Below are 72,089 nucleotides of genomic sequence, written 5' to 3' on the forward strand. Positions count from 1 at the left end.
TAACCTGAAAAAGAAAAGGGATACATACTCCCTATGAAGCAATGAAAACCTAAATAGTATCCCCTTAAAATCCAGTGTAAGAAGAGGATAGATATCTACCTGTACTCCACTACACTCAGAGGTGGGGAAAGGAAAAACCTGTTTTATACATACCCTTCATCCACTCTAGTAGTTGCATGCTTCATCATCGGGTTCCCCTGACTCCTAAAGGTCAGGGTAGGCTTGACCATATTCCAGGGATCTCTTTTGAGAAGTATTGTTTTTTTCTTGGAGGTTAAATATTGTTAGATATAAGAATTCCTCATTCACCCAAGGTATCCCTTCATTCACGGGGTGAGTGGGAATGGGTAAAAACTATGAAAAATGGGGCAATTAGATTAGCTATTTAGATTGTAGTGAGTGTAGAACACAGGGCAGATTGTATAAAAGGGATGAAGTCAAGTACTGAAACTACACTGGAGGTAAATGCATCTTACAGAAGTGTTGCGAACAGAAGCAGCACCATAAGGATTTAGTTTTGGGAATGACAGCTGAGAGGATGGACTGACATCATCACCAGACTGTTTTGTCATAATCAAGACATAAAGGCAGAAGTGTCTTTTAATCAGGTTTATTCAATCATCATCCCACAGCCCAAAAGCAGCGTCAGGTTTGTCAGCTTTCGACCATCCCCACAACTGGCCGTCCAACTGTCAGCTGCCAGAATACTGGAGACAAGAGCCACCAGAGCCTCTCAATCCATGACAGCATACGGCTTACATGTTTGTCAGCAATTGCTGAAAATGAAGGGAAATTACAGTTTTACTTACAAATTTGAGAGGACAGAGAGGAAGCAACAAGTTACTGATGTCAGGTGAGGATGAACGCCGCCATTTTCTCTGACCAGATAAAAAAAGAAACTCTACTGGCCATTTTGAAAAATAAGGGATCACATTGACTCAGAGGTCCACAGCATTCCGTAGTGCATGAACAGCAAGGACCCCCAACACTAATTTGCATGGCGCCAAAAACCAGATACCTGTTCTACAAGCACTGAAGTAATGCTGGCCCGCAAGCAATTTTGCCAATAACGTTTAGGAATTCTCAAGCATGAGTTCCAATGTGGAACATTGCCACTCAGAGAATATATCACCAGTTCCTAGTCTTCATGAGACCCCCAAGCTCCTGTAAGGTTGATGCCTGTCAGTATATCATCACTAGGCAGAAATAACACTGAGGGGCACATTTACAAGGACTTACGCCACCAGAATGCCGCTTTTTTGACGTTCTGGTGCCGATAGCCCCTTTGGCTTATTTACAAGGCAGCGTTTGGCCATAACGTGGCTTAACGCTGCCTTCTAGCCTTAATGATCTAGAAGACCTCCTTGCATCTATTGAAGTTTCCCTTGATGAGGTCCCTTACTGCTTTTTTCTTGGTGTCTCTTATTAGCTGGTGATACAATCTGAGTGTAGCCTTGAGCAAGTCACAACACCATTGACAGAACTACCTACAAAGATGCTATCACCAGCTAATAAGAGACACCAAGAAAAAAGCAGTAGTCTACCTCATCAAAGGAAGTTCCTACAGATGCAAGGAGACCTTCTAGATCGTTAAGGATTTCACCTCACCCTCAGCCACTGTCACTTGCCTTCCAGCAACTCTGCAACAACCTATCCAACTATTTCCACAGAAAAATCGTAAACATCTACAGCAACTTCACCCACAAATCCAACCCCAGAGAACCTGATACCAACCTACCCACCACCAAGCAAGAAGGCCACCTCACTGAATGGACAACCATCACCAGAAAATACACTGCAGCAATCATGCAAACCATTCAGTCAGGGCCCCTATGGACCAATGACTCCATCTCATCTACAACATGGGAACATCACCATTCTGTACTACCCTGATCCACATCATCAACACCTACATCACATTTACTATGTTGTTGGATGAATGGAAACTTACAGAAATCACTGTGCTCCTCAAGAAGCTCACAGCTGCCCGAAACAACTGAGCAACTTCCGACCCATGTTCCTGCTTCCATATCCAGCGAAAGTGATTTAGAAGAACATCAACAAGCAACTCACAAACCACCTCGAACTTCACCATCTTCAAGACAACACATGTTCAGGATTAAGAAAAAAAACAGAACTCATTGCGATCACCAACGACATTCAAATCATCTTGGACTGAGGAGAGACAGTGGCCCTCTTACTGCGTGACTTCTCTGCGGCCTTTGACACTGTCTCCCAAAACACTCTCATCAGAATACGCCATGAGATTAGCATACAAGGATCCACTCTCAAATGGATCTGTTCTTTCCTTACGAGAAAAACTCAAAGGATCAGGATGCCACCCTTCACATCAGAGGCCAAGAAATTGATATGAAGTGTTCCATAGGCACAGTTCCTCAGCCCCACCCTTTTCAACATATACATGACACCTCTCACCAACATCATCTGACCACAAGACATCACCGTCATCTCCTACTCCAATGACACACCGCTGATCCTCTGCCTGACAGGCAAATCAACTACCGCCAGAACCAATTTCACCAACTGCATGAACATTGCAGCAGGCAGGATGGCAAGCAACTGCCTGCATCTCAACTCTAACAAGATGGAAGTACTGGTTTTCAGCAACAAGACGTCCCCATGGGACGTTTCCTAGTTGCCATCAGAGCTAGGACCAACACCCTTACCCACCGACCACAGAAGAAATCTAAGGATCAGCCTATACAACAAGCTCCACATGATGACGGTGCAAGTCAATGCAATGTGCACTTACTGCTTCCACATCCTAGGCATGCTGCAAACAATCTTTAGATGATTACTGCAGAACACTAGATGAACCATCACACAAGCACTTATCATCAGCAGGCTGGACTACAGCAACTCTCTATGCCGGAATCTCCAAACAACTCTTATACAGACTCCAGAACACCGCTGCAAGACTCATGCTCAACCTCCTTCACCATACCCACATCACACCACATCTCAGGAAGCTTCACTGGCTTCCCATTCGCAAGCCCAGCCAATTCAAACTTCTCACACACACATAAAAAGTCCTACACAACACGGGACCAGAAAGAATAACATACACTTTCAACTACACACCAGACACCAATGCTCTGCTTCACTGTCACTCACACAACTTCCCCACATCTGTAAAAGCAAAACTGAAGGCAATTTATTCTGCTACATTGCAGCCAAAACATTGGATGGCCGCCTTCAACACATCAGAGATGCCTCCTCTCTTCTTGAGTTCTGCAAGAAGCTGAAGACCTGACTCTTGGTATAAACACCTTGGGGATCACAAACCTACACACCTGTCCAAGCCCTTGATACCCTCTTGGGTGATTAGTGTGCGATGCAAGTTGGTATAACATACCATGACATGAAATGACATGACATGACATGATATAACATGGCATTACATGGCATAACATGAATTTCCTTCTTGATCCTTCTATCTCACACTCCACAGACAAGTGCAATACCATCAAATTCTTTTTTAATAAAAGTAGAATTAAGATCAAATAATACATCAAGAAAGCAAAGCCTTCTTCTCCTCAGACACCCTCCCCTCTGTGCTATTTCCCACAATGGTCTCTCCCTCACAGGAATCACTGAAGCGTTCAAAACTCTTGCTTTAGCACCACTGGGTCCATTTACTTTTAAGCAACAGACTAATGATGGCAGTGGTTATGCAAGGTAGCCAGCACCTCCTTTAAGTTAGCATGTTCAGTACATTGAAAAAAAGGTCCTTTCTAAGCGTGCTCTATGTCCCTGTACCGTGCCACCCACACAATATATACAGAAGCCTCTATATATATATACATACACAATCCAACATAGACAGAGCACTGCACAAATAAGTATATAGCTGACTATCAACAGTCAGTCCAGTTATTTAATAGAAAACATGCATCAATTATTGGTCCTGCAGCAGTTCTTCATCACAGTCGTAACAGTGTAAATAACATTGATTCAGCCACAGCCGACACGTGTTTCTTCAAGGCTCCAAAAAAGTTAGGTAGATTTCAATTGAGAATCGCGTACGTTCAATAAATAGAAAACCCCACGGAGTCTGGATATTATTTGTCCAGATTGCTGATATCACTACCAGACTATGGACTGGTCTCCGTAAGGTATCAGGTGTAGGTCCCCATTAGAGAAAAGAAAATTTCCGGAACGTCAGAGCGTAAAAAAGTCACCCTTGTCCCTTCGTTATATATATTGTATGCTCGTTCTCTCCAAGACGGGCATTTTAAGACTTGTAGTATGATCCCAACCACTAGTGTAGACCTGTCCTCTGAGTCGTCGTTTCGCCCGAGTTAGCCCATAATGTTTTCAACAGAGTAAAGGCTTTAGAAAAGTAACCTCCAGTCCACAGGGAAAAAACGGTAAAGTGTACGGTTTCTTGGAGAGAACGAGCATAGACCCCGGCATTACATCTTCCTTCATCCTGAAAGGAGGAGATCTGTTCAGAGATGAGGGCATCCATTAAACCATGTTATTATTCAGTTGATACCAAGATCCAGTAGTCCCCACAAGAGGTGGTGTATTACATCACATCTAGTGACAGGTCCAGTAGAGGGAGTGAAGCCACTGTTTACTGGTCCATGCTGGTGTTCAGATTATTTTAGTTTAAGATCAGGGTGGAGCCTGTGCTTCTTACACGATAGAACGTGTTTCTTATTATGCGATGTGAAGAGGCATAGGCACATTTCCAGGGAAGCATATGACTCTGCAAATATGTTCCATATAGAATCACGTTATATAAATACACCTAATGTGTTTATCCCAGAAACGTGGCATTGATACAGCCCTCCTGACCTATACAGGGAACCTTTCATTTACTGTGATTTGGGACAACTGATAAGCCACTTTTTGAGGTAGACTGCCCTCTTTCTACTCTGTCTTTGGTGGTAATTGCACACAGCCCTCAAATACAAAAATGTGCTTGATGGGTATATACTGAAAGAGAATTATCTCCGGTGCAAGAATTTTCAGAACGCCATGCAAAATGGGAGCTCACTTTCTCTTACCAAAGGCCTATTTTTATTTGGTGCAGTCTGGTGCCCTCTTGTGGCCTCGTGTTTGCGTCGTAGCCAGCCGCCTACCATGGTCATACTGTATGTACCCTAATGGTGATTAGAATAAAAGGTTATTGTCTGCCATTTTATCGTATTCCAGAGACCTATATTATTTCAACAATGAACAACATGCTAGGCCAACTTAAAAGCATACTTATTCGCCCACTTTCGCCAAAGGGATAATGCCTCTAATTCAATCCAGGTTCATTTTCAGCAAAACACGTACTGTGAGTTTTACTGGCGGTGATAATTATATGATGTGCCCATTTACTCCATTCGAGTGCGGAAAAATATGGCAGAACTTGTTTTCCATCTGAAATTGAGGTGTTTTTTTTGTCCGTGCTTGTTGATAATTCTATCAAAGTCAATTGAAAAACAAAATGCAGTGCTTTGTGTTCCCTAGGCATCGACTAGTATTTGAAAACAGCCCACATTTTAACATCTTTCCGTGAAAATCAAGCAGGCAATGCATTAATCCGACTGTACCCCGATAAAGGAAAGAGCACGCAGTTTTCATATATGTAAAATGTGCCTTTGGAAAAGTAACCGGAAAGAAAACGATCTTGTTAAATGCTGTCATGTGTGGTTATAATGAATTTAACATGACTTAGGTACAATGAACATTAGTGGGATTTAACCAATATGATAAGATCTAATTCCGTAAAAATCAAGGGCCATATTATCAAGAAAGGCCGATACATTATCGCCGCTTTTATCGGCAGGAAACTGCCGCTAAAGCGGCGATAATGGGCTTGATAATATGCCCTTATGAATTCCCATAGAAGCCCAGGTTCTGGTGTTAACCTGGGCTTCTATGGGAATTCACAAGAGCATGTTATCAAGCCCATTATCGACGCTTTAGCTGCAGTTTCCTGCCGATAAAAACGGCGAAAATGTATCGCCATTTCTTGATAATATGGCCCCTAGACTCTAAAATTACATTATTTTACTTTTAATTTAACCAACTTTTGCTGACTGTGGAACCAGGAGAGATTCCAGTTTAATCCTGACCTCCTACTTGACCACAGTTGTGTGATCTTGCGCAAATCACTTTATATTATCTTCAGTTCTAAGTTCTATTAAAGGACAATATACATAGAGTAAAATCAGGCTGGGCGATGATTTGGGATAGTTGACAATCAAACAGCAAGGCTCACACGCAGCTTTAGGTGCAACGACCACATCATCCAACCCATTAGATTGTTACAATGGTTACATCTATAAGAGACCCCATTTTAAAACACTTTGAGGCATATGTATGAAGACTTTTTCCCGCTCGCAAATGGGCCGATTCTCAGAATCGGCCCGTTTGCGAACAGGTAAAACCCTTTTGGGAAGTATCATCCCAAAAGGCCCTCGGAAAATAGGGAATCACAAAATTTGCGATTACCTATTCTGCAAATGTATTTAAGGAATCGCAAATTGCGATTCCTTAAATGCAATTCTTAAAGCACCCGAGTTGTGCGATTTTGCCTTTAGAAATCGCAAATTACAAAATTGGTAATTTGCGATTTCTATGAAAAACACACTTTTTTGCATTTTTCAAAGTGTCATGTGCCTTTTTGGGCATGTATGTGTGCCACATGTGTACACATGCTTATTTCAGGGGTGCAATAGGGTGTCCTTTTGACACCCATGCACCCTTGAAATTGCATTCGCAATTTGCGAGTACCTAATGGGTACTGTAGTGTTACCTTGAAACCCGTCCCTGGATACTTGTTTCCGGTCCAAGGAGGGCCTGGCTTGGCAGTTCAGGCTGGACTGTTCCCATCAGGAATAAGGCCATGTCTGATTTGCATATAACTGTATCTTAACTGTGGTGGCAAAGTAAGCCGAATAACAATGATGGATTCAACCCAGATCTAATAGTAACTGGGGGTGAGTGCCTGAAAAGTTTCAGCGCTCCATCCATCATTTTATTTTGTTTGCATTGTTCACCCTAAGTTGGTTAGGTATGCCCAAACGTGGGACCCCTGCTCATTTTGCCACTGAATTCAAGCTATCCTGGCTGATGAGGTGTGTTACCCCAAAACTGGTCCCATGTTGCTTATTTTCAGTCCAGGGAGGGAGGCCTGGCAGTTTGGGCTGGACTGTTCCCATAAGGAACAGGGTCAAGACTGATTTGCATATGGCTGAGTCTGACTGGGGTGGCAAAGTGAGCTAAATAACCATGATGGATTCAATCAAGATCTAATATTGACTGGGGGTGAGTGGCTGAAAAGTTTCAACGCTCTGTCCATCATCTTATTGTGTTCGCATTGTTTGCCCTAAGTTGGCAGGGTATGCCCAGACGTGTGTTTCTTGCTCACTTTGCCACTAGATTCAAACTAGCCTGGCTGTCCTGAGGTGTTACCTCGAACTTGTCCCAGGATGCATGTTTCTGGTCCAGGGCGGACCTGGCCTGGCAGTTCTGGCTGGACTGTTTCCATGAGGAACAAGGTCAAGACGGATTTGCTTATACAAAACACCTCCTTTGCTCCTTTTTGTTTTGCTAGCCTTCTCTGTGACCAGTGAGCACTATGGAGAGATAATAAATGATTTTCCTTAGATATGCTGGTTTAACTAACTTATAAAATAGCTGAAAAGATACTTGTCAAAAATTTTCGGGTTTGTAGGGAAAATTATTTCTCCCCATAGCTGAGTTGGTCAACTTCTCCCTTTATCTTTGATATCCATAATCAACTCATACCAGGTTGCCACCACCTTCTTTTGTTGCTTGCTTGTAACCAGGTGCTCTTCCAGATCATTTGTTCCACCTTTATACTCATCCACCGATTGGGCCCAGCTCTGTAGTTGTAAAAAATATATATTTGAACACTGTCATCTTGGTAACATGTTGGAAAAGATCCCAAGAACATAATTATCCCCCTTTAAAAATGTGACCGCATTCAGTGATGCCGGCTTCTCTTAGGCTTGCTGCCAACCTGTCTTTCAAACATGCTGGGGAGCCCAAAGACTCCCACAGTGGGGCATACTCACTATAATATGGTAAGTTTTTTGTGTGTTGGATCTGTTCCTACAATTGTGCTGCTGCCCGCAACACCTTTAATTTGATTTTTTTAAAGTATTTCTGGTGTCCGAACTTAAGCATAAATTTGGGCCATCCATTTCGCAAATCCTTGAGCAAGGTCTCGCAAAGCGTTTTACTCCCCGCCCCTCCTTTATCAGATAAGAGCTTTTTAACTGAAAGGCCCATGCATATAATTGTAAATCTGGTAGTGTAATACCCCTTTTGTTATACTTTTTCCGCTCCTTCCTTCTAGCTATTCTTGTACCCTGAGCTGCCCATACAAAATAATCTACCCTACTATGAAGTTTTGTAACCATATGTTCTTAGCAACTCTCATTGCTCTGTTCTCAAGCTGCATTTCTAACTGTGAAATTCCATTTTTAATCTCACATCATTGTAACTTTTTAATCATTTTAATTCTCACCTGTGCACATCGAATCTACACTCGGTCACTTTAGAGTCTTCCCAATTTAAGTCCACCACAGGTTCTTTTGTTTGGGTAGAGGGAATTACGACGCAGACCGGAAGTGGTATTTTGTTGACATAAGGCATAGCGGCGGTTAGCAGTCTAGTTGCTTAACCGGCTGCATGAATTTAGATGCCTGCCTCAATGCGCAGTGGACGCGCTAGAGAATACGAGTCATTGTATCTGGGTTAGTGAGCGAAGCGCCTGGCATAGGGCTTCCTGCAACTCTCTATGCTCTGTCCTCAAGCTGCATTTCTAACTGTGAAATTCCATTTTTATTCTCACATCATTGTAACTTTTAAAGCATTTTAATTCTCACCTGTGCACAGCGCAGCTACACTCGGTCACTTTAGCGTCTTCCCCGGTCCACCACGGATTCATCCGTTTGTGTGGAGGGAATTACGATGCAGATCAGAAGTGGTGTTTTGTTGACACAAGGCTTAGCGGCGGTTAGCAGTCTAGTTGCTTAACCGGCTGCATAGATTTGGATGTTTGGTAAAAACATGGCTTTTTAATCAATAGGCACCCTGCTCCTGGCTCGATCTTCTACACAGTCCGCAGCGCAGAGACACCCAAAGGTATTTGTGCGCTCTACAAATTGCTTAAATAAATAAAAATGGAGAAAAGAAAAGTACCTTTGGGGAGAATTGCCATTTTAACTAAGTTAGCCCTCCCAAAAATTGTTAATGGGAGATGTTACCAACTAACTAGTAACCTATTCATTTCCACCATTGTTTTATTATAATGTAGTTCTGCCAGTTTTCCTAATGTATGGCCCACTTTTTTCCCAAAGTATTTTATCTTTCTTTTTATCAAATTGTGCCTTTTCTCCATATTCCAAACTATTACCTTTGTCTTCGCTGGATTTGGCTCATAAATCGCTATCTTGCCAAACTCTACCACCAGTCGGCCTAGGGTCTCTAGAGTTGGCACTTGATTTTGTATATATACTGTTACATCCTTGGCGTATATGGAGAATTTTTCTGCAAAGGACCGTACTCAAAAGGGGTGATTTGTTGTTCCATCCTGAACTCATCCAAGGTTCTTTGTGTAAAAGTGTTGCATCCCACATTTTCTTGGAACAGAACTGTTTTTACCCTTTAAGAATCATATTTTAGTACTGTATTGTGTATTCTTGTCGTTTTGCTCTTGTTTTGGTTTAGATAAAGATTACCTTTTTTTCTAAATGGGTGTGTTGCCCATTTGTAGTGTTTTCACTATATTACTGTATGTGTTAAAAAATGCTTTACACACTGCCTCATGCCAACCTACCATGGGGGTTAGCAGGAGTTATTTTAGAAGTGTATCGCCCTTACCCTGACTAGGAAGAAGGGTCCCTACTTGGACAACGGTGCAACCCATTGCCAACTAGAGACCCCCATTTCTAACAATCCGTTATGACAAGTAGAAACCAGACAAAGCCAATTTTCAAGTTCATTCTACAAAGGCTCTCAACGTCATTATCAATTGCCAGTGGTGAAGATGGATGTGCGATGATGATATCAACAGATGAACAAAAGGCACATGTAGCTTTGGCTGTTTGCAAGGAAGAACCAAAGGCAAGTGCAAACCACCAAACAAAACACTTGATTTCCTTTTGTCACTGCCCCAAGATAACAATGCAAGTCAACAGTTGCCCTATAACCTTTATCATATATAGTGGTGTGTCAACTAACATCAAGCCAGTTGGCAAATTCAATAGCCGTCTCCTGTGCCATGCCTCAACCTGTCAAACCCAAAGGTATACATGTGGGCGACTTCTAAACCGTTGCTGAGTCAAAGGTCATCCACAGCAACAATGTAACATAAAGCAGTATCAGTGCAACTACCAACTAGGCCTGAGCGGAGTTCTGCTATGCGGAACTCTGCGAAGTGCGGTAAGTCGAGCTGCTTGCACTAATTTTTAGCGCCTGGAGTTTGGCCAGCGCTGTACAATCTTTGCAAATGGCACCATGGGCAGCGCAAGAGGGTGCAGCTTCTTTCTGCTGATCGAGTAGATGTTCTAGTCGAGCGTTGGCTTCCTCTGCACAAGTGGCAGGTTTCTCAACACAAACAGTAGCGACTTCCTGCAACGCCCACATTGAGAATTCTCAACAGGAGGTGGTCTAGTGGCTGATTTTCCTTGCTCATATTTGCCAATTTAATGTCGGCGAGCTGCACAATAGGAAAAACTCCACTTCGCCAGCAGAATGGAGTTCACCACCCACCCCTAATCCCATTATGGGGCATATTTACAAGCCCCTATTGCAACAGGAATGTTTTTTTTATCGACATTCCTGTACGCAATAGGGGCTTCGCCCTATTCACAATGCGGCATTAAGCCAATTAACGTGGATTATGCTGCCTTGTGAATAAGGCACCTTTTTACACTGTACTTAACAACTCAACACTCATTGATTTTTACGCTGCCCCATACTTACAAAGGTGGCATAAATATGGGGCAGTGCCAACATTAAGGATAGGGAAAATCTGGTCTTCAAGAGGAAAAAGGAAGAAAAATGTTTTATTTCTCCACGTTTGTGCTGTTTCTATGTGTGCTGCATTGTGCAGCACATATAGAATTAGCAAAACACCATGTATGATTGTTTGTATTTAGGAAGGTGTTCCTTCTTGCACATAAACAATCATTTTAAAAATGACGAGTTGCAACTTCCGTGTGTGCTACACAAGTCGCACACTTAGAAGTTACGAATCACCACTTATGATTGTTTATGTGCAGGACGGAACACGCACCTGCACATAAACAACCATTTCCCAAAAAGCAGGCACCCTTGCACTATGGTGTAAGGGTGCCTGTATTGCCCTGGGCAGCTAAATTTAGCATCAGCGCAGACAGAAACGCAGGCCTGCACCGTATTGTTATAAACAAAGTAAAGCCCTGCGTTTCTAAAGTGATGGAGTGCAGCATTAGCCTTCTTAGCTCAATGCCGTGCTCCGCCACTTTAGTTGTGAATATACCCTTATGTTTTAAGTATTTCAGGGGCATATTATCAAGGGGGTTTATCTCTGCTTTTTTGGCTTTAAAAGCCAAGAAAGCGGAGATAAAATTATCTCCCTATTACCAAGCTGTCGCTAACACCAGTTAGCGACAGCTAATAGGAGATAGTGACCATCTTGGGCCCCGCTTTGCATGTCAGTGATATTTATCACTAATGACATGCAAAGTGGGCGTGCCAAGATGTTAGCGACTGAAAACAGTCGCTAACATCGCTATCTCCTATTACCAACTTTTGGAGATATTCGCGCTAAGCGCGAATATCTCCAAAAGCTAACACTTGCCCAGGAGCAGTTCTTAGCCATGTTATCCAATGGGAGGTGGATAACATGGCTAAGAGCATTTGCTCGATAATGCATGAATATCGCTGACTTTTCAGCGATATTCATGCATTGCGGCCGTTTTTTATCGCATTTGCGATAAACCTTGCTAATAGCAAGGTTTATCTGCGATAAAAATCGCCGATTTGCGGCGATAATTTTTGTCTCTAAATAAGTTAGAGACAAAAATTATCTCTATTGGTTGGTAATATGCCCCTCAGTTTTTGCAGCATTCATCCATTTTGAATGATTTCTGCTCTTTTTATCGATCCCACATTGAACTTCTAACAACTCTCTTATTTGGTATGAGCCTCACTGATTTGGCTGCTTTAAGCTTGAACCAGCTAACATTTATTTCATTGCTTTCCAACTTTCTTTCTGTAGCGAGTTTGATAGGTTGCTTTTGAAATCGGAATCAGTTTCTAAGGACCTGCATCTGGCTACTGTAAAAAGAAGAATTGCGTCAAAGTCCTTCTGCAATAAGCATCACATTTTGGGGCATATTACCAACAACTAGCGATAATTTTTGTCTCTAACTTGTTTAGAGACAAAAATTATCGCCGCAAATCGGCGATTTTTATCGCAGATAAACCTTGCTATTAGCAAGGTTTATCGCAAATGCGATAAAAAACGGCCGCAATGCATGAATATCGCTGAAAAGTCAGCGATATTCATGCAATATCGAGCAAATGCTCTTAGCCATGTTATCCACTTCCCATTGGATAACATGGCTAAGAACTGCTCAGGGCAGGTGTTAGCTTTTGGAGATATTCGCGCTTAGAGCGAATATCTCCAAAAGTTGGTAATAGGAGATAGCGATGTTAGCGACTGTTTCCAGTCGCTAACATCTTGGCACGCCCACTTTGCATGTCATTAGTGATAAATATCACTGACATGCAAAGCGGGGCCCAAGATGGTCGCTATCTCCTATTAGCTGTCACTAACTGGTGTTAGCGACAGCTTGGTAATAGGGAGATAATTTTATCTCCGCTTTCTTGGCTTTTAAAGCCAAAAAGCGGAGATAAACCCCCTTGATAATATGCCCCTTTATTCTTTATCAAAGCCAATGTTTCTGAAAGGAGCTTTGGCTTTAAGTCCAGCTCACTCACTTATGTCACTGCTGAAAAATATGTTTGTGGTTCCAAAGCACTGTCATGCTAGGTGGGTAGGCAGAGTCAAAGCAAACAACATAGGGGCATATCAGCAGGCGGCAGCGATAATTATCGTTGGCCTCATATAGCATGCAGAATTCTAACGCCGCCTAATGCCGGATTCTATCGCCCGGTCAGCGCAATATTTACAACACGCATCGCCGAGGCTTCAGAAATCCCGGCAAAAGCAGCAATAGGAATAAAATATCGCAGGAATACCAGCGATATAACCAGAAGTTAGAGAAAACCTTGTAAATAGAGAGAGGTGGATTTAGCATTATGATCCACCTCCTATGCAAAGCATTGCTAAGTCGTGATTTTATCAGGCGTAATGGAACTGGCAAAATACCTGGTTAGCGCAACATTTAATGCTGATAAACGTGTTAGTGATTTACTAGACAATAGAGAGTAGCCCTGTTAGCGTTTATCCCTGCTGACTTTCATTCGGGAACACCTACCTCGCATCTCATTAGCGATGAGAGGCGAGGCTCTCCGAAAATATGCACAAAGGCATGGATTCACGCGTCAGCGAGTCCATGCTGATAGGGCATTAGAATTATCGCCTTTTTTCGTCCCAAAAACAGACGCTAAAGCGTCGATAATTCTAACGCCGTACCTTGTAGATATGCCCCATATTGCTGTAAATCTTAAAGCCATTCATAAGCATCTGGAAATCTGCAAAAAATAAAACCTGTCTGTTTTCCAAAGAGTTGTAACTGTCATCTACGTTATGAAGATCTTGGGGCATATTACCAACCAATAGAGATAATTTTTATCTCTAACTTGTTTAGAGACAAAAATTATCGCCGCAAATCGGCGATTTTTATCGCAGATAAACCTTGCTATTAGCAAGGTTTATCGCAAATGCGATAAAAAACGGCCGCAATGCATGAATATCACTGAAAAGTCAGCGATATTCATGCATTATCGAGCAAATGCTCTTAGCCATGTTATCCACCTCCCATTGGATAACATGGCTAAGAACTGCTCAGGGCAGGTGTTAGCTTTTGGAGATATTCGCGCTTAGCGCGAATATCTCCAAAAGTTGGTAATAGGAGATAGCGATGTTAGCGACTGTTTTCAGTCGCTAACATCTTGGCACGCCCACTTTGCATGTCATTAGTGATAAATATCACTGACATGCAAAGCGGGGCCCAAGATGGTCACTATCTCCTATTAGCTGTCGCTAACTGGTGTTAGCGACAGCTTGGTAATAGGGAGATCATTTTATCTCCGCTTTCTTGGCTTTTAAAGCCAAAAAAGCGGAGATAAAGCCCCTTGATAATATGCCCCCTTGTTCGTCTATCTGATGGTTTTGTGTAACACAAGAAACCCGCCTTAGGAGCAGGTTCTACGCTTAGAGGGGATTATGTTACATATTGGGTAAATAAATAAATACATCTACCTGTCACACAAAGACAGCAACGTTTTTATTTTTTAGCATTGCATCTTTTATTTCTGTTGGGTATTCTTGCAAAAATAAAATAGAAAAAATAAAACATAGCACACTTCCTAAGGCAAGCCAAATGGCATTCTCAATGCTAGTTTAATAGATCAGAGAAGTGCTACGTGAATGACAAGGAAAAATAAATGGAGGGTTAATAGCAGTGTAGATTCCTCCAGACCATGCACTGCTTTCCCTTTATGGACACTCTGATGATAGTTCTGTTGGAAAATTCTGTGCTGCGGATTTTTGTCCTAGCACTTAGCAGGAGATATCCTCCTTCTGTGTTTATGCCAAATAAAACTCCTTGGGCCTCATTTATCAGGTTTATATAGGGCAGCACCACGGGCCTTCCTGCTGCAATGCCCTATTGCAAAGGAAAAGGGCAGAAATGTCCTGTATCTCTCAAATATGGGGCATTCTTGTCCTTCCTACCCTGCACCAGCGCACAATGGGCTGCGTGCACCAACGCAGTAACCTTTGCACTGTGGTGTAAGAGTACCTGCATTGCAGGGATAATTATTTTTGTGCAGGAAGGGAAACCTTGCTGCACAAAAACAATCACAAGAGGCATGTTCCTCTTTCTATGTGAGCTGCATTCTACAGCACACATAGAAAAAGGAAAAACAAGGAGAAATAAAGATATTCCTCCTGTTGTGCCTCCCCTACACCTCCCCTGGGAAGGCATACGTTTTTGATGCTGCCTCAGAGTTACAATTCCTCGTAAATCTGGGGCAGTGTCAATAAGCCATGGATGTTTCTGGGAACGTATGCAGAAACACCCATTGCACGTCCCTTTAATGCAGAAAACTGCGTTATAGGGAATGATATTTTACAAGGCAGCATTAAGCCAAAAAAAGTGGATTAGTGCTGCCTCGTAAATATGAAGCAGACTCCTGCACCACAGAAAGTCAGCAAAAGTGATGTTTCAGCAGCGCAAGGGACCTCATAAATGAGGTCACATGTGTTTCACCACCTTAAATGGCTCTATATGTACCATTCACCACCTCAGAATTCTTTGCTAATTTCACTAGCAAATAGTTATTCCTCAAGGAGAACACCTCTGCCAGAACTGCCACTCCTGCTGAGAGGCCAGAAATCAAGCTTGTTGTGGGGAAGAAAGACTTAGGGGGACTGTCACACTTTTTGCAGCATTTGCAGAATGGGCTTTCCCTGGTCCTTAAGGGAACCTCTGGTTCTGTGTCAAACTGTATGCAGAATCCTTTGTCCATTAGGGCATACGGGGTCTTGTTCTTCCAGCTATCCATGGCTGCTGGTGACGTCCAATACCAGGTGTTCAAATCTAACACAACTCTCCCTTGTGCAAGTGTTCTTAAATGGGGTGGAAAGTTCTAGAAGCTAGACACCTCTGGCCAATCCTAGAGCTTCACATCATATCTGCAACCCCTCCCAACCTTCCTACATAGTGTGTTCGGACCATTCAAGATGACACTGTCAATAACTCACTGCTCACATCTCCTCCAAAGGCCTCGGCTCTGTCCTTAGCTGACATCACTGCCAGGGTCTTTTCCCACCAAAACTTCAATATGGAGCAACTCCTGTCTTGGCTCCAGTTTTCTGGGCTTCCTCCTTTGTTCAGTGGGACTGGACTCTCCCAAACCCAGTATAGTGTGACACTGTTAGTTACTCCTTTTGTGCTGGGGGGTATTTGTTTCCTCTGCTAGTGAGCAGAAAAATTAACTTGGCCCAGCAGGATGATAAAAAGGCCGGGGCTCTGATCATGACTGAGCCAGAGAAATAGGAACATTTTGGATGACCCGTAAGGTGAACATGTATCATTTTTGAATTGCATACTCATACTAGGCGCAAGTGTCATTTCAGTTTCATTCCTCATAGGACTTTGTAGGCCCAAGAGAAGCAAAACTGCAGTCAAAGGCACATTTTCCCCAAAACGTGTAATACAGAGTCACTGCAGAGAAATCAGTAAACCCTACTAACTTTATCTATGGGTGACCAATATTATTTTAAGGCCTCTCCAGTTCAACACCTAACCTTCCAGAGTTCCCTCTGTGCCAGGATACCTGTGTGCAGTTACTGGGCTGCGCACAATGGTAGTCTCTAATGCGCAGCCCACACATGTGTTCACATGTTCATGTGTAGCTAGCCAAGTGCCCCTTACTCTGGCTGTGCTGCAATGGCCTTATCTTAAAAGGCGCACACTCCCGGTAATCCAGTGCAGACCATTTTCTGTGTGATTGCAGTTGGTGGGAAGCAAGTAGTGAGACTCATCCACAGTAGAAAAACCCAAACCCAGGTGATCAAAAACCAAACAAATCTGGGCTACTTAAATGGGTGGAACTCAATTACAACACACCTTCTTCATTTACCAAAATGCTCTTGCACGATATTTCCCATGTTGTTATAGCTCATAGTTACTCTATCTTTTCTAAGGTACTGATGTAGAATGTTTAACATTCTCAATCAATCAATCAAAATACTTTATCCGGCTTTAAAGTAAAACCATAAAAGTTACACAACTCCATGCAACAATTAAAACATACAATTCATGACAGTAAAATAGAGGGAAATAACTCCTTAAAAAACAGGGAGTAATAGGGAGGAAAAAACACACAACCAATGGCCAGAAATTCATCTTCATGGGTGGTAATAGGGGGTGCTCTCCATACAAATCCTAGATCTCAGTGAGGATTTCAGAGAACCTACTATAAAAGTTAAACATTCTGGTTTCAGCAATTGTAAGTAGAAAAGAGCTGGGCGGACCTGGATAAAGTTCAACTTCTGTAAAAGAGGTGTTAAATACTATCTGCCAGGTGCTTCATAAAATTTACAGAAAAACTTAAAGTGTAGCAAATCCTGAGGAGACACTCCGTCACAGCCACAGGATGCTAACACCTGGCCTCTACAGCTCCCTTTAGAGACAGCAAGTAACAGATGGAAATAGTCCAATCGGAACCAGATCAATAAAAACCGCTCATGGGTAGTCAGTGGCCACAAAAGATATGGCTCTATGGATGGGGTTGTTTTAAGCATCACATGTTTACGGACGCTAGATTTTCCAATTTCTAAATCATCTCCACCAAGCTTTTTTAGGGTAGTAAAAGTTTACTTTACAAATTCCACATCCTTCAAAGTAATAGAATCAGGCTTTTAAAAAAGGTCCGGACGCCCCAGCTCTTCAAAACAGCCCTTAATATATTTTAAGCATGGAATACGTAACATGTGCTCAAGGCTCATACTTTCTCTTACAATCTGGTGGTTAAGAGCTAAATCTTTGTTTAGCCAACATTTAAGCCAAAACAACAAAGGGTGCATAGCCAAAGTATCGCATACAAATGGCAACCCCAGTTCTTCATGTACCACCAAATTTGATGTTCCACTGGGCACTCCTAGAAGACGTTTTAAAAAGGTGTTCTCCGCCACCTGCATGGCATCAGTTGCTGCATAGCCCCAGATTTCGCTCCCATAGCTAGCTATAGCAACACTTTTGGCCTGATATATTTTCACCATTGCCGCAATTCGACGCTTACCCATCTTCGTGGCAAAGTTGAAAATTGCAGCATTCGCCCTCATGACCTCCCCCTTTTTCCTCTGAATCAGGGCCCTCCAGTTCAAGTGGTCATCCACTAAAACCCCCAGCTAAAAGAATATCGTGGTCATTGGTACTTTCTCATTACCAACTTTAAAAGGGTACTGTTTCTTCGGGCGAGTCCCGACCTGCTTTATATTTATTTGTTTATTTATTTATATGCTTGTATAGCGCTGGACTCGATCCCCGTAGGGGTATCTCCGCGCTTGGTTCGCCATATGTGCATGAAACAGAGCTTTTAGAGATGTGCAAGAGATTATGCTGTCAAAAACAGGTATGTCTTTAGTGTTTTCCTAAAGATAAGGTAGTTGGAGTTTTGTCTCAGGCTGAGGGGAAGTTTGTTCCAGAGGGTGGGGCCCAAGTACGAGAGTGCTTGACCACCTTGCCTTGCCCTTCTAATTGGCGAACCTTTTAGCAGTAGTTGGTTGCTGGAGCGCAGGAGGCGTTTGGGTTTATAAATCTTGAGTTTTTCAGCTAGGTAATGAGGGCCTAAGCCAAAAAGGCTTTTGTGTATAACGCAACAGATTTTGAACTTAACCCGTTGGTGAATGGGCAGCCAGTGGAGTTTTTCCAGAAGGGAGCGAGAAGGTGTTTTGGGCAGGACATTTAGGACCAATCTTGCCGCGGTGTTTTGAACCACTTGCAGTCTGCTAAGCACATCTTCATTGGCAGATAGAAAAAGGCTGTTGCAATAATCCAGCCGACTGACTACAAGGGCCTGGACAAGGGTCTTTCTGAAGACGTCCGACAGAAACGGAAACACGCGTCTCAGAAGTCCGATTATCTGAAAGCAGGATCCAGTCACCAGGTTTGCATGTTCTTTTAGCAATAATCCCTGGTCCAGTCGTGCGGACAGCTTCTTCACTGTCTGTTTGGGACAGGGGACAGGTCCTAGGTCCAGTGGCCACCAATCCGGTGACCATAGGAGGGGAGCCTCCCCAAAAAGCATGACCTCGGTCTTGGCCACATTACATTATAGGCAGTTGGAGGCCATCCAGTCGGACACCACTCTCATGCCTTCGGCAAAGGAGTGTTTGATCGCGGGAGTAAGGGTCTGGAATGGAAACAGAAGCTGAGTGTCATCGGTGTACAACACTGGAATAAATCCATGTGCTCTCACAATGTCAGCTAGGGGGGCCACATACACATTAAATAGTGTGGGGCTTAGGCATGAGCCTTGTGGGACCCCCTTAGTGAGCTCCCTACATGTAGAACGATAGGAGCCTAAACTGACACTTTGTGAGCGGCCTGAGAGAAAACTCTCAAGCCAGGACAGAGCCAAATCTCCTATCCCCATCTTCTGCAGACGACCGAGAAGGATGTCATGTGACGCCGTGTCGAAGGCTGCGGACAGATCCAACAGCACCAGAATCATAGAGCTCCCTCTATCCTGTGCCATCCTGATGGTATCTGTCACAGAGAGGAGCGCTGATTCGGTGCTGTAGTTGGGTCTGAACCCGGATTGGGTATGGTCAAGACCTCCCGATGCCTCGATGAAATTAGACTGGTGGGTGTTCATATGCTTCTCGGTCATCTTGCTCAAATACAGCAGAAGGGAAATGGGGCGGAGGTTGGATAGATCTGTCCATGGCATGGCCGAGTTCTTACGAATGGGATTTGCTACAGCTCTTTTCCATTCTTGGTGTACCTGTCCTTCCTTAAGGGAAAGATTCATGACTGTTTGAATCATAGGGCAAAGTAAGTTGCCTAAAGGGGCAGCCATTTTGGCCGGAAGAAAATCCAGAGGGGATCCTGTTTTAATATGACTTATCAGGGAATTAATGTCACATTGATTGACCTCCGGAAGGACAGTCAGTGCGCCTCTATTATGTATGGGTGATTGTGAAAGAGTACTGGTGACACTGCCCTTAAGGTTAGTAGCTTTTGTGATTTTTTCATAGATCGCCTCTATTTTGTTTTAAAAAAATAGAGAGATGTCATCGCACAGAAATTGGGAGAAAACATCCGGACTCTCACAGGCAATGGGTTTCACAAAAGTCTGTAGAATCTTGTAGAGTTCCTTGGAGGAATTGCCCGCTTCTGCCAACTGCGAAGCAAGACAGTTCCTCCTAGCCAGCCTAATATTCTTGTGATAAGAGGACAAGGCATCAGAGTATTCTTTCCTACTTTCCTCAGTATGTGTTTTCCTCCAAGTTTTTTCCAATTTCCTACATCCCTGTTTTTCCAGCCTAAGTTGTTCGGTATACCAGATCTCCTGCTTAGATATGGGGTGCTGTTTAAGCAGTTTCATAGGGGCCAACAAGTCAACCGCCTCAAAAAGGGCAGTGTTGAACTTGGATAGGGCGGACTCCACATTGTCCGCAGCTAAAATGGGAGGTTCTCTCCATACTTTCTGTAGTTCATCCAATGCCACCCTGTGCCATTGTCTGCGCCACCGGGAGGGAAGGAAAGGCCGTTTGGTAGGTTTGTCCAGGACAAAAAGGAAAAATTCAACCATAAAATGGTCTGACCAACTTACTCGGGTCGAAGGTCGACACCGTATTTTGGGGCAATTAGAGAAGAATAAATCCAGAGTGTGGCCTCCTATGTGTGTTGGGCCACTATTCTGTATTTTGAGCCCTAATAGGGAGAGGTCAGAAAGCAAGGACAGCGTCTCAGGATGATTGGGGATGTCTACGTGAAAATTAAAATCTCCTAAGAGAAGGAAGTCTTCTTTAGCTTTAAAATGTTGGGCTAATAACTCAGTTAGAGACAGTGTAAAGCCCGTCCTTGGCCCTGGTGGACGATAGACTAGTGCTCCCTTCCAGTGGTCTTTGGAAGCCGAGCTAATCTTGAAAATCATAACTTCCATTAGGGAGCAACTTCTCTGTTCAATTATAGAAACCTTCAGTCCTTCTTTATAAATTATAGCAATGCCGCCTCCGGTTTTAATCGGACGGTCAAGCCTTAAGATTTTATATCCTGCAGGGACCCTTAAAGTGATGGCAGGGACCGTATGTGGTTTTAACCAAGTTTAAGTTAAGAAACAGATTTCAGGTTTGACTGTATTAATAAGGTCCAAGAGTTCAAAGTGGTGCTTTAGCAGGGAGCGGATGTTAAGGAGAAAACTTTTCAGACCTTTAGGTGTTAAGGTCCCCCCTGTATTGTACCCAATTGATGTAGCAATGTGAGATGCCTGGAATCTACAAGAAATACATGCAAAAGGGCCTTCTTGACATGGCCAGGACTCACGGGCACAACCCACTAGAGGCACTGGTTGCAGATCTATTAAGGCTTGGGCTGTGTACCTGATACGACAGTCCCCAGTGGGCTCCATGCCAGTTTGAGTAGAGTCCATAGCCCCTAGCCCCGTCCTGTCGCGGACGGGCGCAGACGGGCTACTCTTTGGCTACTCTTCGGCGTGTCTTCGGCTCCCCTGCGCGCAAACGCTGCGCGCTCGGGAAGGGGCGAGGGCTAAATAGCCCTGGAAATGCAACCACTAGAGCGCTAACCGCTCCAGTGATCAACCGGAAGGGCCTGACTCTCCCTTACCCGCCCTCCGCGCAACGGTACTAGCTACCGCGTCGGACCGGGGCGGGCAGGAGTGGTGATCGAGCCCAGGCTTCCCCAGCTACCCAGAAGATACCGTCCCCCCCTTTCAATTCAGGTTTGGGGAAAAGCAGCACAACTTAAATGTAGGGTAGCACAGATAAGCTTGTAATTTAAATCTTTCAAGTTTCGATTCCAGTTTTAAAATCAGCAACAAAATATTAAAGGCTTTTAAAATATCTGAGCACAGCGTAAAGCACAATTCAGGCACCTCAGACGAGCAAGCGGGTCGGGGAAGACTCTGCCACAGTCACCCTATAAGACTTAGAATTATTAATTGCCAGGTCGCGGGCATCCATAAAGCTCTGGAAGGTGTCAATCAGGGTCTGAAGTCCCCTAGCCGTCCTAGCAATAAGGACCGCGTTGTCTGCATATAGCAGGACGGGCAGACCTCGTCGCACCACATATGGGAAATCGACCCCTGTTTTTACCAATGTTTTATCCAAGTCATTGATGTATAAATTAAATTAAAAGGGGGCCAAAATACACCCCTGCCAAACCCCCCTCTCAATTTTAAAATCCCTAGATACACAGAGATCCTGGGCATATCTAATATTGGCCTTGGTATCCCTAAGCAGATCCTCCAGGAAGTTAACCAAATTGCCCTCCACCCCCATTGCCCTCATGGATTGCCACAGCTCCCCCCGATTGACACAGTCATAAGCAGAGGAAAAATCCATGAAGGCCATGTAGATCGTACCTTGGAGGCTGATTGTATACTTCCCCAGGATAATATATAAGTTAAGGCATTGGGCCAAGGTTGAACGCCCTGGGCAAAACCCGTATTGAATGTCGGAGATGATCTTGTCCTCTACCACCCAGGAGGATAATCTTTCCAGTAACACCCCAACCACAACCTTGACCACGGCGTCAAGAAGGGAGATCGGTCTATAGCATGAAGTGTTATTACGATCACCCTTCTAAAAAAAACGGCACAATGGTTGAGATACCCCAGGAATCTGGGCAGCCAACCCTAGCTGCAGCAATGAGCACAGCCATCAGTACCAGAGCCCAGAGAAGTGAGTTTGATTTAAAAAGGTCTGGCGGGATGCCATCCGGGCCTGCGGCCTTTTTGCACTTCAGCCCTAAAATGCCCTTCTCCACCTCTTTCTGCTCAAACGTTACTGGGGCGTTGGTATTAACCCTGCCTTGGAGTTGTTGTTGATTTGTGGTGCATCTGAAAATAGATTTACAATGAGAAACCCATTCATCATTTATATTAGTGCCTACTTCTCCATCCCTAGCCTTCTCAAATAGAGGTCGGTTAATAATGCCCCAAAACCTTGAACTGTTCCCTAAGGTACTTGCCTCCAATAAATCTCTCCACATATCCTCCTTCAATTCACCCTTGCGGGTGGCAAAGGCCCATGTATACTCAAGAGGACGGGTACAAATCAAAGATTGATTTCTCGGGGCAGCTTTTAAAGCTTCTTTTAATTGTCTCGCAGCCTTAGAACATAATGGATCCAACCATCTATTGTCAGATAACACCACACTGTGTGAGGGAGAACTTAAGAGCGCCCCTATCTTGGTGATAATGATATCGAAAGCCTTAAGAACACCCCCGGGTAGGAGCCAGGTGACACACAGGTAGCTCATTTGGTTGCACATGACACATGTAACTCACCATAAAATGAGTCTGGAGATATCTGCGACCATTTTAGGTGGTGTCTTCCATCCGTAGGTCTCGACATGCCTGGTACTATCACCCTGACTTGTGTTGACAACAACCTACCTCCCAGGTGCAAACAAATAGGGTTGTGGTCGCTAAAAGCACTATCCACGATTGTGAACCCACAAAAATTGGACTGGAGGCCAGTTGAGATCAGGATGTGATCTATAAAGGAACCATCACTTCGTCCTTTAAAGGAAGGGACGGACTGTATGCTAAGGAGGGCAGAGAGAGACATTGATGGTAACAAGTCACATTCATTGAGCAAATTATTCAGTGTGTCCCCCTGTACAGAGTGCTCGAAGTGGAATCCCCGCATCCTGGCACATTCCAGCTCGACCATACGGTATAGAGTCACAATATCGATTCCATAATATCGACTAGACACAATATCGAGTTAAAAATATAGTATGGACATAATATCGACTAGACATAATATAGACAACAAACATATCGACTAGAAAAAATTAATATCGAAAAGAATGGACATAATTTCGAATCAAAAATATAGAATGGGCATAATATCGACTAGACATAATATAGACAACAAAAATATCGAATTTAAGGTAAGTTATTAATATTTTTAATTGTTTGTGTAATATAAATCTGTAGCGGGTTGTGGGTTTATAGGGGAATAGAGTGGGAAGTAATTTAATTATAATTAATTAAACATGTTAATTTATCTATTGATATTTATTTAGAATTAATTGTTAATTAATTATTAATTGGTAATTATTTAAATCTAATTGGTAATTAATTATAATTGATTAATTGATAAATATTTTAATTTTAGTAATTTATTTTCTGTAGCGGGTTGTGGGTTTATAGGGGAATAGGGTGGGAAGTCATTTAATTATAATTAATTAAATTAGTAAATGTATTTATTGATATTTATTTAGAAATAATTGTTAAATTATTATTAATTGGTAATTAATTTAAATGTAATTGGTAATTAAAATTAATAGATTAATTTTTAAATTGAAAATTAATTTATTGTTAATAGTTAATTAATTGGTATTAGTAGGTAATTTTTATAATTAAATAATTTTAATTTGTATTTATAAATAATTATTTCATATGTTTTATCCAATTGTTAAATATTTTAATTAATTTGTAATTGGTATTACTATTTATGTTATTTATATTTATATATAAAGTATTTACTTTCCCTACTATTGCACTCTCTGAAGTTGGAATAGTAATTTTAACCCCTACGCTATTCAACTCTTTCCCTACTGTTGAACTCTCTGGAGTTGGAATAGTAATTTTAAACCCTACGCTATCCAACGCTTTCCCTACTGTTGCACTCTGGAGTGGGAATAGTAATTTTTACCCCCTACGCTATCCAATGCTATCCCTACTGTTGCACTCTCTGGAGTTGGAATAGTAATTTTAACCCCTACGCTATCCAACGCTTTCCCTACTGTTGCACTCTCTGGAGTTGGAATAGTAATTTTAACCCCTAAGCTATCCAACGCTTTCCCTACTGTTGCACTCTTTGGAGTGGGAATAGTAATTTTAACCCCTTCGCTATCCAACGCTTTCCCTACTGTTGCACTCTCTGGAGTGGGAATATTAATTTTTACCCCTACGCTATCCAACGCTTTCGCTACTGTTGCACTCTCTGGAGTTGGAATAGTAATTTTTACCCCTACACTATCCAACGCTTTCCCTACTGTTGCACTCGCTGGAGTGGGAATAGTGATTTTTACCCTCACGCTATCCAACTCTTTCACTACTGTTGCACTCTCTGGAGTGGGAATAGTAACTTTAACCCCTACGCTATCCAACGCTTTCCCTACTGTTGCACTCTCTGGAGTGGGAATAGTAATTTTTACCCCTACGCTATCCAACGCTTTCCCTACTGTTGCACTCTCAGGAGTTGGAATAGTAATTTTAACCCCTACGCTATCCAACGCTTTCCCTACTGTTGCACTTGCTGGAGTGGGAATAGTAATTTTTACCGCTACGCTATCCAACGCTTTCCCTACTGTTGCACTCTCTGGAGTTGGAATAGTAATTTTAACCCCTACGCTATCCAACGCTTTCCCTACTGTTGCACTCTCTGGAGTTGGAATAGTAATTTTTACCCCTACACTATCCAACGCTTTCCCTACTGTTGCACTCGCTGGAGTGGGAATAGTGATTTTTACCCCCACGCTATCCAACTCTTTCACTACTGTTGCACTCTCTGGAGTGGGAATAGTAACTTTAACCCCTACGCTATCCAACGCTTTCCCTACTGTTGCACTCTCTGGAGTGGGAATAGTAATTTTTACCCCTACGCTATCCAACTCTTTCCCTACTGTTGCACTCTCAGGAGTTGGAATAGTAATTTTAACCCCTACGCTATCCAACGCTTTTCCTACTGTTGCACTCTCTGGAGTGGGAATAGCAATTTTTACCCCTACGCTATCCAACTCTTTCCCTGCTGTTGCACTCTCTGGAGTGGGAATAGTAATTTTAACCCCTACGCTATCCAACGTTTTCCCTACTGCTGCACTCACTGGAGTGGGAATAGTAATTATTACCCCTACGCTATCCAACTCTTTCCCTACTGTTGCACTCTCTGGAGTGGGAATAGTAATTTTAACCCCTACGCTATCCAACGTTTTCCCTACTGTTACACTCTCTGGAGTGGGAATAGTAATTTTTACCCCTACGCTATCCAATGCTTTCCCTACTGTTGCACTCTCTGGAGTGGGAATAGTAATTTTTACCCCTACGCTATCCAACGCTTTCCCTTCTGTTGCACTCACTGGAGTCGTTACAGTACATTTAAACCTCTTGCTATCCTACTGTAAAAATATTGTATACGTTTTGTTAATAATATGTATATATATATATATATATATATATGTATCCAAAATAAATTACTATATTTAAATTTATATTACTTATTTTTTAATGTTATGTTTATTTAAGTATTTTAAATAAGTTAAAATTAATTTTATTTATTATTATATTACTTTTAAATTACTTTTAAGACATTTAAAAAAACGATATTTTGACAGTCTATATTTTTTACACTCGATATTTTAAAGTCGATATTTTTGTACTTACCTGTTTGAAGATAGGAAGTCGATATTTTGTCAGTCGATATTTTTACCTCGATATCTTGACATCTCGATATTATGACAGTCGATATTATGTCAGTGATCCCGACCATACATGTAGTTTTGGGATCTCCACAGAGGTGAATATTAAAATCCCTCGCCACCATAAGATTATGTGCAACAGAACCCCAGGACTGCCTTTAAAGAAGCCCAGCTGGGCAATCTTACACTCCCCCTGAGCGCTTGTTGCATTATAAAAATTAATAAGGCCCATGCTATCATTTTCTCTCCCCAGGGCAATAACTTGAAAGTCCTTATTAGCAGTTGGAAGTTGCTGGATCCTGCAGCACACAGCCAACGATATAAAGATTACCAAGCCACCCCTAGCTCTGCCACAAGGTGACAGGGACGCAGGGACATAGAAAGCTTTATATCCCTCCAAAAATAGGTTACAGTTCACAAGCCAGGTCTCCTAGAGACAAATCACAGAGAATTGTCTGATGAACTGCATCCATTAGGGGCCTGAAATTTGCCCACCAAACCCGCAATATTCCATAACAGGACATTATAAGTGTCCACACTAGAGATCAATGCTTGGTGTGCAGCTGGTAAAGATACCCGTTGCTAATCTTCCCAGGCGACTCCATAGCACGGGGCACAACACTTCGTGTAGAAAGGCCTGGGGACCCCTGATGATGGGGTGTGTCTCCATCGGGCTCTAAGTTCTTAAACAGTCAATCACACTCATCCAACCTTGATAAAACTGAAAATCTGTTGGATAGCTTAAGCCGAGGAGCAGGCTGATACCCAACCGTTCGGGGCAGGACCCCTTGGGGTTGAGGATAACGACCACCTATAACCTCAAGAGGTCTTTGAATCCACCTATCGCATGGAATGCTTGTGTTAAAGTGCCTTATGTAGTCAGCCTTGTCGAAGAAACCCAGAGGGAGAACCTGAATACCAGATTCACGGTGCATAGGATCAAAATAGGCATCCCGTAAAATTCTATCCACAAGGGAGGATCTATTGAAATTCACAACAATGCAATCACCCCCTCTGGATTTTCTCGAGCTCCCAATCCAACCCACGGCGCACCATGATAATGTTGCGTTCCACCATTGGACCCACCGAGGTGTTGTTCGACAGTCAGTGAGTAACCTTGTTTTTAAGTTGAGAACAATCCTCATGGGACCCTGTTTGAAAGTGGTGGGACGTTCCCCAAGATTATTACAAGGGGTATTGATTGGGGTGGGAGATTGATGACCGTTGAATTGCCCCTGGAGTTAAGCTATCCTAGCTGAAGATGGCTGATAGCCAGAAACCGATCCTAGGATGCTTGATTCCGGTCCAGGGAAGACATGGCTTGGCAGTTCGGCTGGACTGTTCCCATGAGGCACAGGGTCACGACTGATTTGCATATGGCCATGTCTGAAATGGGGTGGCTTGGTAAGCAAAATAACGATGGATTAAACCCAGATCTGTGACTGGGGGTGAATGTTTTGCCATTGTGCAACATTCCGTCCATCATCTTGTGTATTTTGAATTCTAAGCGGCATTTGTTGGGTGTCCCTGTGCCTCTTCCATTGGTGTTCCTGATCTTTGGGAAGTCGAACCCTGGGGATGAGTAGATGGAGCCCTGTTATTTACCTGTCTTTCTCTTGTATCATCAGCCAACCCCCCTGGATCTTTGGAAGCCGTCTTTTTACCACAGGGCTGAGCTCCACTGGGAAGCCAAGGGTCTGGAGCTGACCCAGGAGTGGGTATGATGCCTGGGGCTATGTTATCCCTAGTTGAGTCCAAAACCGTAGGTTGGGTAAATTGGATGGGTTGTGCAGGCCTATTTTGGTCAGCTAGAATGTTCTCTAATTAATTTAACCTATCCAAGATGGGGCTCAACTTAGCATCCAGCATACAACTCATAATTGATTTAAAGGCTTCCATCATAGCCGGGTGGACTATATTTACTATTGGCAATACAGGTACCATGTTTTTAGAAGCTAACTTGGTGGATACATTAGGTTTCGTTTTTTTGGCTTGACTCTCAATTGACTTTGATTTTCTTTTTATGCTCCCACAAGACCATTGAACCACCCTTGGATGTTGTAAGGGGCCAGCATTGCTGGGTGCATCGAAGGGCTTATAATTATTAGTACCACCATTCCCTGTCGTGAGAGTAGAAACACCACTCTCCCTGTTAGCAATAATAACAACGGGAGAAAGAGGTCTATGTTGCACCACACAAGAAGTTCCTTGCAAAGGAGATGAAACTTCATTGGACTGTGAATCAGTAACCAATACAGGGGATAAGAGTATACTCGATGCTTCCATGACAGCTTCCCTTGAAGAGTTAATAGGACCAGCCAGGAGAGAGAATAGGCCGTTAGAAGGAGATGTAGAGAGACGCCTATTCACCAATTCAATCTCCTTGTCTATAACCGAAGCAGCCCTCGATGAGAAAGCATCAATAGTTGTAACAATAGCCCTAGTTACAGATTTTGTCCCTTCTTGACTCACTTGAGTCTCCAACCTCCCCATGACACAGTGACAAAATAGACCCCCAAGTCTTATGCAAAGATAACAGCACAGCACCTAATGCCCTGGTTAGGATGAAAGAGACAATATTACCACAACAGACCGTAATGGACCCCTGCCATACAACAGCGAAAGCAAAAAACAATCCAGTTTGAATGAAACTTCACCCGCAATATGGTGCTACACCTGTACACTTCTCCAAACGGTCAAACTATAGAAGGACAAAGTCCCAGTCCGGAACTTCAATGTTGCCCCGCAGTTGCAGATAAAATCCAAGAGGGGGGGCCCAGCTCGGCCTCTTCCGGCCCCTGTAGGGCACAGACAGGCACACCCTTGGTCCGAGCTTCGTCCGGGCTGCGTCCCATGCAGGTCCCGCACTGCGGTGGGAGAGGCTGCGCTATAAGCGTGTTGGCTACGCCTCCCCCTCACTGAAGTTGTCATTTTATAGTATTTTTTCATCTGTTGGAGGAGATTTCCACACCAAAGGTGCCAATCTCCCAGTGGGAAAAGGAAATTGAATAAAGTGTACTATTTAAAAAAAATTAAAACATTTCAATGTATTACATAAAAGTAAAGTAATTTTAAATATTCATGAAACAAACCTGATAAGACTAATAAAATCATTTAAAATAATAGTTAACGAAAAACACACTACACACATATATCACAAATACTGAGGTCCATGATCCCCATTGAAATGCATTGCAGTGAAAGCCTGTAGTTTACGGTCACACAAAGGAATTCATATGAAGAGGTTTTAGTCGCAGTATAAATCATTTGTAGGTGGTTATGAAAGGTGCTCCAGAAGCCACTATGTCATTAGGCCAGAGTTTCCATAGGAAAAGCATTTTTTGGTTCGCTAAAGACTTCCTAACTCCCTGACCATGAAGAAATCATGATAAAATGCTGGTGCTGGATAGGTCACATCCTCCGGAAGCCCGCATTACACACCACCAGGCAGGCCCTGACCTGGAGCCCACTGGCACTGAGGCCTCGAGGCTGACTGCAGAGTGATGGGTTACACCTGGAGTCAGAGTGGAAGAAAAACCCAGTACAGAGATGGCTGCAGAATCCTGGTTGGTGGCCTATTCTCCAGGAGGGGTAGTAGGCATAAATAAGTAATAACGTTTGCACTGTTTGACTAGTCTGCTCAAAACTTTCAAAATCAAATTTTTTCACCTCTGCTACTTTATTGGAAAGTTTTGCACGGAGCCATCAAACAAGGACCAAGAAAGAAAAAGGGGGGTCCTAAAACGTTGATTTCCCATTTTAATTACCATTGGAACTTTGCTCTTCTATATATAAATAAAAAAGCTAAAGGGAATTATACCAAATGTTGCCAAAAGTTCGAACTTTACTAAGGAAGTGTTTTAATTTACCCGCCTCCCCTGCACAGATGGAACATGCCTCAGTTTGTTTATATGGATACATGTACTTCTTAATGGACAGGCGGATGCCTTGAAAACCACAGGAAATGATTACCAAGTGATAATTTATAGAAGAGCTTTAACTCTTTATCTTTTAAACTTCTATAAAAAATGATGTCAGAAAGGTGTCTAATCAATGTTTCCTAGGCCCATTTAATCGCATATCCTCTATTGTACAATCTCAGTCCCTGAATGGCCAAAGAGCCCATCGTTGCCTTGCGGGTTATTTAATGCAAATTTACCCAGCTATAGGTCACTCGGTAACCTAGCTTCATTTTCAGGTTCTGAGATAAGAGGCAATGAGCAGGAGGATTTCATTGAAACTGAAGACCTATATGATATAGTGGAGGGGGTGGGTGGTGGCTCTCAGGGGCTTCCAACCTTTAGGGGAGGGATAGTTCCTCCATAATGGACTATATTTTTTTTATCTCTCAAAATGTGGTTTGTCATCTGCTACATGGGTTTGTCATAGGTACTAATTTTGGTGACCACAATCCCATCGAGATGGTTCTTGAAATCCCCCAAAGTGGCCAGCCCAAGTTTACACCCAGCTTAACTAGAGTTAAGCCCACTACTGACAACCTTAGATTGGTGTGGAAACTGGAAACTGCATGAGCCATTATAGACTTTGAAAGATTTTGTAGGTACTAATATGCCCCTTCTGCTGAGTTGTCTTACAGAACGCAGGGACAGTATGGATGTGGTGGGCAGTTTTGTCATTCTATGTAATAAAAGCAGACAGACATTACTAAAGCATCATTGTCCAGCAGTAGACACTTCCTAACAGATACAGGTAAGTCTAAAGATAGTGAGGCCTTTTGGAGGGCTGTAGCATGTATGAGATCGTTTGACCTAACAGACACATCTGTTGGTTGCTGTATAAAGGGAAAAGAATGGGTGGAAGACTTTAAAGGTATATTTACTGTTAGTAGCTCAGGCATCAAGGAAGTAACCTGGACTGGTGCTCCTGTTTTTTTAATTGTATCCCAGAAGAAGTCGAGGCAGCAATTCCCTATTGATATTATTAAATGTGAGATTAATCTTTGGGCAACTTTACTGTCTAATGTCTTTAATTCACTTAGCCATTCCTCCAACTCGGTGTCATGGGCAATGTCAATTATTTCCTAATTTTTAAAAAGGGGAATTGTTCTGAGCCAAAAACCTGTTGCCCTATATCTTTCATTGACATCCCGGCAAAGCTATTTGGGACAGTCCTGTATAATTGAATAATTGCTTGGGTTAATGAAAAGAATGTTTTGAATGAGTGCCAGTTTGGATTTCTAATAGGTGTGGCAACAATAGAACAGGGCCTGAACTTACATCTTATTATAGGTAAATATACCATTGGCAAACGTTCTAATTTGTTCCTTGAATTTGTGGATTTCTCTACAGCCTTTGAGTTGTGTAAACAGGTCCAAACTATGGCAGGCTTTGATTAATATGGAGATGGATTTGTCGCTGGCACATGTTCTCATATCTCTCTGCACCAGGGAACAAAAGTTTGTGTTTGGTTTGACGACAAGGGTGAGGTCTCTGATATATCTAATGTTGAACGGAGTACATCAGGGATACGTGCTCACCTCCTTGTTGTTCATTTCAAATATAAAGAATACTGATAGGGAACTTAGTAGTAGGGATGTACCTTTGATACAAGGAGCCTCCTTAGTGGCACTCCTGTATGCGGGTAATGTAGCTTTTAATGCCCGTAGCCTTAGAGCTATGTGTGATTTAGTAAGTCCCTTGTGAGTGTTATGGAAAACATAGACTTAAAGACGAATTTTATAAAAATATTCTCTATGACATGTGGCCCTAAGCATATGCATACTGCACCCCTTACAGTAGGACCTCAAAAATTGTGTCACATACTCGTACTTTTTCTTATCTTGGAATCCTATTTAGTGCTACTGGTTTGTGTGCACCAAAATAGGTGGAAACTGTCTCAGGCTATTGGTTCCCTTTGGAGTTTACCTACACTGTCTGGGGGAAGGGCACTTGGGCCATTACTACAAATATACACAGCGCAATGCATACCGCTGGCCACATACTGGGCAGGAATTTGGGGCATCAGTAATTCATTGCCAATTGAATTGGAGGAAAAACATTTTTGTAGATGCCCGTTAATGGCACCTACATCCAATTCACACTACATTTGCCATAAAGAGCTAGAATTCAGTTACTTGTGTGATAAAATATGTATGTCCCCATCATTGTGTGGCTGTCCGACCTGAGAAAAGAGGATGCAATTCTTGCTAAAAATACAATCTTGTTATGTCTAGCCTGTGATAGAGGGTGTTTGATCCCCTGGTTATCCTATGCAAAGGAATCATTAGAAGGGATAGGTATTAAATTAACCCTGGGTGTAGTTCGCGAAGTAGCGCTACGCATAGCTACGCGAAGTGCACTTCCTACTACGCGTGTTACGCGTAGCTCTACGTGAACTGCGTAGTGTGCTGTTCGCGATGATTGAACAGTGCCGGATGCTTGTCCACACTGTGCAATCATTGAAAACGGCATCTTGCACAGTGTGAGCTGTCTTTTGCTGGTGCTCGAGTAGATTTTGACTCGAGCGGCTGCTTTCTCAACACGGACTGGTAGTTTCTCATGGTGAGCGGTCGCGAGCATACGTGACCGCTCGAACTGAGAAACCTGACCTCTCCGCGTTGAGAAGCTCGCCGGGAGGTTTATTATCCATGCTCACGATCGGCAACTTGATGTTGCTGATCGCGAATGAGGAAAAAGTCTCACCGGGATGTCATTTTGCTTGCTCGCAACTTGACGTTGAGGACCACGAGCAAGCAAAAAATGACCGCTACGAGAGTTTGCACTGTGCTACGTGCAATTCACGAAGTGTGAAGTAGCGCAAACTACGCAAGCGTAGCGTAGTGCTTTACTCAGGCTTATATTAAATTCTAACCCCCTGACTCCATTACAGCCGTGGTTCCATCAAAAAAGAAAGAACAGGCAGCTTCATTAGTCAAGCTGCGCAATAAAATATCAATCCTGAGCTCCCGAATATGTCCCAGGAATAGTGTGTCTAAACAAACCATGAAACATTTGAAATATTTTTGTGGCTTTTCTAAGTTTTATACGAGATTATATTTTGTTAATTTTTTAAAACTGAGAAATTTCAGCACCTGTTAAAAAGAGTTTAAATATTTACAAGACTTAAGCAACAGTGAAACATGTAAATGTGTTAGCCCGTTCATAAGAGCAGCTGCTCGATCTAGATAAGTACTATGCACTTTGATTAGCAGCTATGGCACTTTTTCTTCTAAGCTGTTCTCCTTATGCATTTCATACAATCTTTTGTACTGTTGATCTGATATATATTATATTAATAATGGGTAATTTTAAATATTGTTAATGTCTTGGATAATGTATTATTACTTGTATACTGTATGAGGTATAAGCTGTCTATTGGTCTTATATATGGTATATTTTCATACATTCATGGCTAAAAATCAGCCGAATAAAGTTTGAATGAATTGAATACTCAAAACGTGTGCTTTTTGTGACTTTCTGTAACTCTGTTTAGCCCTTTTTTATTGCATGCAAAGAGGGCTCAACGTGAGTAAAACGTTTGGAATATCTGGACAGTTGGTCCTATAGAAGTGTTGTGGTATCAACAATTTAAAAAATAGGGCCTTCTCTTTGGCAGAGGGATCTTTTCTCCCATCGTCCATTTTGGTCCTGCAGTACCGGTGCTGTGGGACTGAGTGATCTGAGTGGCCGGCCGCAACTGTGAAAAAATGTTGCAGCTGCTATTATGGGGCTCAGGGGCTCAGTGCTTGTATCCTGAAATTTTTTAAAAAAAATAGTGTAAGGGGTCAGAGTGTGGACATCATAACCAACAGGGACCCAGAGGTTAAAATGACAAAATTATTCCACCCACCCGGAGTCCATGGACCACATTAATCACACTGCACCTAGTGCAGTCCTACCGAGAGATACAATGTGAGAACATTGGAAGCTGTTGTGCAAGCATCCACCCCATGTTGGCACACTACCATGCACATTTTCCTGCGGATGCTTGCACTGTACAGTGGTAGCATGGGATAGAACCTTGTGCAGGCAGTACTTCTGTATCGAAATAAAGAAAATTAAAATTAAAAAAGAGAATGCAGCTTAGGTGTTCGTGGGGGGATTTCACCAATGGGACCTTGGGTACAGGGCCTGGTTGGAGGTGAGGTCCTGCAGCCACCCTCTCACTCCTCATGGCCATAGGCCTTGCACAACAAGAGCTTGGTGACCAATGGGGGTGTGGGATGCAGGATCTGGTCCAGGGCCAGGCTCTGTGGCCAATTGTTCACAGCACATTGTCAAAAACTGTACACAGCAGGCATGGCCACAGTGCGCGACTAACTGTCATGCACAGCAGGGAATTCGCCTCATGGGAGGTATTGGGTGCAGGGCCCTGCATTCAGGTTGACCCATGCACAGCGGGAATGTTGGCTCCAGGTTGCCAAGAGGATTGAGTATATGCTCAACTTTGAATATGATGAAAGTACTGTCGAAATTCACTGAATTAATAAAAAGTTGAAGTCACATCACAGTTGGGTGTACAATAAAATGTAGGAATATGAAAAAGAAAGGTGGAAGCATATGGAATGTGCTACGTCATGCAAAGTTCAGGATATTAGATAGCAACCACCCACCGTTACCAGCTGTGTGAACACTTGTCCACACATGAAATGAACCAAATAGTTAATATCCTCAGCAAAAAGAGTTCATAGTAATCAGAAAAGTCCTCACAGTTTTATTCACAGAAGTCTTCTTATGATCTTTATTTATTTCACGCTTTGTTCACAAATCATAACTTCTGGCAACCAGAGTAGTAGTACAAAACCAGTGGCTCCAACCAACAGCAAAAGGACTCCTAGCCAACACGTTTTTCATCTACGTGGAAATAACCAATGACTTCTTCTGGGCTAGAATTAGACAAGGAAGCCCGTACTCTAACCACTGGGACTACAGCTAAAAGGTGAAACGGCCACTACAACGCTGCAGTTTCCACGAAAACCTTTACCACGCATGCATTACAACGCATGCGTGGTCACAACAACAGCCTCTACGACGCATACCTTTACTACGAGATACGTAGTAAAGGCATGTGTGGTAAATGCAAAAAAAAGGGGCTTGGGGGGTCTCCCCTCAAAAAACTAAAAAATAAAGCGTGGGATTAAAAAGGAGGGTTAGGGGGGTCTCCCCCCCAAAAAAATTAACCTGAAGCGCCATGGCTGATGCTATCATCGTCAATAGAGAGGAATTGGAAGGAAACTTCCGCTTCCTCTTAACGATGTATGACCGACATCACCAAGAAAGATGGAGAGAAGACAACTTAAAAAGGTAAGGGGAAATTTAGTTTAAAAAAAAAGATTAAGGGTTAAGGCCAGGGGTAATTATAAGGAGTAGGGGCTGGGGGTCATGTAAGGTGAGGGGTATAACCTTTAACAAGAGTGTGCCCTCACCATGCATAAGTATACAACGAAAATCATTGTAAATCTATGCGTGGTAAAGGTTATGGGTGAAAAATGCATTCCGTTGTAACGCATGCGTGGTAAAGGCATGCGTTGCAACAGAATGCATTGAAAGTCCATTGTGCAGGTAGAAAAGTTTTAAAAACTATCAGCTAGATTCATCATTGAAAAATCGGCTCGCAAAGGGCCAGATTCTGAGAATCTGGCCCTTTGCGAGCGCAATTTTTGCATTTGGGATTCAACATCCCAAATGCAAAAATCGCTATTATAGAAATCGCAATTTTGTGAGGAATTGCATTTAAGGAATCTCTATTTGAGATTCCTTAAATGCAATTCATGAAACATTTAAAAATTGCGAATTCGCAATTTTGGGCCGCTATTTACCGCGAAGTTAAACCTCGTGGTAAATAGCGGAAACTTAGAAAAATGCACTCAAGTGCATTTTTCTAAGTTGTATGTTACACACACACACATGTCCTTGGGACATGTGTGTGTGTAACACCAGCGTCCAATATCATTTCAGGGGTGCAACAGGGTGTCCTTTGGACACCCCTGCACCCTTGAAATCGCAAACTCAAAATAGCGATTCGCACATTGATATGTCTTCCCATTCATTCCTATGGGCCTTTAGACCCATAGGAATGAGTGGGGAGTTATTCCTTATTTGAGATAAGGAATTAGCTAATCACAAATAAGGAAGCTGTAGGATTCGCAAAATAAATTGCGATTTGTACATGATTCCCGTTTTGCGAGTCTGTAATAGCGATTCCTTAAGAATCGCTATTACAGACTCGCAAAACGGGACTTTGATGAATCTAGGTGTATGATTCCAAAGTGCGAACAATTACTATAGGAAATTTCTACCCGAGGAAAAGGTACACCTCAATGTGCTATATAATTAAACAAAAGATTATAAAGTAATTGAGAGAGTAATTGTAGTGGAAGGGTAAATCAGAACTACAGGTAGGCACACCAGAACGGACATTATATAATCAAAAGGCTCACCAATTCTAGATGTAGTCCACACAAATTGCAGAAAATATACATATGCAGCACAGGTACTTGTATTCAGTCGAAGCGTCTTAAGACAAAATACAGTTTGGATCATGCAATAACATGCAAATAAAGAAAGCTACTCAGTATGTAAGCTGAGTCTATAAGTGAAAGAGCAGCACCACCAACGTAAATTACATATATTAGAAGAGTTATGTAACGGGAAGAGTACTCATAATAAGGGAGAAAGTCGATCCAAACTGACCCATACCTATACCATGATGGACAATATAAAGTACTTAATAACTCAACAATTCATATATATAATATTCAGGCACACTATGCAGGTAATAGTAAAAGTATAGGCTCAGGTACTTGTGTAAAGTCTTAGCGACTTCAGACACAATCCAGGCGTGAACCTACAGTTTAAAGCAAACAAGACAGAAATACTAAGTAAACAATCTATGTCTGTGACTGAATAAATAGCCCTACTGTAGCAATTCCATGTGCAGGCAGTACTCAAAATAGCCAGCTATTCCATAATACGTCATAGTACGTACAAACAAGTGCCATGGTAGCCGCATGCTCCAATACAAGCATATCTAAACAAGCATTTACAATGCAATAGGTCTCGCATTTACACGAGTTTGAGCTATTGACATTGTAAATGACAATACCTTTTATTTTTGTTTTTGTTTTTAAAACATAAATAAAAGGCATTGTAATTTACAATGCTAATAGTGTAAACTCACGTAAATGCGAGACCTATTGCATTGCAAATGCTTGTTTTCAAAGTTGATGCCGGAGCAATTGCATAATCACAATGAAAACATGAACAATCATCCACCAAAGCACATACTCAAGTCAGCTGTCAGATACTTCAGTCAGAGGGGTACAAAAAAAATGTTGGCAGGGTTTGCTAGTAGCAAGAGAGTAGAAATGATTCGCTCACGTATCACTAAATGGCTCACTCACTAAACATTTCTTGATTTGTGAACAATCTTCTCAGCAGACCTCGTTAAAACCTCAATCAACCAATCAGGGGTGAGTTCCCACACTTATTGTTTTTACCCTCGTGCTTCACACAAAGGTCAGGCGATGCCAGGGCTCTCTATTACAAGTTGGAATCTGGCACAGGGGAGAAACGCACACAGTACTCAGGTGCCTGGCCTGTCGTCGTCTCTACTGAGGGGCAAAACCAGCTTCTAGCTTTCCTTTTCAAAAACAAACATGAACCGAATGAGCAACGGGCCAGTCTTTTATATAGCGCGGACTTTACCTGGGCTCCGACGTGCTGGTATCCGGGACGCTGTCTCCCCACTGCACTTAGCAATGCCTCTGCGGCCGCCGACGCTTGGCTCCTCTCCACCGGCCACACGTAAAACGAAACTGAAACATACGAGGCCCGTGACGTGAGCGGTCTACGGTAGCTCACGCGCGCGACTCAATCCCAAGGCGCATGGCAGAGTCGGATTCCGACGCGCGGTTTGGGATTGGGTCACGCGCGTCGGAATCCAACTCTGCCATGCGCCTTGGGATTGAGTCGCGCGCGTGAGCTTTTACCGTCTTAATGCGCGTGGCCATCTCCTGTCTGCAGTCCTTGTCGGCCGACAGCTATAGGCTCTCAGCGAGAGCACGCTTTTATATAGCGCGGACTTTACCTGAAGGCGTCAGAGCGCTTCACAATAGGAACAGAAATGAAACATAATGAGAAACATTACAAAAGAACAGATTGCAAAAACATACGTTACTTACCTAAGGTAATAGTGACATTGTGAGCAAACAAAATACATGAGGTAGTCAAAATTGTGAGCAACCAAAAATACATGTAGTTAAAAGTGCACAAGAGGAAAAGTGACAAGTGTACAGTTATAAGAGAAAACAGAGTATAATTAGATGTATAGTCCTGCAATAAGTGCTAGACACTCAGGCTCAGGAACAAGCGTTACGTGGGCAAGGTGGCACTTGTGCAAGTATCATAGGTAAAGACAAGTGAGAGGTAGCAGCCGTGTGTTGCAAGGGCAGAGTGGTGTGTGCATGTTACACAAGCATTTGCAATGCAATATGTCTCGCATTATTAAAGTTTGAGCTAATGGTGTTGCATTATTTAGCAATGCCGATAGCTCAACCATTATTAATGCGAGACCTATTTCATTGCAAATGCTTGTTTATGTGAGGTTCATCTGACAGTAAAGAGGTGTTTGTGACTAAGTCATGCGGGTCCCTGGTCCTCCTGAGTTGACCCCTCCTGGGGAGATGACCCCTCCTGGACTTGTCTGACACCCCCCCCCCCCCGCAGTGAGGAGCAGTGTGCACGCCCGCGCACACACACAAACAAACATAAGGTCAGTCCGACGTTCTCTGCAGCAGCGACCCCTCATCCCGCCACTATTACGTGAACAGGTCAGGAGTGCCTGTTACACACTCTGAGGTGCCTGGGCGCTCTATGAAGCCACGGGGGAGGTGGGCCGGATACAAACACACACACACAGGCGTCCCGCTAATGTCCTCGAAGCGCAATGCCTGACCCTACTCCATATCTTGCATTGTCTGGACAGGAGCCCATGGGATGCCACACATGAGCGCTCCCACAATCACAAATCAAAAATGTCAGGTTGGCGACCGCCCTCTCCCTCCTGCAGGCCCCACTCCGGCCAGCAACACTGCATGGTGTCTTGTGCCCTCAGTTCAGTGCCAAGAAGGGTGAACACAGGCACACATTAAAGGTGTCCTGTCTACCGCCCACCACAGCACCCGTGCCAGGCCTCCGACCACAGTGCACATCACACACAGCGTCTGCTAATGCAGTGGATAATAAACACACAGGCTGTCAGTGTCCTGCCAAGCACCCTCGTGACGTCACTGCTCCCCTATGCACACACGTCTCCGTGCCACGCTGCACAGTGTCTGCAGCCGGCATCAGTGCCAATAAAGGCCCTTGGCCGGATCCCCACCGAGTATGCATGACAGTCAGCAGCCATCAAAGAAGCACAGGGGCAGCTGCACACAGATGCGCAGGCACACAACCTAAAACAGACACACGCCTCAAGGATGGCATGTGAGACCCTCTTCTCCATCAATGCGAACTAACACCTGCTGTTGCAGTGCAGCCATGTTCTTAGGCACAGATAGATGCACACAAGGGCAGCGCGCGCCGAAGATGCAGTGTCAGCCCCCCTCCTCTGCCTCCAGTGCAGCAGGTGGGTCTGTTGGTGCATGCCGGTCAGAGAGGCATCATTAAAGCAGGAGGGGGCGCACGGGGGCTCGCACAACCTGCAGGAGGCGTCAGTCATACACAGCAACAAGGGGCTTCCACCAGGCGGGCAGAGCAGCATGAACCCATGCAACCTTCAGCACCACTGCCCTGCTCTCTGCCCACCCATTCTCTCCTGCCCATAAATGCGTCACAGCATCACCAGCCCGTGCAAGCTTCAGTACCACTGCCTGGCTCTGCCTGCCCTGCTCTCTGCCCACCCGTCTTCCTCTCCTGCCATGTCTATGGATGTGTCACAGCAGCACGAGTCTGTGCAAGCTTCAGCAACACTGCCCTGATCTGCCCGCTCTTTGCCCACCCGTGCTGTCCTGCCTTTGGATGTGTCACAGCAGCACGATCCCGTGCAAGCTTCAGCACCACTCTGCCTGCCCATCCATGGGGCTTGACGACCCGACACATGCTCTCCTGCATGGGTGCGTCATGCAGCACGGGCTCGTGCAAGCTTCAGCAACACTGCCCAGCGCTGCCTGCTCTGTGCTCACCGTGCTCTCCTGCCAGCGAATGCGTCACAGCAGCACGGGCGCGTGTAGGCTTCAGCACCACTGCCCGGCTCTGCTTGCTCTCTGCCCACCACAAGAGACCACCTCCTGCCCGAGGATGCGTCACAGCAGCACGGGCTTGTGCAAGCTTCAGCACCTCTGCCCATTTCTACCTGCTCTGTGCCCACCCATGCTCTCCTGTCCGCATATGCGCCACAGCAGCACGAGCCTGTGCAAGGTTCTGTACCACTACCCTGCTCTCTGCCCCTCCGTGCTTCCCTGTCCTTGGATGTGTCACTGCGCCCGTGCAATCTTCAGCACCACTGCCTGGCTCTGCCTGCTCTCTGCCCACCCATGCTCTCCTACCCCGGTGCGCATGCAGGGAGGGGAGGTGCGAGAGTCTGGCTGATGCAGACTTCCTCTCCTCCACAACAACGGATATGCATGAGATGCCGGCACAGTTGACATAGACATAGACGTGTTTGCACCATCTCCAAAGCATAGACAGGATCCTCGACACAGAACCACGCGCAATTTCGTCCTCAAGAATGTGCATTTTCGAGAGCAGAACACATGCATCACAAACAAGCAGGGCAGAGTGAAAAGACAGATGGAAAGGAAGGTGATGACGTATGAGATGCGTAGATGATGTCAGGAGAAAAGGAGCGTATGTATACCCCCCCAACCCCCCAGGTAACGTGTACACAGTACATACAAAGTTATGATCGTGGAAATAGAAGTTGCGAGTATTGGTGACAGCGTCAAATTGCTAGACCCCAAAAACGAGACTCGCTGGAGCTGTGTAGTTACCAATGTCTACTAGGTCACAGGGTCACTGAAGACATTAAATGTATAGTCCCGGGTAAATAAAGTAAGTGGGGTGTTGTCTTTAATACAATAAACATTATTTGCATTTTTTTTTTTAATCCAAGGACTCATAACGCTGCCTCCAGTCCCTGGTTACACAGAAGTATCATGTTGTTCTAAGTAGGAAGCAGTGCCAGATTGACTGCTTGAATGAAATGACAATGCACAGGAAGGATTATTGAAAGAAGTATGGTCAAGCGCGGCGTTGCCACTGTTTCGCTTTAATATTAAACAGACAGTTGTGATTCAATTATCTAAATCCCACAATCTAAGCGTGTGAATGTAGGCAGTTGTGCCACGGTGGTTCGCGACGCTTCCTTCAGTTAAGCATTACCTGTCATTTAAGTTCTCGAAGGCATTGGGCTATCAGGCAAGGCACGGGATCGGCTCTACCGATCCCTGCTGGTCGGCACACCAATGTTAATTGCCGAATAACTTGATCACGTTGCATGAAACTCTCCTCCTGAGGCCGCCATCTTGCACCATGAACGGCGCTGGTTGGAGTCTCTTTCTGACGCCGTCACCGGGCTCGACGCCAGGCTTGGTTAAGGAGCGAGTGCAACCTAGCGGCCATCTTAGGAAGGCTTTCTCTGCCGAGAGGTTAATCCCACTCGCAATGGGGCACTGAGTGCAGGCCCACGCTACATTACTAGCTGTCGCTCTAGTTTTTTTTTTTTGCGATACATCATAATAGCAACACAGACAAGAAAAGCTCTACTCTAAAGATTAACTGGTGGAAGGGTGTAGAGACAAAGACATAAAAGAAGGACTAGACAAAGGTAAACATGACGCAGTTAAAAATGACAACGGACCAGAGAGGGAGCATGTCTGCAAGGAGTTCTGCCTCCTGATTGGCTGTTTAAATAGAAACCTGTGGTGCGCGCACCACAGAGGAGCCGACGCGGGAATCGAAACTAGTGGTGCGCGCGCACACCAGAGGAGCGGGGCAAGGGAGCGCGAAGACGCCGAGACGAGGTAGGGGATGTGTGTGTAAGTGCCGGGGGTTCTCTGCTATGTGTGTGCGTGCGTGTGTGTATGCGGGCGTGTGTGTATGCGGGAGGGGAGGGGGTTCTGTATGTATGTATGTGTGTGTGTATGGGGGGGGCTGTATGTGTGTTGTGAAGAGCCTGCCGGAATCGGAGCGCGTGACCTGATCCTGGCAGGCTGCTGCTGCGTGCTTGCTGCTGCGTGCGCGTGACAGTCTGTTGTCCTCTCCGGCTCCCCTTGAGTCCTTGAAAGCCGGAATGATGACAATAGTCTCGCTCTGCGACTGCAGGCCTTTGGCCTGCAATCGCAGGGCGAGACCTAAAAAGCAAAATCACAAAACCCTACAGCGACCCGTGAATATCGGTTTCCATAAAGTAAATGAAAAGGGTCCAGAAAATCTATTTATTATCTAACTAAGCCCATAGCAGAGATTCTCCCAGGAACACCCATTTAAAGTGCAACATACCGTACATGTGGCTCCAGTCCATAAATAGAGGGTTCCTTTTGGCAGTGCGACGTCTAGCACACACCCCAGTTCTTAAATACTCAAAATCAAATGAAAAATAAAGGAAGGACAGAATAACCAACACACCTAAGGGACCATATTGGATTCCATCTTAGAGTGGCTTCATCAATGAGTCCTTCGAAGGTAAAGGTATAATGTATTGATATATAGATCCAAAATTAACTTAAAAGGGGGGGGGCTATGCGCATCATATGATTCTAATAGCACCATCTGTCACACCCTCTAGGATTCGTGAGCAAATCCAATATTTTGGACGCCATCTTAGAGTAACTATGTAATGCCAATGAAGCGAAGCGAAGTCAACGGTGAAGCCAAGGAATTCTGGGAAATTTGTCACAAAATATATTTAAATCAGAACATAATATTCAGAAATGACAAAATAATACCCCCTGAAGGCATAAGGAACAATGTGATTGACCTCATACATGAAGGCCATCTAGGGAGGAGCTTAACGAAATGTAGGCTTAGAGACTCTTTTGGTTTCCCAACGTGGATTCCTTCGTGGAATCCAAAGCAAAGAACTGTTTAATTTGTGTCAATAGTGACAAATCCAAAGTTATTCACAAAACTCCCTTATCTCCAGTTTCCCTTCCAGATAAACCCTGGGAAAAGCTTGCTCTGGATATAATTGCCCCATCAACAGTAAAAGTGTTTCAAAATGTTTTGCATTTGTTTTAGTAGACTACCAATCCCATTGGGTCGTCACAAGAATGGTGAATCAAATCACCACAGAGATTCCCTGAAACACACTTTCACAATAGAAGGCATCCCATCCACCCTCGTCATGTCCATTTACTCACCCACACAGCCATACACACACTCACTGACACCTAGAGCCCCTTATACATATACTCACTAACCCATAGAGCCACTGACTCACCCATGCACTCATCCATACAAGCAGTACATACCCCTCACCCACCCACGTAGACATTGAGACACCATACACGTACTCAAACAACCGATCACTCACGCATACAGAAACTCACATACCTACGCACACACCTATACAACCACTTAGACACCAACTGCCAGACAGATACAGACATTCACAGAGCAAGTCATTCAGCCATGTATTCACTGAGACACCTAATAACTCACTCTATAAAGTCAGTCACGTGCCCACTGAATCATTCATACAGGCACTCATACACCAACTGATTCATCAAAACACCTTGTTATATATATTTATCACTCATAAGCATTTTAAACACTTTCAAAGTCACTGGATGAAGTCATCAGTGAAGTCATCAGTGATATCATTTGAGATATCATCAGTGATGTCATGGGGGATGTCACTGACCATGTCACGAGTGATGTAATATGTGAGCTCATAAGCAGTTCATTCCGGGGGCGGAAATTATAGTTAGCTCAGCTAACTAAAACTGCTAAATCTCTCTGGTTTTGTACCAGTGAAACATGAGTCTAACTATAACATCCCTGTAACATTAGTTTTTCCAGTGAAAATATATATATATATATATATATATACATATATATATATATATATATATACATATATATATATATATATATATATATATATATATATTGCAGCTCCGAATCTCTCCCAATATCAGAAAGAATTTACGGCACTCATAAGGGAAGTGTTCATGCTATTTTATTTTGAAAACACTCAGCAGACAAACGCGTTTCGGTTTTCCTTCGTCAGAGCTGCAATTCGTAACGTGGGGCGTCACCACGAAGAGGCACCCGTCTGCGAGTGACCCGGACTTTGGCGCAATAAGGAGCTACAATATATATATATATATATATATATATTACCTACTGGCGGTCGCCAGTAGGTATATATAGTTAGGATTTTTTCTCTATGGGATTTTTGAAAATTCTATGTCTAATAACTTTGGCGTTTGTGGACGGAATTGGCTGAAATTTTCAGGAAAATGGAACATTTTGTTTCTGAGCAGCCACTGAAATTTTGGAGGAGAGTCGTCAAAGGGGGGCAGAGAAAAAAGGGGGGTCCCAAAACGCGTTTTTCCCATGTTAATTTCCATAGGGCGGTTGGCCTCACTTTTAGCTCGAACGGCTGAATGGATTTGCACGAAACTTGGCAAAATTGTAGGGACTGGTAGCCCGATGTTATGTTATGTTATGTTATTTGCATTTTAATGTGCACAGCTGCTCCAGCGAAGGAGCGTCCTGGCGCAGGGAAAGGTAAACACAACACAACACTAAGTCCAGTAACAAAAAAGCAGAACAATAAAGCAAGAAACATTTAAAACAGGAAGGTTTTCAGGGCCCTACGAAAAGATATTAAGTCATTCGAGAGGCGGATTTCCAAGGGGAGCGCATTCCAGAGGGTTGCAGCTTTCACGCGGAAGGAGCGACCCCCCATCCGACTAAGTCTAAAACGGGGGACGACCACCAAGGACTGTCCAAGGGATCGTAGTGAGCGGGTAGGAACATAGGGAGAGATCAATGTATTGAGTATCCCGGGTGCCAACTCTCTAAAAATTTTAAAAACCAGGCAAAGAGCCTTGAATTGGACACGTTTGCTTATCGGGAGCCAGTGCAGGGACCGCAGAGTGTTAGAGGTAGGGCAGGTTCGAGGCAGACCAACCACCGCCCTAGCCGCCGCGTTCTGGACTCGCTGTAAACGAAGAATCTCGGCTTGGTTCGCTCCTAAAAGGAGTGAACTGGCGTAGTCCAGCCGAGAGATGATCATTGCTTGAATGACCAGCTGTCTTGTAGGAGCATCAAAAAATCGCAGCAGGGGTCTTAGCCCGCGTAATACTCCAAAACAGCAGGCTGCCACTCTCTTCGTGTGAGTCACAAAGCTTAGCGTGTGGTCAAGCCGTACTCCCAGATTCCTGAGTTCCAGGACAGGGGCCGGCGCTGATCCCAGCTCCGGAGGCCACCATTCGTCCCCCCAGTGGTCCGCTTCCCTTCCAACGATCATCACCTCTGTTTTTGTCGCGTTCAGCTGGAGACAGTTGTTATTCATCCAGCTGGCCACCTCTCTCAGTCCACTTCGGAACCTGAGGGCATCCTGCTTGGCATCCCCGCTGATCGTAACCGCCAACTGAGTGTCGTCAGCATAGGAGACCATGGTTAGGCCCCATTGCCTGGCGACCTCAGCCAGCGGCTGCACGTACAGATTAAAAAGCGTGGGACTCAGCGAGGAGCCCTGAGGGACCCCCAGGTCCAAAGGATGGTACTTGGACTGAAATGGAGGGGTGGCAACGCAGAAGGAGCGATCACTAAGGAAGGAGCGGAACCACTGCAGAGCTGAACCACAAATGCCAATGTCCTGCAGGCGGTGTAGCAAGATGCGATGGGAAACAGTGTCAAAGGCAGCGCTCAGATCTAGTAAAATAAGCGCTGCCGTTTGACCTGCATCGAGCACACTCCGCAAATGCTCAACCATTGCCAGAAGGGCCGTCTCAGTGCTGTGGCCAGCACGAAACCCATTCTGCGTGGGATCCAGGACATTCACTAGGGTCATGTGCTCCGTGAGGGCCAGATTTACATGGGCCTCCATAACCTTGGCCGGCCAAGGGAGCAAAGATATTGGGCGGTAGTTTTCTGGTCTCGACGGATCCAGAGATGGTTTTTTTAGGATCGGGGAAACCACCGCTTGCTTCCATTTGGCAGGGACCAGGCCGGAGGTCAGGGAGAGGTTAATCAGAGAGCACACTGCTGTGCGTCCCTGAAAAGCAACATCCCTGAAAAGAGCAGATCTTACCGGGTCTGCAGGCGATCCAGACTTGACTTGCAGGGCCCACTTAGCAAACTCCTCATTAGAGATGGTAGGAAGGGAGTGCAGCGATGGACAGCTGCTAGAGCCGCACCAGGGAATCACTAGAGACAGTGTGCTCGGAAACGCCTGGTAGATTTTCCTGACTTTGTCCAGGAAGAAAGTGGCTAGGGCTTCACAGTGGGCGGTGGAACTGTCCAACTGTGGGGGAGCTCTCTTTGCCATCAGGTCTTTTATGGTTTTGAAGATGGTTTTGGTCGGGTTGAGGCTATTTCGGAATTCGGCTGCGTAAAACGCCGCCCGGGCCCTACATATAGCTCGATGGTAAAGCTTAACTAAGGCCAGGTAGATGGATTTCTTGTCGGCATCGTACGACTTACGCCACTCCCTTTCTGCCCGTCTGCAAGAGGACTTCATTGCACGCAGCGCGCTGTCATACCAGGGGCTAGCCTGCCGGGAACTGGACTTGCTGGAGATAATAGGTACCAGGACGTCCAGCGCCCTGGTAATCCAGTTACAGAACAGGTCATAGCCCGAGGTGACATTCAGCAGGGGACCTAGAGGCTCAGCACCCATAATGCGGTGAAGGTCCTCTAACCTGAGTTTGTTCCAGTGGCGACGGGGTATCCGCAAAGGAGGTGGTATGGTGGGATTGGCAGGGAGGGGAAGCCAAGCAGACACCAGATAGTGGTCAGACCATTGCCTTTGCTAGGTCTCAATATATGTGCTCCAGTGGATTTTGAGAAATTAACGTTCAAAAAAACATATATATCTGTAAGCGCGCTCCGGGCAGCGCCCCGGTTCGCGTACCTGACGCGTAACGGAACTTCACGAAGCGAAGCTGATTGGCTCTCCGGTGTCTGTCAACATTCTAAACAGTCCGGAGCGGCCGCCATCTTGTCTCTCGGTATGATCGAGAGACAAGAGGAGGCCAAAACAAAGGGGGAAATGACCATAAGGGGGCATAGTAGATCCTCCCTGACCCCCTAGGTTTGATGTGGAGGCTTTAAAAGGGCCCCGCGGGGATAAAAAAAATTTTTTGTTTTTTTGCGTGGGGAGCGCCCGGTACGCGCACCGGGAAGCGGTCCGGGGAGCGTACTATAAGGAAAAAAGAATGATAGACTATGATATTTTGAAATATTGTATGTTTATTGATTGTTCTTTTTTTTATTTTTTTTTTATTGAAGTAGCAGTATTAATGATTATTAAATATAAATGTATTTTTGGAATTGTGAACAGTATACTAGAAGTATGAATTTACATTATAATCAATTTGGTACTAGTTTATGAATTACATATAAAAATGATTAAAGACTCAAACAATTTTTTAATATTAAATATAATTTTATTTTTCGGATTGTTTTTCAAAATTTAATAGAACATCTAACATTTGACTGTCCGATATGTCCTCTTGTTGAGTGAACATAACTTCCCACATTTGACCGTCATCATAATGAAGTAAACAATCCACAGATTCTACACATTGTAGAAGTTCATGGTCTCGTGATTCATCCATGAATTCCAAGTCAATGGGTTCAATTATTTCCTCATTGTTCATGTCTAGGACAATTTCAAAGGAAACGGTCTGTTCTCCTTGCATTTTTGTGCTGAAATTTGAATAACAAATAAATATATCAGTAGAGATAGGGCACTGTTGAGTTTAAGTTCAGACAGGTACTTTTGAGGCATTAAGTAGTACTATTAAAAAGTGCCTGTGAAAAAACCTATGTAAATTCATAATTATACCACAGAAACCTAAATCAATCCATAATTATAATAAACAAGCCTTTCTCAATGTCTAACTGTTACAGAGGGATAGTATATAACTATCTGAAAATGTTTTCAAATTTATAAAATAACATCTTACCTTTTAAAAACAAGTTTAAGTTGTGAGTGAAAATGATCTTGCAATGTAGTTCAGGAAGTAGTAGTCAAAATGGCTGTGTTTTTCTTTCTTTTTTTTATATATATTCAGGTACATAACCAATCAAATGTCAGGTAAAAAAAGTAGAAAATGAAAGTAACATTTTAATTGGTTGTCAATTCCAACACTTCAGATGTGTTTTGTGAAGTAATTTACCTCAGGGTATTTAGAGAGGTCTACAGGCTAAATGGCTAAATGGAATTCCAACCAAATTTGTGAAAATGGTAGGGATTGGTATGTAGTATGAGTTAATCTATATTTGGTGACATTGTCTCCAGGGTTTATTCTGTAAATTACTTTCCCACCTTTTTTAATGGAGTGCTTCCCGGTGAGCGCCCCGGTACGCGAACCGGCAGCGTTACGGGAGTCCACCATTTTGTGTTTCGGTAGAATTGAGATACAAGATGGAGGGCAAATAATGTTCAGAATGGTTAGAAGGGGGCACGGTAGACGTATCTTGACCCCCTAGGTTTTCTGAGGGTGGCTGAGGAGGCCCATATGTGCGAAAAAAAAACATTTTTTTTTTAAATTTCGCACGGTTAGCGTCCAGTGCGCGTACCGGGTAGCGCTCCGGGGAGCGTACTTTGGTGAAAATTAGTGAAAAAAGTTAGAGTAAAATAATAATTGTGAGTGATCAGATGTAGGGTAGCTCTGAAAAGAGCTTTTGGGTCCTGTGTCTGATGTAGGTACCTACAAGTAGGTACCAATGCACAGTCTTAAATTGAGGATGAAAATTCTGTTCCCCTCATCTGAGAAGTGAACTCCATCTCCTCTGTAGATATCTTGCATGTAGTAACGCAAGTTATTGTTGTAGATGGAGCCCATTCCATGGTCTCTCATGTAAGCTGAAACAGACTTATTTACATGCTTCCTCGATTTCTCAATTTGTGGACAAAATTGGTTTGACCACCTCCATTTCTGTCTTTGGCATATATTTGAATATACCAAGGCAGTTTGAGGAAAAAGTGCCACCAATTGCTCAAAGGTGTCCTTTAAAAGCATTTCCACACCTACCCCAGTCAAAGTGCCCAAGTCATTACCTCCACAGTGCACAATTAACAGGTCAGGTTTTGGCAAATGCAAAAAGGTTTTCACCAATGGTATCAATTGGTGACATTTTAATCCTCTGTGGGCAATCCACTTGATTTCCACATTTTGTAAATTGAGGTTAGGTACATTTCTGTTATCAGCAAACCTTTGAGCCCAGTGGATATAACTATGTCCAACAATCCAGACAGAAAACATGGTGAGAGGAGGTTCTGCTGCAGTCAGATGAAGTGTGGCAATGAAATGGGAGTTGAAAAAATAGGAGTTTAAAATGAAAAAAACTGTGGAGTTTCTGTGTTAATGAAGCAGTAGCAGTGATTGGTGGATTTTGATTGCTGAAAACAGAAAGTTAGGGTGCATGGATGAGTTCTTTGAAAGATGTAATTTGAATGGTCAAAAAAAAATCATTTAATGAAAGATTGCACTGGATATGCAGGTGTACTGAGAGTTCAGAGTTCAATTGAAACATTGTTGTGTGAACTTGCAAACATGAGAGGTCTTTCAGGAGGTGGTTGCTATGCAAAAAAGGCAGAAAGGGCAGGTTGATTTGAAAAAAGTGAGGGAAGAGTTTTGATTGGGTGACATGAGAGATATGTGTGATGAATTACAGCTTTTCTGTGCTTTTTATAGCTGCAGACTCTGGAGTGCATACCTTTTGCTCTGCTAAAGACAATTTGGTGTGTTTCTGAGGCTGTTTTGAAACTCATAAAGTATTTGCTGAGGTGAGAAAAGATTCATTTAATTTAGATAGAGAATAGTATGGTTTAGGGAGAAAATTATGAAGAAAGTTGTGTATTTAAAATGTTGCTTTGTGTCAAGTGTTTTACAAATAGATTTTGTTTCTTTGTGTTACATAGCCATGTTAAAAGTGACGAAAAAAAAGTGCAAGGGTCTTACAAAAATGCTTTAATGTGTCTTAGGGTATTTTAACTCACTTCCCCATGAATGTATGAATATAATTGCTTTACAAGATGTGTTTAAAAACGTTTTTGAAATCAATTAGGTTTCTTGATATGTACTGCTAGAGTTTCATAGGTTGCTTGGGGCATATTTTCAAGGCTTTTGAGTTCCTTTGATGTAATTTTTCCCATTTTAATTTAAGACCTTTCCCCGTGGTGCAAGGTCCTTGTAAATATGCCCCCATCTGTGCTTGGCAAATTTAGATTTTAATTCTTTGACTAACATAGCCATGTTAAAAGTGACCCAAAAATGTTGCAAGGGCCTTAAAAAAACGCTTTCATGTATCTTAGGCCATTTTAAGTCATTTCCTCTTGAATGTAGGTATATAATTGATTTAGATGATGTGTTTAAAAACGATTTTTGAAAACAATTAGGTTTCTTGATATGTACTGCTAGAGCTTCATAGGTTGCTTGGGGCATATTTATAAGGCCTTTGAGTCTCTCTGATGTTATTTTTCCCATTTTAATTTAAGACCTTTACCTGTGGTGCAAGGTCCTTGTAAATACGCCCCCATCTGTGCTTGGCAAATTTAGATCTTGATTATTTGACTTACATAGCCATGTTAAAAGTGATCCAAAAATGGAGAAAGGGCTTAAAAAAAACGCTTTCATGTGTCTTAGGGCATTTTAAGTCACTTCCCGATGAATGTAGGTATATAATTGATTTAGATGATGTGTTTTAAAACTTTTTTGACATCAATTAGGTTTCTGGATATGTAGTGCTAGAGTTTCATAGGTTGCTTGGGGCATATTTATAAGGCATTTGAGTCTCTCTGATGTTATTTTTCCCATTTTAATTTAAGACCTTTCCCCGTGGTGCAATTTCCTTGTAAATATGCCCCCATCTGTGCTTGGCAAATTTAGATTTTAATTCTTTGACTAACATAGCCATGTTAAAAGCGACCCAAAAATGGTGCAAGGGCCTTAAAAAAACGCTTTCATGTGTCTTAGGCCATTTTAACTCATACATGCGTTACTTGATCCCAAGCTTCACAGTCACAAGGCACTCTCAATATTCTTCATACAATGTAATAAAGATTCATCACATCTTATTCATGTTTGTTTTTCTTTACTATTCAGTGTTCCGTTAATTATTTCATCATTAACTTTTCAGTAATTCATTCGCTGATTTCTTGATAATTGTTATGCCCAATGCATTTCAAGCAAAAATGCCCTTCCTCAGGGGACTTAGTTCTGCAAAATTGAAATAATAATATGTCGGTACATTTTCTTACAAACGTGCAAACTCATATTCTTCATACAGTATTAACCTTCAAACATTATATATAACTGTACATATTGCCTTCCACCTTATAACCCTTGTGTGAATAACGCACTGTCTGATACATTTTACCATGGTGCCTACACATTGAACCTATGCGTGTCCACTTACATGTTTTCTATCCCTGGTCTTCACTCGTGATGTTTCAATGCTTGTTCCTCGCTGTTAATAATAAAGCACTGAAGTTACTCTCACTATCCACATACTGCTGTTAGTACCCACCGTATTTATCACGCTACAACTCCTTACCAAGTAATTCAAACGGGAACGCTTCTAGCGGTTCCTCCTCACTTCCGCATGATCGAGTGCCTTGTGACTGTGAAGCTTGGGATCAAGTAACGCATGTATGAGTTCATAGCACCTCCCATGCTCAGTGGGAGTATCACAGGTGCACCAACCACACAGATGAAATTGTGATAAAAAAAGTAAAAAACAGATCACCAGAGTGCGGAGCCATACCCAGAGTGGTATACGTATCTATTTTACACTGAGCAAGTGGACTCCCGCACCGCAAATATGCAATTTGACGACATAGCCCACACTACTGAACAAAGAGCTGAAACTCTAGCTTTCGACAGAGCTGATGTGGATAGAATATATGCACTAATAGAGGACTCAGAGGAAATATGTCAAGGTACAGGTTCAAAAGAAGCAAACATTAAACAATTACTTTACATGTCAAAAAGGATCATCAATCAAAAATTACATGCCAGTACATTGATTAAATACCACAAAACGCAACGGATTCCGCGTGGATTAAGGATATCATTAAAATCTACATTATGCAAGAATAATGCCAGGTTCACCGAAAGATGGTATGCAATTTTAAACAAATGCTCGTTAGATTTAATTTTACTAATTGTGGAAGAATTGGCTAAACTGTTGGAAGACCTAACAAAAGAAATTAATGTGCTAAAAGATGAATTGACTAAAATGACAACTAAAGAGGAATGGGATCAAATTCGCAGAGACACTGACAAAAAAGTAGAGGAATACATGAAAGAAATAAATGATCGCAAATTAAGGAAATTCAAAAGGGACACGGCGGATTATCGTCTAGGAGAGGTGTATACATGGGCAGATATTTATGCTAGAAGGAGACAACAGAAACCAAATTATGATAAATCCTCAGATGAAACATCATCGGATGATGCACAACAAAGAAGGCAACCATTTGATAACAGGAGACAAAGAATGGCTCCACAAAGCAAACAAACCAATATCCCAGAGAAATCAACAGTAGAAACTTCAAATACAGAGAGTGGAACAACTTCAACAACATCGCTTCCTTTTTTAGAGAGCGCCACTGGACCCCAAATAGAACCAGGAGGGGCAAAAAAACAAACACCGACAGAAGGTGTAGCCAAAAACACAAGGAGTCAGAAAACCTAGTAATTAACATATCTAAATACACCATGACCACCAATGAAATCCAAGTGTTACAAAAAGGGTCATCCTATGTACCCACATACCATTCCAATTTACTTGAGACAAGAGTCTGCTTATACAAATTTTTAAGAGCACTCAGACTTCGCCATTTTTTCACAAACATCATTGAAAAACCATTATCGACAGAAGTGAGAGAAGACATAATGATGGGTTTGAAATCGAAAAGTAAATTCATCGCACCGGTGAGCCATAAAGTTTTAGATGCGTTTGAAAAGGTCGTAATGAAAGAGATTGAGGAAATTTTCAAAAAACCGAGATCCAAACAAACCAATCTCACTGGAAAAGACAGACATACTCTTCAAAAATTAGCAAACAACCAGGAAATAACCATCAGACAAGCTGATAAAGGGGGCGCCCTGATAATCATGGACACTGAGTATTATGAAAATCAGGTAGAAATTCACGTGAACGACCGAGACACATATATGGAAATGGAGATGGATCCAACCAAAGAATTTCTTAAAATATTGACCAAAATCATTGATAAAGCACTGGAATTGGAAATCATCAACCAAAAAGACAAAGAGTACCTACTGAATACAAATCCTTCCATACCATATATTTATATGACACCAAAAATTCACAAAAATGCCACACACCCACCATTACGCCCAATTGTGTCGACCATAGGATCAATACATGAACCTATAGGTAGGTTCATAGATAAACATCTACAGAATATTGTTCAAAAATCGACCACATACATTAAGGATACTACTCACTTTTTGAACATTTTGGAGGAAGAAAAGATTAATTTCACAAAGGATATGATCATGGCAACAGTGGATGTTAAATCACTGTATACATCTATTCCACATGACCTAGGACTGACAGCAGTGGAAAGTTTTCTGGTCAAAGAGGAGAAGAGTGAGAACTTAAAAATATTCATCATGGAACTGATCCATTTTACACTGTTTCATAGTTACTTTGTGTGGAAAGGGAGATACTATGTACAATCCTCGGGAACCAGCATGGGAAATTGTGCAGCGCCAACGTACGCGAATACATTCATGCATAGATTTGAATTGGACAATATTCTCAATTAGAAAGTATGGCACGACAACTTAATTCTTTACAAGCGTTTTATAGATGACATTTTTGTCTTATGGAAAGGAACGATGGAAAATCTAGAAGAAGCACTACAAGATCTAAACAAAATCAATGAACGGATCCAATTTACGTTTTCAATCAATAAAAAAAGCATTACATTCTTGGATGTAGCCATATCAAATGTGGAAGGACAAATAAGTACAAGTGTGTTTACAAAGAGCACAGACAGAAACAACTTGTTGCATTACAAAAGCTTTCACCAACCACCACTCAAAAAACACCTCCCATTTTCACAACTGGTCAGAATAAAGAGAATTGCCTCAACGGAAGAATCATACAATAAACATAAATTGGAGACCTTAAATAAATTCAAAAACAGAGGGTATCCTGAACCCATTCTGAATGCCGCTGCGGAAAGAGCAGATAAATTGCAAAGAAAACATTTATTATCATCCAAAACAAAAACAGAAGACAAAAGATGTGTATTCGTGTCAAAATTTTCTACAAGCAGTCTCAGCATTAAAAAAACAATAAACAAACACTGGCCATTACTAGCGTTGGAAGAAGATTTTAAAGGCATCCTTTCAAACTCTCCAATATATACATATGAAAGAACAAAGAACAATAAGGAACTCATCAAACATCCAAAAAAGCCAGATACAGAGAATTACAAAGGCACAGTGCCATGTCACAATTGTGGTAATTGCTCCGCGATTATCAAAGGAAGTGTAATCAATCATCCCACCAAAGGTACACCAGTTAAGTTAAAGGTATCGGGTACATGCGACAGCAGCAATTTGATATACATGCTAAAATGTCCGTGTGGATTGTCCTATGTGGGCAAAACCCAAAGAAAAATAAAGATCAGACTAACGGAACATAAGAGCAACATCAGATTGAAAAATCAAAAATCTACGGTGGCAGTTCACTTCAATGAAGCCAAGCACAATCCTTCGCAATTAAAATTCTGTATACTAGAATTGGTAACAGTTCGACCAGGAATAGACAATAACACTCAACTACTTAGGAGAGAGACATTTTGGATGAACTTTTTGTGCACCCTGTACCCGAAAGGGTTAAATGAACGGTCAGAATTTAGCTGCTTCATATAAATGAACAATATTTAACTGTACTTTAAAAGTGATGAAAATGGATGACATGTAAAGGTTGTTTTTATGAATATGTGTAAAATTCCACGTTTTGCATGTAGGATGTATATTTTGATTAAGTATTTCACATTGCATATAATTGTAACACGCTTTAGATACCTGGGTGATATATAGAGGCCATTATTTTGATGGCAACCATGGGTGCGAGTAGAAGTTATTAGTAGCGCGGCACATTCACACAATAGTCCGTTTTTTAGTTTAGTTACCCAAAACCCATACCACGTGATCGGAGCGGCTCGTACAATAGAGTACATTTGGCTAGAGCGACGCACGCCTAAACACTCGATCATGCGGAAGTGAGGAGGAACCGCTAGAAGCGTTCCCGTTTGAATTACTCGGTAAGGAGTTGTAGCGTGATAAATACGGTGGGTACTAACAGCAGTATGTGGATAGTGAGAGTAACTTCAGTGCTTTATTATTAACAGCGAGGAACAAGCATTGAAACATCACGAGTGAAGACCAGGGATAGAAAACATGTAAGTGGACACGCATAGGTTCAATGTGTAGGCACCATGGTAAAATGTATCAGACAGTGCGTTATTCACACAAGGGTTATAAGGTGGAAGGCAATATGTACAGTTATATATAATGTTTGAAGGTTAATACTGTATGAAGAATATGAGTTTGCACGTTTGTAAGAAAATGTACCGACATATTATTATTTCAATTTTGCAGAACTAAGTCCCCTGAGGAAGGGCATTTTTGCTTGAAATGCATTGGGCATAACAATTATCAAGAAATCAGCGAATGAATTACTGAAAAGTTAATGATGAAATAATTAACGGAACACTGAATAGTAAAGAAAAACAAACATGAATAAGATGTGATGAATCTTTATTACATTGTATGAAGAATATTGAGAGTGCCTTGTGACTGTGAAGCTTGGGATCAAGTAACGCATGTATGAGTTCATAGCACCTCCCATGCTCAGTGGGAGTATCACAGGTGCACCAACCACACAGATGAAATTGTGATAAAAAAAGTAAAAAACAGATCACCAGAGTGCGGAGCCATACCCAGAGTGGTATACGTATCTTAGGCCATTTTAAGTCATTTCCCCTTGAATGTAGGTATATAATTGATTTAGATGATGTGTTTAAAAACGATTTTTGAAATCAATTAGGTTTCTTGATATGTAGTGCTAGAGTTTCATAGGTTGCTTGGGGTATATTTAAAAGGCATTTGATTCCCTTTGATGTTATTTTTCCCATTTTAATTAAAGACATTTCCCCGTGGTGGAAGGTCCTTGTAAATACACTCCCATGTGTGCTTGGCAAATTTAGATTTTGATTATTTGACTTATATAGCCATGTTCCATACAGTTCTCACCTTCTGCGTAGTCTTACATATGCTAGACTCCATCTGCACTATGAGATACCTAAGCAAAGGAAACACAGGTGATGTGATTGTGAAATGAGGAAAAGAATCTCCACATTTTTCAATTACATCACCTGTGTTACCTAAGTTTACAAATGACATTGTGCAGATGAGGTTTAGGCCTGTCCACGGACACAGAAGAGGTCTGGCCTTTGTTCAAGAGTGAAGTGGACATTACTTACTTCATTGGTAGGCCTTCACATGTATTATCTCCTCTGTACTCTTCAACAAGCGTAGATTTCATCTGCAACCCTGAGTAGGCCTCACCTTAAACAAACCTCTGGATAGGCCACACCTTATCGTCATCCTGAATCAATCATTTAAAATGTTAGGGACAGATTTATGATAGATGTATGCCTCTTTTGCGTCACTGTGCGTCACTTTTGTGACGCAGCGGCGGTGCAAAAGATTTGCTATGTGGCGACATATTTACAACTTGATGCATCTAGGCAGATGTGTCATGCTGTAAAGTTCCGTGCCACATGAAACCGATGCAGCAGTGATGCAAAAGATGCACCATGTTGTAAGACAGGCCTCACTTCATCTCCAACAAGATAAGAAGCTGAATCTTCTGTAAATGTCAAAATTGTTGTATACACTGCTGAACTTCTGTGTACTCTTTGATATGCTAGACTCCATCTGCACTATGAGATACCTAAGCAAAGGAAACACAGGTGATGTGATTGTGAAATGAGGAAAAGAAACTCCACATTTTTCAATTACATCACCTGTGTTTCCTAAGTTTACGAATGACATTGTGCAGATGAGGTTTAGGCCTGTCCACGGACACAGAAGAGGTCTGGCCTTTGTTCAAGAGTGAAGTGGACATGACTTACTTCATTGGTAGGCCTTCACATGTATTATCTCCTCTGTACTCTTCAACAAGCGTAAATTTCATCTGCAACCCTGAGTAGGCCTCACCTTAAAAAAACCTCTGGATAGGCCACACCTTATCGTCATCCTGAATCAATCATTTAAAATGTTAGGGACAGATTTATGATAGGTGTATGCCTCTTTTCCACTGCTGTGCGTCACTTTTGTGATGCAACGGCGGTGCAAAAGATTTGCTATGTGGTGACATATTTACAACTTGATGCATCTAGGCAGATGTGTCATGCTGTAAAGTCCTGTGCCACATGAAACCTGCGTCAGATTTCATATAGGTGTTTTGTTGCAGGGTATGCATTTATTTGAATGAAAGCCCTTTAAAACTAACACAGTGAAATTTAGAAGATTTCACTGAGTCAGCTTTATAGCATTGCTGAATCAAATCCTTACGTCTGTTTGAAACAGGCATAAGGAGTGATGCACCATGCAATGTGAGGCTTCCTCCTGTGCATTGCAGTAGACATGTCGCGCTTACGACGTGATTCCTGCAATGTGCTGCTTTTGCAGCACAGATGCGTGACGCATCTGTGCTGTTTTTGCTCAATGGTGCTCCACATTGTAAATGCTTTACACGAAAGACAAGAACCCACACTTCCATGAATTTCACACCATATACTTTAGGGATGAAAAAAGATAAACACTATTTAATGTGTTTACCTTGGCGATTAGTTGCGCCAGTTTTATTCATCAATTTTCACGAAAAGAGAACATGTCACTATAGTCAAGAGAAATATCAAAGCCTTAAACGTAATGGCCATATAGTGTCCAATATTTACAATGAAAAATTAAATATTTACAATGCAGAAATGTGATTTAAACAACAAATTGACAAAACATACATAAATTGTGAAACTGTGCAAAAATAGTACACAAACGTCATTATGTGATATCATTTCACAAATAAAATGAGGGGAAGAATTATCCACATGTTTTTTAACATAACATTTTTTATGAACCAACAGTTTTTTAAAGACTGAAATATAGTATTTGGCAAAAATGGAGATTTTTAGTAGATCTCCAAAAACAACACGACAACCTCTCGGTAGAAATGTTGATAGGCTTTTAAATCATAAACAATTTTAGATGTTTACAGGACTTGATCCTATCCGCCTACGCGTTTCGAGTTTGTGAGGGTTCTTCTCAAACTCTCTTCAGGGCCAAATGAATTCCATTCCCCATTTGTTAAACCTAATAGTGAAAACATAACAAATAATGGATACTTAGTGCTAGCTGCTTCCATCAACCCGCTAAAATCTCCTCCTATGTACAATTTGTTAAAACAACACATACCTCTAGGGACTCGAGGTAGGTTAGTTCATCCAAATAACTTGTGGAATTTTGAAGGATTTTGAAGGATTTGTGCGTGTTTCTAGAAAAACAGGAGTTTTATATGTGATACCTGTTTTTTAACATAAGGTGCCATTTTAGATGAGACAGATTAACAGTGAGCTCATACCTGGCTATAGTTGAAAAGGCCATCTGGTCGTACTCCTAATTTTCAGTTTCCTTCATTTGGAAAACAGAGCGCTGTAAGTGAAAACGCTCGTGTTATTTTATTTCTGTGCCAGCATGCTTCACTCAATCTTATGTTGTACTGTCCTGGATGGGATAGCACTTACTTTAATTATGTTGAACCGCCTGGTGTATTAGTTACCAACGGTATCTCAGTGTGCTTGACACTCACAGTGTCACCGCCGGAATCTTCCTCTGGCGCCGCAGCTCTGTTGAAATAACGTATGAGCGGCAATCAGGGATGAAATTCCAAAAAGCCCTGTGAATTATATTGGAGCCACTGATGCGTGTACTTGCATTTGGCAGGGCGGCTCAGTTTAGAATTTAGACGCATGGGGACCGCGGTCGGCATTATTACAACAAAATAGGCCCGCGCTGTAAGTTAAGCGGGCGCCGCTAATGAGCGCTGTGACACTATGTCGGGCGGCACAGCCTGAGATTTACACGCGGGAGAGCCCGCGCTCGGAATTATTAAAACCAAAGTGCTCGCATTTGTGTTTAAACGCAACATTATTACAACAAAGTAAGCCCGCGCTATAAATTAAGCGGGAGCCGCTAATGAGCGCTGTGACACTTTGTAAGGCGGCACAGCCTGAGATTTGCACGCGGGAGAGCCCGCGCTCGGAATTATTAAAACCAAAGTGCTCGTGTTTGTGTTTCAAACGCAACATTGCAGTGTGAAGCTGCTGGGCTATCTAGGTTAGCGCGCTGTAAGGAGGCGTCTTGGATACTCAACATACCTTTCAGTCCAGGAGCGTGAATCACTTCCTCATTCCTTCACATGAAGTGAGTGGAGTTCTGGCATTCTTACTAAACGGGCTACGCCTCCATTATAGACCAATCACAGTTGCAGGAGTTTTGTGTGGTCCAACTCATGCATTGTGGGGCATGTAGTCCAATGGCTTAAAGCCTAGAAAGTTCACTCATCGAGTTTAGACCTGAGTTGATAGTGTCAAACCGAAGTATAAGGTAGGCCTCTTTTCGCAGCAGCCCCTCCTCTACATTAGGTGACCTATGCTGTGGGTCAATCGCGGCTAGAACAGTCCACTTGAAATCTGTCTCCTTATGGTTTAAATTGACCCAATGGTTGAACATTTTACCACTGCAAACCATAAGGAGACAGATTTCAAGTGGACTGTTCTAGCCGCGATTGACTCACAGCATAGGTCACCTAATGTAGAGGAGGCGCTGCTGCGAAAAGAGGCCTACCTTATACTTCGGTTTGACACTATCAACTCAGGTCTAAACTCGATGAGTGAACTTTCTAGGCTTTAAGCCATTGGACTACATGCCCCACAATGCATGAGTTGGACCACACAAAACTCCTGCAACTGTGATTGGTCTATAATGGAGGCGTAGCCCGTTTAGTAAGAATGCCAGAACTCCACTCACTTCATGTGAAGGAATGAGGAAGTGATTCACGCTCCTGGACTGAAAGGTATGTCGAGTATCCAAGACGCCTCCTTACAGCGCGCTAACCTAGATAGCCCAGCAGCTTCACACTGCAATGTTGCGTTTGAAACACAAACACGAGCACTTTGGTTTTAATAATTCCGAGCGCGGGCTCTCCCGCGTGCAAATCTCAGGCTGTGCCGCCTTACAAAGTGTCACAGCGCTCATTAGCGGCTCCCGCTTAATTTATAGCGCGGGCTTACTTTGTTGTAATAATGTTGCGTTTAAACACAAATGCGAGCACTTTGGTTTTAATAATTCCGAGCGCGGGCTCTCCCGCGTGTAAATCTCAGGCTGTGCCGCCCGACATAGTGTCACAGCGCTCATTAGCGGCGCCCGCTTAACTTACAGCGCGGGCTTATTTTGTTGTAATAATGCCGACCGCGGTCCCCATGCGTCTAAATTCTAAACTGAGCCGCCCTGCCAAATGCAAGTACACGCATCAGTGGCTCCAATATAATTCACAGGGCTTTTTGGAATTTCATCCCTGATTGCCGCTCATACGTTATTTCAACAGAGCTGCGGCGCCAGAGGAAGATTCCGGCGGTGACACCGTGAGTGTCAAGCACACTGAGATACCGTTGGTAACTAATACACCAGGCGGTTCAACATAATTAAAGTAAGTGCTATCCCATCCAGGACAGTACAACATAAGATTGAGTGAAGCATACTGGCGCAGAAATAAAATAACACGAGCGTTTTCACTTACAGCGCTCTGTTTTCCAAATGAAGGAAACTGAAAATTAGGAGTACGACCAGATGGCCTTTTCAACTATAGCCAGGTATGAGCTCACTGTTAATCTGTCTCATCTAAAATGGCACCTTATGTTAAAAAACAGGTATCACATATAAAACTCCTGTTTTTCTAGAAACACGCACAAATCCTTCAAAATCCTTCAAAATTCAACAAGTTATTTGGATGAACTAACCTACCTCGAGTCCCTAGAGGTATGTGTTGTTTTAACAAATTGTACATAGGAGGAGATTTTAGCGGGTTGATGGAAGCAGCTAGCACTAAGTATCCATTATTTGTTATGTTTTCACTATTAGGTTTAACAAATGGGGAATGGAATTCATTTGGCCCTGAAGAGAGTTTGAGAAGAACCCTCACAAACTCGAAACGCGTAGGCGGATAGGATCAAGTCATGTAAACATCTAAAATTGTTTATGATTTAAAAGCCTATCAACATTTCTACCGAGAGGTTGTCGTGTTGTTTTTGGAGATCTACTAAAAATCTCCATTTTTGCCAAATACTATATTTCAGTCTTTAAAAAACTGTTGGTTCATAAAAAATGTTATGTTAAAAAACATGTGGATAATTCTTCCCCTCATTTTATTTGTGAAATGATATCACATAATGACGTTTGTGTACTATTTTTGCACAGTTTCACAATTTATGTATGTTTTGTCAATTTGTTGTTTAAATCACATTTCTGCATTGTAAATATTTAATTTTTCATTGTAAATATTGGACACTATATGGCCATTACGTTTAAGGCTTTGATATTTCTCTTGACTATAGTGACATGTTCTCTTTTCGTGAAAATTGATGAATAAAACTGGCGCAACTAATCGCCAAGGTAAACACATTAAATAGTGTTTATCTTTTTTCATCCCTAAAGTATATGGTGTGAAATTCATGGAAGTGTGGGTTCTTGTCTTTCGTGTAAAGTTATTGGGTCCTTACCCCACTTCTGTCCGTATGGGCCATACTCTCCCCTTTTTGAAAAACCACATTGTAAATGCGGCACACCATGGGTGGCAGAGCAGCGGTGCACATTAACTGGTGCATCCGTGGGGATGCGCCAGTTAACATAAATCTGCCCCTTTACATTTAAGTATGAGCAGGGGACACAGAGTCGGTGAGGCTTATCCAAGGTTAAGAAGATATGAGTCCTGTTCACTGAAAACTTGGACATAGGCCTCACCTCCTCAGCATCGCTGGATATGGCTAAATAATAGCTGCAAAATGTTACTCTTGTTAAACAATTTCACTATTATAATCTCTGAGATTTGTCTCTTACTCTGCAACATCTCATTGTTGTTCTCTTTCTTTAAAGATAACGACAACATCAACCATGAGTGATAATGAGCAATCAGTTGATTTCGACCTTATCATTGAACTTGTAATTGAAACGTCAGTGGAAGTAGATCCCTTGGATGATTTAAATCCTGAGGATGATGAAGAACATGATGAGGATGCCGATTTGTCAGAATTGTATGACATAGGGTGGGATGCTGACCTGCTTGAGCCTATGGAACTATAAACATTTATTTTTAAAATGTACTTGAAATGAAAAGTAAAAATGTAAACCGTTTCATTTAAAATTAAACACAACTTCAAAAACAGGTTATGTGTAGTGTCTTTAATGAAATAGTAAAATATGCTCATAAAATTAGATCAGATTCACATATATAACAGCACAGGTAAAATGTAGAAGCATTCCATTTCTTTGCTACTATTTGTGATTTCTAAATGTGCCAATGTACTAAAAATTATTCTATGTAAAAATAACAAGTAGTGTGTTAAATTTTTGATGACTGTTATTGATTTACTGTTTGCTAATAGTGGTTAATAACATTTTTTATTATATTTTACCACAGATTCAACTGCAGATCATTTCAAAATTAAAGAATGCCTTCGAAGGACAGAAGGTGAAAGGCTACCAAACATCAAAGACAGCAGCTCCAAAAAATATTGCAGCAGACCTCTACAATAAAAACTTGTCAAGTCACCAAGAAAGGTCCGGGTAAGATAAAGAAATCATTCATAAGAAATATTTGTAGAAAAAAAGTAGTACTACAGAAAATGTTTTAGTCCAGAAAAAGAGAAGCAATTTAAACGGAAAGGGAAGGCCATTCAAAAATGTTACTGCTAGAGCAGGATATAACTCTGTGCATGGTAGTAGAAGGAAAAACCAGTTTAGGGACATTCGTAGACGAATGTTCCGCAACAGGATAATTGGCAATTTGTTAAAAAATATTAAGAAAGGTCAGCAGAAAGTGGTTTTTTATAAGAGAAAAAAAAATTGAGAAAGTTATTGATCAGGCATTTGAAATTAAGCGAAAGTTATTTATTTTGATAATCAATAGAATTAGGAAGCTAAACAAGGCAATTTATGATTTCAAAAGAAATAGTAGATGGAAGAGAACAGTTAATCGTAGTAATTTTTGTAAAGTTTTTTCAGGAGAATGGATGCATAGTTCAAGTTGTGAGGCATTTTTTAATGAGGAGAGTTATTTCCAGGATAATGATTTGGTGCATGCAGTTGACATCAGTGGTCGAGCTTATGAGGTGAAAGATGGTTGTCCAGTTGAAAAAGAAAAACTTGTGACAACAGAGGCAGAAGAGGTGTTAGGTAATGAGGTTTTAGGAAGACGTCCTAAGGGACCTGTGTACACCTGGAAGTGTAGTAGTATTTGCAGTGTGCGACAGGATTCCATCAATTTGCTTTGTGATTTTGTACGGACATTTAATAAGAAAAGTTTGAAGCAGAAAATGAAGTTGTTGCAAGAATTAGATCCTTGCAGAGTGAGAGAAGTGACAGGTTTGCATGGTCATTCACTGGCTTGTCTTTCCAGGAGAGTATGCCAGAGTGTTTTTTATCATTTCAGGATGCTAGCAGTGCATCATAATAAAGTGAGGAAATTAGTTAGAATGTTGTATTATGCTAAGAGTCCAGCAGTTATGCTTAAACAATTATGCACTGCTCTTTTGCATGGTTCTGAAATAGATGTGAAGAATATTTGTGAAGAAATTGAGTTTTGTTACTTTGGAAGTAAAGAGGAGAATGTTGAAATTGACCCAGAAGAAGAGGGTAATGTGGAAGATAGTGTACAGGTTTCCAGTACAGATAATTTTCAGAAGGAAATTGCCACGTTTCAGGTGAAAGCAAGTGAGAGGCCTAATTTCACTTGTGTGTGTTGTCGACGCACTTATTATAAGAATCAGACTAAGTTAGTGGATTTATATGCAAAAAGTGAAAGGGAAAATAATAGTGAATGGAAGGATTTTGCAACATACTTGATGGTAGAAAATTGTTTTGATTTGGGATTGGATCAACGTGTGTGTACTTATTGTTGTAACAAATTAAATCAAAACCAGATGCCTGCTAGAGCGGTTCATAATAATCTGGAATTGGTTGAGATTCCTTCTGAATTGAAGGATTTAAATACTTATGAATCTATTTTGATTCAAAGTATCCATCCCTTTCAAGCTATTGTAAGAATGGAGCCAAAGACAGGGAAATTGCCTCCATCAGATTTACAGAGAGGATTAAAGGGAAGAGTTGTTTATTTGCCTCTAGATTTGAAGAAAAACATTAATACAATTGGAGTACCTCTGGTTATCTTAGTTAATGGGGTTCCGACAAAGAGTAAGAAAATATGGCAAGATTTAGTGGATGTTAGGAAAGTCAAAAAGGCAACATTGTATTTGAAAAAAACCAATAAGTACTATAAGAATGTATATGTTGCAGAAGAGGAAGTAAGTGAGGAAGAGGATAGCGATTTGTGTGCTGGTCAAATTGAGAAAGTAGAACCCTCTAAAAGTGAAGAAATATATGAACATTATAGTGTTCATCCTTTGCATTCCAAGGAAGTCATGGGGAATGCTATTGAGTTGTTTCAAATGAAACAAGCCAAAGGGAGTCCCATTAGTGTTTGGGAGGAAAGTTTGGAAGCTCGGTGTTTCCCACAGCTTTTTCCAACAGGTCAAGGAGGAAGATATGATGAGCGACCTCATCAAATTCCTGCTTCTGAATACCGGACTTTACGATTGTATGCAGAAGATCCTAGGTTTCGACAATGCATTCCCTATTTGTTTCATCTCCTGTTTGAAAGCGATCTGTCTGGACTGTCATATGCAGTGAACCACATCTTGAAAAGTGGTATACAGATGCAAAACATCTCGGCAAGTGACTTTATGGATAAAGTCAATGTGCAAGACAGTATTTTGGATTCTCACCTGATTAATCTCATGGCGTGTCAGCGTGGTACTAATGAGTACTGGTACCGTCGTCATGGTGATTTAAAATGTATGCTGAGGAACGTAGGAACTCCCACATGGTTCCTCACTCTCAGCTGTGCCGAGTATGGCTGGGAAGACATACTTGAATTTCTACGAGAGGCAAATGGAAACATTGAAAATATCGAATTCAAGACACCCGGAGAACTGTGCTCTTTGGATCCAGTGAATGTATGCAGGTACTTCAATCATAGATTTGAAGCTATGATGTCTTTCATCATGAACAAGAGAAATCCACCTCTTGGAGAGGTGTTGGATTTCTTCTGGAGAAAGGAGTACCAAGCAAGAGGTGCTCCTCATATACATATGCTGCTGTGGATCAAGGATGCACCTAAATTTGGAAAAGATCCAGAAGACTTAGTGATGAGTTTCATAGAACAGTATTCTACATGTGCTGTTCCAAACGCAAAGGAGGACAAAAGCCTAAGAGAACAAGTTCTACGCTTCCAAAGCCATCGTTGCGGAAAGTACTGTTGTCGTAAATTCAGAAACATGGACAAGTTCTACACCAAATGTCGTTTCGCCTTTCCACGACCGGTGATTTCTAAAGGAAGAGTGAACAGTTTGATGTCTTCGCTGCGACATAATGTGATGAAGAAATCACCTAAAAACACATACAATTTGAAAAGGAACAAAGAGTCCAAGTATATCAACGACTACAACCCAGTGATTTTGTCCATGTGGAATGCTAACATGGATATACAGTTCGTGGCTGATAACTGTATGGCTGTGGCTCGGTATGTGACATCTTACATCACCAAAAAAGAAAAGACAGAATTGAAGGATATGTGGGAGGACATTTCCCATGAAAAGAGCCTCAGTAAGAAGTTGTACAGTTTCAGTCTGAAGATGTTGTCACATCGAGAAATCGGAGCTTACGAATGTTCTGACCGGTTGTCTTCAGCAAGTCTCTATGCCAAATCCAGGAGTATCGTTTGGGCGAGTCTTGGTCTTGCTGCAACGCGTAATCGAGTTCTGAAACCTGTGCGGGAAATTGAGTATTTGGCGGAAAAGGAGCCAAACAGTACTGATATTTTGAAGACCAACATGTTGGATACATATTATCCAAATAGAAGCAGACACCTCGAGAATGTTTGTCTGTATGAGGTTCTACAAAATTACATATTCAAGAGGAACATCAAAGAAGATATTGATAAAGGAGTGTATGCTGTAATTGGAAGTGAGGGATGTCTCGTCAAGCAAAGAAAATGCCACTTGGTAAACCATCGAAAATTGAGTGGCGAATCTCCTGAAAAAAAAGAGTTTTTCTATTTAGCACTTTTGCAACTTTTCAAGCCTTGGCGTGCAGAAGAGGAACTGCTTGGAGATTTCCTCTGTTACGAAGACTCTTTCAATGCCGCCAAGGAGACCATAGAATGTCCTGTTTTTCTCAAATATCTAGAAATTTTGAATGCGGAAATTGAGCAGGAAGCAACGATTGCAGCCGAGATTGCTAGAGACAGTTCTCAGGACAGTCAGAGTTCTGTTTCATTGAGTCAGGATCCACTAGGAGGACCAGTTATCGAAAAGGAAGCTGCCACTGCCATGATTGAAGTGGAAAGAGCCATGGCACATGCTCAGGAGGATGCGGTTAACTTAGAAGACTTGGAAAGACAACTTAACGTTGAGCAGAGGAAAATATATGACGAAGTTACAAACCAAATTGATCATGGATTAAGTCATGAGAAGAAGGAGTGCTCATGTACGTCGTTGAAACCTGTCCGACTGTACGTGAGTGGAGAAGCGGGAACTGGAAAAAGTTTCCTCATTAAAGCAATTTCATGTTATTTGCAGAAAAGGACTGAGTCATCGCTGTCTTGTGTTGTCACTGCTCCAACTGGACTGGCAGCTCATAACATTAAAGGTATTACTTTGCATTGTCTACTGATGCTGCCAGTGGAGCATGATAACAAATTACAATACCACAAGTTATCTGGAGATGCTTGTTGTGAAGTTTCAAGAGTCTTGAAGAAAATGAAACTTCTTATCATTGACGAAGTAAGCATGGTTTCCAATGTCATGCTTGCCTGTGTGCATTTGAGAATGCAAGAAGTTCTCAAAACAGAGTATGATGTGTTATTTGGTGGCAAACACATCATTGTTTTCAGAGATCTTCTGCAGCTGACACCAGTGAAAGGACAACCTGTGCTCAAAATGCTCACGCATGAAGATACCAGGAAGTGCCTAGGGAGCATTGGCAACGTTAATATATGGTTAAACTTCAATTATGCTGAACTGCATGAAAATATGCGTCAGGCGAAGGATGAAGATTACAAGAATATTCTACAAGATGTTAGAATCGGAAAAGTGACCGAGCATGGGAAAGAAGCTTTACATGCACGATTACTGTCAAATTTGTATCCAGAACAAGACGTTGTGCCTGAGAATATTTTTCAGAAAATTACTGAGAAAAAATCTGGAATATGTTTGATGCCAACTCTTGCAGAATGTGCCATCTTCAACAACAAAATGTTGTATTTAGAAAACCAAAATATTGTGAAACTGGAAGCTATTGACAGAGTAGAGCATATGGGATCAACAATTATTTTGTCTGAGAATTTGAAATCAAAATTGGATTCATTAGAAAAGAGTATATCTAAAACTGTGGGTTTTGAAAAAACTCTGAATGTGTGCTTAAATTGCCGTATAATTTTAAGAAGGAATTTACATGTTGAAAGAGGTCTGGTAAATGGATCAATGGGTAATGTTGTTGATTTTGTGAAATACAGAAATAGGGATGAAATTGAATTTTTAAAAATTAAATTTGATGGCATTGAGGAAGTACAGCTAATTGGTCGTTGCTCTGCTAGGTTTTTGCTTGTGAAAGACTTATATGTTCGCCGTAAGCAGTTTCCTGTTTGCTTGGCATATGCGGTGACAATCCATACATTGCAAGGTTTGAGTGTACACAGTGCATTGGTGAATATTGGCAGTTCTGTGTTCAAGGAGGGTATGGCATATGTGGCATTGTCACGAGTCAGAACTTTATCGGGATTGTACTTGATTGAGTGTGATGTCACAAACATTTGTGCGGATCTAGACTGTGTTAAGGAATACAATAGGTTAAGAAGAGAGTATGCGACACATATACCTCAATATCCTTTGTTTGAGAAACGTGTGGTAGGCCGGAAACGAAGAAATGTGACCAATAGTAGGGAGGTTGTAGCAAAAAGACGAAAAGTCGATGAACCAGAAATTATAAGCAGAAAGGAAAAGGATTTTGTTGAAGATGTTGTTGGTTTTCAATTTGAAAACAGTTCTGGTGTTAACTGCTATGCTAATGTAGTGGTTAATGTTTTGTTTTCTCTAGAAACTTTAAAACAAGAGATTGTGGTCAATTCGGATCAGAGATTTTGCAGTTTGTTGAATTCTGTGTTAGAGAAATGTAGCACTGATAGAACAAAAATAGAAAGTGTGTCTGAAATTCAAAATCTGTTAGACAGATGTTCAGGTCAAACACAATTCTCTCAAAATATTCAGCAAGATTTTCAGGAGTTTTTAATGTATATGCTTGATGTATTGCATGATGAAGGTGTAGATGTAGATCACCTGTTTGGGCTTTCTTATCAATGGCAGCATGACTGCGAGAACTGTATGGTAGCAAGTACTACTAGTGTAGACTCAGAAAAATTTATATATTTAACTTTGCCAGACAGTAAATCAGTGTCCTTTAGTAAGCTAGTAAAAGCAGCTGATCACAACATGGAGTGTAGCCAATGTAAGTCTGAAATGTTGTCAACATATTTATACGAACATATGGCCAGTATGTCATTTTAATGTTCCAACGATGTAGGCCTGATGGAACAAAATTGACAACTTTGATTAAAAATTTTGTGGCTTCACAGTTGTCAATATCAGGAAGGACTTTTATAACTGCAGCAATTATATATCATGACGGTCCTTCAATAACATCAGGACATTACACAGCTTATTTAAAGTCTAGAAATGGCTGGTCATTCTGCAATGATTCTGTTTTAACTTTTAAAAAAAAATTGCCTTATGACCTTAAAAAATCTTACCTGGTGTTTTTAAAACCAAAATTTTAGGGAAAGACTCTCGGGATGTGCTCTGAGGAAATTCAAGAGGTTCTAATGGCTCCTACACAATTTGGCCTTGAGGATAAGTGTAGTACAGAGTCAAAAGTTATTTTTGAGTTTTAAATAGTTCCTGGAAAAAAGAAGGTTTTCTTACAGAAAGTGGTGGGCACGGATTAGTTAAAGGACAACAGAGTATTTCCCAAAACAAACGGTGTTCTTACCATAACACTTGACGTCATGGAAAAATAACTGCACTTTGAATGAGTTCAGAAAAACTGTTTCTTTTTATAAGCTAATTCAAGCAGCCAATAAAAACATGGAGTAGAGGTAATGTAAGTCTGCAATGCTGTCTAGATTATTTGACCAAACTTTTGGTTATAATGTCATTTTAAAATTCCAAATATATAAACCTGATGAAAGTAAGTCTTCAACTTTAATTACAAATGTTGTGGCTACATAGTCGTTTATTTTAGGAAGAACATTTTTAACTGCAGCTATTATATGACATGATGGTCCTTTGACAAGATCCGCTTATTACACAGCTTATTGAAAATGTAAAAAAAGCTGCTGTTTCGTAAATGATTCCTATTTGACTACGATACAATGTTGCCTTTTTATTTAAAAATATTCTTACTTTCTGTTTTCAGAAAAGAGAATTTAGGGTAGGTAACTGGCCTATAATGATTCTAGGGGTTGATATAATTTTATCTACTGTTTTAAATTGCTTTGTGATTAAAAGTGATGTAGAGAATTAAATAATTGTAGTAGTCATAGAGGTAGTGTAAGTCTGCTTCATAGTAAGCAGTATCAGTGTCATAGGAAATGTGGAACATGAGTGAGCAAGAAGGGTGAGATATTACTAGTACAGGATTGTGAAAGTGATCTTGAACGTTTTCTTTCTGAAAGTTGCGGAAATACAAAATGACGGGATTTGCTTAGAAGAATTCCAAGAGTTATAAATGGCTCTTACACGATTTGGCCTTGTGGAAACGTGCGGTAGAGAGCGAGAAGTCATTTATTGTATGTAACATATTTTTCAAAACGATGGAGCTTTTCTTTCAGAAAGTGGCGGGCTGAAAATAATAGCAGCACAACAGAGTGTAAGCTGTTCATAGGATATCCTTCGACGTCATGGAAAGTAAGTTACTTTTCAGGAGTTATGTTATATGGGTTTTTTAAACACAATCATTTTGATTGTGGTTTTTTTCCCCGCTGTTATATGATGAATACCTTCAAGTCACTATTTTTTGTGAAATTTAATAAATTCTGAGAACAGCAAAAATAAACCATTTAACATGTATAATTAATTCTGTACTTTTTGTATTTAGGATATACATTTAGAACTGTGTAGGAGGCATGGAGAAGCTGAGGCTTCTGTAAGTGTCAAAGTTGTTGCATACAGTGCTCACATTCTACGTAGTCTTTCATATGATAGACTACATCTAAACAATGAGATACCTAAGCAAAGGAAACACAGGTGATGTGACTGTGGAATGAGCAAAAAAAATTGCACGTTTTTCAATTAAATTACCTGTGTTTCCTAACATTACACATCACATTGTGTAGATGAGGTTTAGGCCTGTTCCAGGAGACAGAGGAGGTCTCACATTTGTTCAAGAGTGCAGTGGACATGACTCTCTCCGTTGGTAGGCCTGCACATGTATTATCTCCTCTATACTCTTCAACAAGCCTAAATTTCATCTGCAACCCTGAGTAGGACTTACCTGAAACAAATCTCTGGATAGGCCACACCTTATCAGCATCTAGAAACAATCATTTAAAATGTTAAGTGCAGATTTATGATGGCCATACGCCTCTTTTGCGTCGCTGTTCCGTCACTTTTGTGACGCAGCAGCAGTGTAAAAGATGCACCATGTTGCAAGATAGGCCTCAGTTCATCTCCAGCAAGATACCGTCAGTTTAAAATGTATATAATTAGGACTGTGTAGGGGGCATGCAGAAGCTGAGGCTTCAGTAAGTGTCAAAGTTGGTGCATGCAGTGCTGCACTTCTGGGTACTCTTTCATATGCTGGACTACATCTGCACAATGAGATACCTAAGCAAAGGAAACACAATTGATGTGATTGTGAAATGAGCAAAAGAAATTGCACGTTTTTCAATTACATCACCTGTGTTTCCTAACATTACACATCACATTGTGCAGATCAAGTTTAGGCCTGTCCAAGGAAACAGAGGAGGTCTGGCCTTTGAGAGTGAAGTGGACATGACTCACTTCATTGGTAGACATGGACATGTATTATCTCCTCTGTACTCTTCAACAAGCCTAAATTTCATCTGCAACCCTGAGTAGGCCTCACCT

The sequence above is a fragment of the Lissotriton helveticus genome, chromosome 3_1, assembly GCF_964261635.1.
Source record: "Lissotriton helveticus chromosome 3_1, aLisHel1.1, whole genome shotgun sequence".
NCBI classification, from domain to species: Eukaryota; Metazoa; Chordata; class Amphibia; order Caudata; family Salamandridae; genus Lissotriton; species Lissotriton helveticus.